This window comes from Oncorhynchus mykiss, chromosome 5, assembly GCF_057628025.1.
Source record: "Oncorhynchus mykiss isolate SJ-2025 chromosome 5, ASM5762802v1, whole genome shotgun sequence".
Classification (NCBI taxonomy): Eukaryota; Metazoa; Chordata; class Actinopteri; order Salmoniformes; family Salmonidae; genus Oncorhynchus; species Oncorhynchus mykiss.
In genome coordinates this window covers 38645934-38718022 of record NC_143026.1, presented here as the reverse complement: position 1 = coordinate 38718022, position 72089 = coordinate 38645934, and the positions used below count along the sequence as shown (strand labels likewise).

At 43.9% G+C, this 72089-nt stretch overlaps 2 protein-coding genes across 10 annotated transcripts in view; both read right to left on the bottom strand.

Moving 5' to 3' along the window:
• Nucleotides 1-7903, bottom strand: part of pdlim5b (PDZ and LIM domain 5b) — a 72372-nt gene extending 64469 nt beyond the window's left edge. For 7 of the 9 annotated variants that reach the window (XM_036977448.2, XM_090234776.1, XM_021602766.3 and 4 more), the window contains exon 1: nt 7545-7721. The gene's annotated coding sequence lies outside the window, so the exon portion shown is untranslated. Of the gene's footprint in view, nt 1-7544 lie in introns of all 9 variants that reach the window. The other 2 variants (XM_036977447.2, XM_021602764.3) reach the window with 2 other exon arrangements.
• Nucleotides 7904-26090: 18187 nt separating this feature from the next.
• opn4xa (opsin 4xa) lies at nt 26091-71706 on the bottom strand. The gene is made up of 10 exons (XM_090236672.1): nt 71561-71706; nt 48280-48413; nt 47860-48063; nt 47486-47657; nt 45946-46107; nt 43433-43540; nt 41471-41645; nt 38837-38841; nt 28434-28716; nt 26091-26587 (listed from the first exon to the last, which is right to left on the bottom strand). The coding sequence occupies exons 1-10, from the start codon at nt 71704-71706 to the stop codon at nt 26201-26203; spliced, it is 1776 nt and encodes a 591-aa protein (XP_090092798.1). The 3' UTR covers nt 26091-26200.
• Nucleotides 71707-72089: the final 383 nt, after the last annotated feature.

Genomic DNA, 72089 nt, shown 5'->3' with positions numbered 1-72089 from the left:
TCTCTGCAGCACCCCACCAATCAGGCTTTTATAGTAGGCTGGCCAGACAGAAGCCACTCCTCAGTAAAAAGCACGACAGCCTACTTGAAGTTTGCCAAAAGGCACCTAAAGGACTCTGACCATGAAAAACAAGATTCTCTGGTCTGATGAAACCTACATTGAACTATTTGGCCTGAATGCCAAGCGTCATGTCTGTAGGAAACCTGGCACCATCCCTACAGTGAAGCATGGTGGTGGCAGCATCATGCTGTGGGGATGTTTTTCAGCGGCATAGACAGGGAGACTAGTCAGGATCGAGGCAAAGACAAACAGAGCAAAGTATAGAGAAATCCTTGATGAAAACCTGCTCCAGAGAGCTGAGGACCTCAGATTGGGGTGAAGGTTCACCTTCCAACAAGACAACAACCCTAAGCACACAGCCAAGACAACACAGGAGTGGCTTCGGGGCAATTCTCTGAATGTCCTTGAGTGGCCCAGCCAGTGCCCGGACTTGAACCCGATCAAACATCTCTGGAGAGACTTGAAAATAGATGTGCAGCAACGCTCCCCATCCACCTGACAGAGCTTGAGAGGATCTGCAGAGAAGAAAGGGAGAAACTCGCCAAATACAGGTGTGCCAAGCATATAGCATCATACCCAAAAAGACTTGATGCTGTAATCGCTACCAAAAAGGTGCTTCAGCAAAGAACTGAGTAAAGGGTCTGAATACTTACATAAATGTGATATTGTTTTTTTTATTTTTAACAAATGTGAAACCATTTCTAAAAACCTGTTTTTGCTTTATCATTATAGGGTATTGATGAGGAAAAAAGAAAAAGTTCTGAACCTATGTACATTTTAGAGACAGTATATTTTACATGAGTTGTTGTTATTAGTCCCTCCCTTCAACCCCTCCCATCTCTCTTAACACCATCCATATTAGGTTTCTACTTGCCATACATTTGTGCTGTTTCACAAGTTCTGAACCTCTCTATTCTCATAGTTCCTACAGATTCTAAATTAAAAGAAACCTTTTTGCTAAAAGTATTATTAAATCGATTGACTGTGACTTTAAGTGTCTTTCTAACTCTTTTGCCATCTATATGGAGAAAGGAGGATACCTAGTCAGTTGTAGAACTGAATGCATTCAACTGAAAAGTGTCTTCCGCATTTAACCCAACCCCTCTGAATCAGAGATGTCGATTAAGGCAGCCCTCCGCACATCCAAGTCTTTGGCGCCCAGGGAACAGTGGGTTAACTGCCTTGTTCAGGGGCAGGACGACAGATTTGTACCTTGTCAGCCCGGGGATTCCATCTTGCAATCTTTCGGTTACTGGCCCAACACTCCTACCCGCCAGGCTACCTGCCGCCCCATATGGCATTTGGGACGGCAGGTAGCCTAGTGGTTAGAGCGTTGGACTAGTAACCGAAAGGTTGCAAGATGGAATCCCCGGGCTGACAAGGTACAAATCTGTCGTCCTGCCCCTGAACAAGGCAGTTTACCCACTGTTCCTAGGCCATCAATGAAAATAAGAATTTGTTCTGAACTGACTTACCTAGTTAAATAAAAAAGGTTAAAAAACACAGCTGTACATTTTTTGGTGCTTAAATTAAACTGGTACACTTTATTTTTCAAAATGTTCTTCCCCCTTCCACTTTTGTGGTAATGCTGCAATTATTAGGTTGAAATTTTGGGTACAGCAGACATTTCTATATATTTTAACTGCATGTGTGACAACTCCATTAGTTATACCTTTTTTATTTTATTGAAAAATGTGTATATTTTTTATCAATTAGTATATTTGAGTTTAAAAACAATATTTGTTCTATTATTTGTTCTGTATTTTTCTGGTGGATTTAACAGAAATTGCAACCAACTTCCTATGGCTTGTTTTAGATTATTGATTTTAGGTCACTAGGTGTAGGCAAGACCATAAGCAAATAGGTAGACTGATATGACTAAAGAGTTAATCAGGGCGATTTTTCCACAAATAGACAGGTAGTCTTTTCCATGGTAGCAAGATCTTATCTATTTTTGCTAACTTTTTCTTCAAATTTATTGGAGTGAGATCATTGATTTCTTTTGGAATATGTATACCAAGTATGTCCACATCACCGTCAGACCATTTTATTGGTAAACTACACAGTAATGTAATTGGATTTGAGTAATCTTGAAGTATATTCAGTTCATCTCCAGAACAAACAAAAAAAGATCTCTGTTGCCAGAGAATTGAATGTTCATTTCTCTACCATAAGCTGCCTCCAACGTCGCTTTAGAGAATGTATCAGTACATCCAACCAGACTCACAATCGAAGACAACGTGTAACCACGGCAGCCCAGGACTTCCACATTCTTCACTGCGTGGATGTCACCCGGACAACTGATGAAAATGAGGAGTATTTCTGCCTGTAATAAATCCTTTGTGGGGAACAACTCATTCTGATTGGCTGGACCTGGCTCCCAAGTGGGTGGGCCTATGCCCTCCCATGGCTGTGCCCTGACCCAGTCATGTGAAATCCATAGATTAGGCCTACATGAACTAACTCGCATGTTGCATTTATATTTTTGTTCAGTATAAGAACAAAACAGACCCAGAAAAAAAAAACCTTACGTGTCAACATAACCTTCAAAGCAACAATAAATTAAATGAGAGCCGATTTGTTTTATTTCACAAAAGTGTCTTCCCTACTGAGGTCACAAAGAACAAATCAATCCACAACTTAAATATCATTAGCGGGTGAAAACTGACCGTCCCACAACAGTGCTGTGCCTATTTCAGCTTTGTGTGTGTGTGCCACCGTGTACATCAGCTTACACGGAGTGTAGTGTGCAGTCAAGTATTTAAAGAGTGGGAGTTGAGTTGGGAAGGCTACTGCTGATAAGTGGAGTGCTTTGTAGATCCAGCATAACCCAAACAAACATTCCTCCTCAACAATAGATTACAGACTAGCAGTTTACTGAGGAACCCCAAAACTAGCCACTATCAATTCTAGCTTATATCGAATGAATTTCCACTGTTTGTCATTCTACAAATGTCATCTCAAAACCTGGCTAGATAGATGGCTAAATAACTCTAACCTCTCTCTCTTGTAGAGCCCAAACGAAATATCAGTTTGCCGATATTATCCTTTTAACAACTGCTCTTTTGGATGGCAATTTACGAGAATTCAGTGTGGGAAAATGACACTTTGTAACTTACCCACTGTAAAACAGTACATCGGCAGGTATAAATCAGTATCGGTAGGTTTTGCTTACCCCCCCCAAAAAAACAAATCTGAATCAGACCCAAGAAAACATCTTGGTAGGCTCTACCCTCTTGTATTCCATCGATTGTTAGTGTGGAACAGGCCCAGGTGGACTAGATTATAGCACAGCACTCAATGTTCCAGACAGTAGAACTGAGCTAATTATTACTTCTTGATCCAGCTCTCTACAGGAGCAGGCCACTGGCAGGAGAGGAGAGGTACATAGGTCACGAGACCAGCGAGGACTGTGAGGTAGGCCAAAAATCTATACCCACGTAAAAGCAAAAGAGAGAGGATCCAGCTGTGTTTGTAGTGAACGGAAACAACACTTTGAACTGAGAAAGTCTCCCTTCACTGAACACACTACTGAGTTGTTAACACTGTCCTACTTTAACATGGTCCAGGGCAGGGGGTGGAGGGGAAGACTATTGGCTCCTGATAAGATATCATCTAAAACTTTCCCCACTATGTTAAGGCCCAATCTTCTTTTTTTTTTTTTTTTAATCCTTCTTATCATCTTTCCGCACAATAATAATGACTTTTACGTCACATCTCAGATTTCTGTGGCAAATCTTACCATATCCTGTATCAAAACTGTCCTTTGTGAAAGTGATCAGGACAAAGATATGGAGTCATGCCAGCAGCATCACACCTCACTGACACAACAGGCTACGACACACCCAGGAAGTTACATATTTCTGTAAAAAGCGTTATTTTACCAGGTAAATTGACCGAGAACACGTTCTCATTTACAGCAACGACCTGGGGAATAGTTACAGGAGAGAGGAGGGGGCAGAATGAGGTAATTGTAAGCTGGGACGAGAGGGCCAGACACAGATGGTGAGGACAGACCACCCGTAAACATACAAACTCAGTAAGAGATATGAAAGAAAAAGAGAAACAATCTAGAGGAAGATATTGTTTAATTCATGCCCTTCGTTATAAAAATCGACAGCGCCAGGTCTCTAACATGTTTCAACTGATAGGCCAATTAGGTGTTCTTAAAAAAATATATATCTTTTTTTCTATTAAGTGTTTCATACACTCTTAGGAAAAAAAGAGTTCCAAAACAGTTCTTCCCCTTTTTGGTTCCATGTAGAACCCTTTCCACAGAGGGTTCTACCTGGAACCAAAAATGGTTCTTCAAAGGGTTATCTTATTTTGACAGCCAAAGAAACCTTTTAGGTTCTAGAAAGCACCTTTCTACCCACTAGCTCATCTCTGAATTTGAAGCTAAACTGAGGTGATTAAGGTATTGTACTGTGATTACCAGCGATATCCATCAACTAGTGAATCCCCAGTGTAAAACCGTGTAAATGCTGTCAGATCTTCAGACTGATCTCTCTATAGGGCTTAGTACTGTAGGCTGGTGCTTGGGCTGGTGCCACTGCCTGTTGCGGAGAGAGCAGCAGTAACAGACAGAGCCAGAGACACACCCTGGAAGGCCAGGGACACGTTGGAACTCAATCCAACACCACTACCCAGTGACTGAGCCTTTCACTGGAGCCCCGAGGGCTTGACTGATTGGTGCTGCCACATTTGTCAACCACCTGGCAAGAATGTACTATACTGTAGGACTTTGAGGGTGGGGAGGGGGGGGGTACAAGACAGGACTAACAGTGTGTCCTACTGACTCAGACTCACCCCCATGTTGCTTTACCTGAACGGACAATACCAATCGTCAGACACACATTATGGCATGTATGGTGCAGTTGAGCCTTTCATGCGCTGTTGAATTTCATTGGTTTTGACACTGCCTATTTTTACATTCCCTTTCCATTGAAAATAAGCAGAAGTATAATTATTGAACAACTAAATCATTGTGAGTTGAGACGTGACACAGGAGTGAGTGAGCTAGCAGAAGTCCAGACTCAGAGTTTTCATGTCCAGGAAGGAATAAGAGGTTCTGAAGGAGATCGCCAAAACTCTGACTGGTGAAGAGAGAACTCAGGCATCTCTCTACCACACACACACACACACCTCTGTGAAGGAAAAAGTGCTGTCAAATGGTTGGACTAAGGGCTTTGTGAGTACGGGTCCACACATGCCCATGTGTACATCTAGTGCACTTTAAACCATGTTGCAGGTTAATGTGTACACATGACCTCTGCCCATCACACAAGTTACACATTGACACAAAAACAAAATGAGACTGAGTGTATAGACCATAACACTGTTGCAAGAGCAGTTAGTCAATTAGCCCCATTATGCAGGTGAGATTACCCACTATTGTAGATAAAGTCAGTGTGAGGTCGGTTTGGTTCTGCTTCCAGACTAAGTATTGTCACCCATGGTTCCTTATGGAACGTGCACAGATGTTAGCTTTTTTAGCACCGTTTCCTGGGACATCAGTAAACACCATAGAAGATAACAGGTTGAGCATGATGTGAACCACAATGATTCACCACAGCTTCTAAAACAGACATTGCCAATAAATTGTATCCGTATCCAACAGGGACACTCATTTCAGTTGAAAAGGGAGATAACAAATGTTCTGCTGGGGAGGAGTTCATGAGTAATACTGCCTTGTCATCCAAAACATGATGTTTCAGTACTGTAAGTCATGCCGTCAGTCATACCTACACACTGTGGCCTGGGGAGTAAATGGTGAACCCCTGAGGGTCAGAGCACCACCTGCTCCGGCATGTCACCTGACCTCTACCGTACACCCCTCCCCTCTCCTACCTCAGTCAGACTTCTTGCCCACTGTTTATGTGGCTGACTGATCACACCTGGAGCAGGTGTGGCAGACTAACACAGGTAGTGGTGAATCACTGGCAGCCAGGAGGGGAGAGCAGTGGGACAGAAGGAGATGAGGGAGAAGGAGGGGGAGATGAGGGAGAAGGAGGGGGAGATGAGGGAGAAGGAGGGGGAGATGAGGGAGAAGGAGGGGGAGGGAGAAGGAGGGGGAGGGGAGGGAGGTCACACACCTGGAGAACAACAGGACACACGCCCCTCCAGCCTCAGACACACGCATACTGATGTAATAATTATAGGCACCCTTCTCCAAAGTGACCCAGGGCTCAGGGGAAATTACAAGCCCAACAGCACCAACCTAGAGTTCACCAAGAGGACAATCTGGCACTAACCATGTTTTCAGAGTACAACAAATTGGGTGGCTACTAATTTTATGACACTTTACTAAGGAAGCAAAACAACAGAAACAATGGGGAGTGACCTTTAACTCAGACTTCCTTCCTAACCTCTCCAAATGTGCAAATCAATAGTGGGTATAGGTCAAGGTCTGCAGTTCAGTTTGCACAGTTGATGCATGGATTATTTTCTAAGTACGCCACACTAAACTATCATCATAACTTCAGAAGTTCCTGTGATAATTTCTGCAGTTTCAGGACATGAGGTTTTCCTCGGGTGATGAAAAACAAGCCACTATCCACTCAGAAATGCCGGTCGGCACTTAGCAAACAGAAGTAGATTATTTAGTTTGTCCAAAACAAACGTTAGCCGTACAAGACACAGACTCCCTCTAAACTAACTCCACAGCAGCTTAACCTCTGTCCAGCATAAGGCTGTTTAGAAATGCTCATGACAAAAACACATACCTGTCGATTGTTACAAATGTGTCTACTCTGTACACCTGTCACCTGATGTAAAAAATAATTTAAAAAACTGCTTCAAAAGTTCTGACCTTCACTGATTAGACATTTAAAAATAGCTCCTGTAATTATAGTTCATGTCAACAGAGCAGTCATGCAAACTGGACTAGAGACACATGACAACGTTTTTTATTTTTTTTAACTGAGCCTTGGTAGTACCCAAAGCACAGTGTAATATTGAACAAAGTTAACTTCATGTCAATGCATGCCTGTCTTACACACCCTACACCCTATTCTGGTACAATGCAAAGGAAATAAATACCTTTCACAATTTTTCACACAGATCTCAACATGTTCCCTTTCCTTGCCAAGTATTAGGCTACATTGCTGTACTTGGCTACATAATAGTACACCGAGTATTAGGCTACAGTAAATTCACATTCAAATCTCTTGCTCTCTTTGTAGGACAGTGAGTGTATTTGTGCCACCAGTGTCTCAATAACTATAACATGTTATATCAACCTTTAAAATTGTCTATAAAACGAAACATTACTTCAAACAAACCTTTTTATGAATATATAATAAAAACTTGGCTACAGTATTCTCCACCACTAATGTTTTGTGGGTGGGTGTGACTACGCACACTAGCTCGTATCTCCTTTAAACAAAAAATAAAAGTAGCCTAACAATTTCCTATCCATCTATTTCGAATAGTTTTCCCATTCAATGTATGTGTCTGTCCCCCTCTGTATGTTTTGTGCTCACCTTTTCGTGGATGAGGCAAAGCCGGTTTGGTCGAGGTGTTGAGGTGTGAAAGCGTGTGACCGTTCTGCCGCTACCACGAGTTTCAGACTGAACTGAAGTGAACGGAACTATGACTTCCGCATCGCCCTATCTCATCTGACTGGCCCATACCACGGTAGGCGGGCAATCCCGGTTACTTCAGTAAGCGCGACAATGTTCCAGAGTGTTAAAATCAAATTGGTACATTTTACTTGCAAGAGGGTTACATTTGTACCCACTTGCTAAGAATATCTGTACAATTGTAAAGGAAGAAAAACGTATAGACAATTAAATGACTGCCTGCCTATGCCTAGCCTATAGATAGATATGTTTCACAAATCATCTATAGGCCTACTAGCAATCATACTACATAAAGGGTAATGTAAAATGTCAATGATCAAAAAGGTCATCGACCAAAGGTCCTTGGTCAAAGGTCATTGGATCAGAATATCATACCGAATTTAATAATAAAGTGTATTGTTATTGACTAAACATAAACTATCCAGTTGTATTCATTTCAATGTGGTTTCATTTGAATTATGTCTGGATGTGTCTTGATGAACAGAATGAATAGGCTTTTCCTCGGGTGGACGAGAGTCAAAGAGAAAGGGAGTGTTTATGTTTGTTAAATAAATCAAATAAGGGAAGATAGGAAAAGAAAGGGAACGGAAAGGAAGTGAAAGGATCGGGGAAGAGGGGTTCAAGACACAATGAGGGTTGGCTACAAATAGAGAGAAGGGCAATAATTGATTGAATTGCAAACTACAATGTCCCCTGTCAGTGACGGCTTAATCTAATAAAGGTGGTTATTTGGGTGGTCTGGACAGAAGGGAAGTTGGTGGTCAAGTTGACTGCTGGTGTATTGTGACGGTACTATCATTATTCAAAATACATTTGACTCAACTGAGCATCTGTCAACTTGACCAATTATCCAAGAGTTGTCCTGATCTTTTTTTTATGTAACTTTCACATTACTTTTGATTGTTAATTGGTACTCATTAGTTTGAGTGGTCATAATGATGATACTGTGGTGAAGCTGTGAGACAGCTTGTAAGGGAGGACGTCACTAAATCATGAACTAATTGCTCGCACCTGTGCCTGCTTCTGCCCGGGAATGAGCAACTGATATAAAGCAGAGCTGAGAGCGCAGGGGAGCTGTACCTTGACGGTCGACGTTGGTCTTGTAGTTTGCATTCCCTTTATGCCGCGATTACACCGACAGTGTCCTTGCGCAAAAATGGTGCAGCGCATCATCTGGATATGTGTGCAACAAAAGTTCAACTTTCACCTTCTGCTACCGTTTCTGTCAAGCCGTCAAAGGACGTACAGTTTGATGCGAACATTCGATGAATCCAATTTATGCCCCGATCACACCTACAGTGTTTTGCATTTTGGTACACCAGATGTACATTCATTGCCAATAAAATGCTGAGTTTGCCTTTTTGCAGAAGCAGTTGCAGTGTGTTCTGTGTGGTGCATACATTGGATTTATCAAACATGCGCGTCAAACTGTATGAGTCGAGGCTTGACAGAAATGGTAGCAGAGGGAGAATATTGAACTGTTGTTGCACACATATCCAGATGATGCTACGTCCTATTTTGCGCAGAGCACTATCGGTGTGATCAAGGCGTTATCCACCACACAGAACGCAATGCAACTGCCTCTGCAACACAATACTGCAAGGCCAACGCAGCGTTCCATTGGAAATGAATGTACTTCTGGTGAAACAAAATGCAATGAACAATGGGTGTGATCTGGCAGCCAGCGAAAGACAGGTAGTGAGGGGGAATTTGGGGAACCAGAGTAGATAGTGGGGTTGCTAGGAGTGCAAGCCATCTCCCCAGTTTTTAGGAACAGAGCAGTTGCATGTTGTATTGTGTTCTTGGACATGCGAATTAAGAACCTGGTCTCAGAGCATTTCGTATTATTCTGTATGTAAATCTAAGACACTCCATTTAGTATAATGAGGTTACGTTTCATTTGGTATTAATTTGTGGATGTCCATCACCCATTTCGATGATATGTTACGAATTCCAAAACGTATAATATGTTAAGAATTCCAGCTAGGTTGCTAACGTTAGCTAGGCTAGGGGTTAGGGTTATGTTTAGGAGTTAGGTTAAGGGAAGGGTTAGGGTTGACTAAAAGGGTTACTTTAGGCGAATGGTTAGCTAAAATTGTCTGTGATGAGATTCGAGTACACAACCTTTGGGTTGATAGACGTTCAAGTTATACATCTACCCCAACCAACCACCCTACTTTCATTTAGCCTTAATTAACCATCTGTCTTATTTAGCCGTACCAAACATAACATATCATACTAAATGGGACTCCCAATCACGGCCGTATGTGATACAGCCTGGATTTGAACCAGGGACTGTAGTGATGCTTCTTGCACTGAAAAGCAGTGCCTTAGACCACTGCGCCACTCGGGAGCCAAACTGATACAGTTGTCTCACCCCGCAGTGAAGTCATTATCCCAGGCGTGGGTCTTCCCAACAAGTATACCAAAGGTATGCTGGAACCCTCTTCCTATCTGCCCAACCATTGCGATGTCCTGGTGGCTCTCCTCATGAGTACAGATGATCAGGGGTTTATGCCAATGCATGTAATTAATGTGACTGATGAAGACCAAAATCTAAAATGGGGCATGAACATTGGTACTCTGTTCAATCAGGTGGAGGTAGACAGTGAAGTGGTAGACTACGAAAAGCAGAGTGAAGAGAGTGCCCTGGTCTGTAAATACCCTTGTGGCGTAATTGGGTTTGGAAGAGAGAGTTTTTTGAGTGTATTTTACCCCCTTTTTCTCCCCAATTTCAATCTTGTTTCATCGCTGCAACTCCCCAACGGTCGAGTCATGCGTCCTCCGAAACATGACCCTGCAAACCACGCTTCTTAACACCCGCCTGCTTAACCCAGAACCCAGCCACACCAATGTGTCGGAGGAAACACTGTTCACCAGACAACCGAGGTCACCCTGCAGGGGCTCATCCCGCCACAAGGAGTCGCTAGAGCACGAAGAGCCCCCGGCCAAACCCTCCCTATTCTGGACGACTCTGGGCCAATTGTGCGCCGCCCTATGGGACTCCCAATCACGGCCGGTTGTAATACAGCCCGGGATCGAACCCGAGTCTATAGGGACGCCTCTAGCACTGTGATGCAGTGCCTTAGACCGCTGCACCACTCGGGAGGCCCAAAGAAGAGAGAGGTTTTGAACCCACCGAGCTTCATTCCATTCGTGAACTGCTCCATTGGCACACTTCTGTTTTTAGTGCAGGAGATACGGATATAGGGCGAACGCGCCCTCAGACAGATAAAGGTAACGCAAAACTCATTCAAATGGCCGGCGCAGGATCCCCCTCCAACTGCAGCAGGAAGCCGCAGACTACATTGACCTAAATCTATATCATGGCATCATCCGCCCCTCAGGTAGCTCTTGGGCAGCCCCTGTCGTTCTGGTTAAAAAAAGCGATGGAACTTGACGCCTCTGTGCTGATTACCAGAGACTCAATGATGTCACTGAGAAAGATGCTTACCCACTCCTAAGAATTGACAATGCTCTTGACAGTTTGAACAAGGCTTGCTGGTTCTCCACCCTCAACCTAACCACTGGCTACTGGCAGTGTTGTACCAGACAGGACCTGTTTGAATTCAACGTCCTAGCAGATTCACAGTGGACCACCTGTTTAGTTGATTTGGATGATATTATTGTGTTCTGTCATACCTACAAGAACATCTCTGTCTGGATGCAGTTCTTTCCAAGCTGCTCCAGGCCAATCTCAAGGTCAAACCCTCCAAGTGCAATCTCTTTTCCTCTCAAGTACAGTATCTGGGCCACATGACCTCAGCTGAAGGCGGGATGGCAGATCATGCCAAGGTAGAAGCTGTAAGGGGGTGGCCCGTTCCTAAGAACTTTACATATGTATGGAGTTTTGTGGGGCCTCTTAGCATTAGCGGGTTGGCTGAAATATCTGGCCCACTGCACTAGCTTACTGAGAAAGGATGACTGTTTCAATGGGGGAAAACTGCCAGTGGGCATTCACTCAGTTGAAAGTTAGTCTACCTACTCCACCAGTCTTGTCCTACCCAGATCCTCACAAGACAGTGATCAGAGTTACTGATGCTAGCAATGAAGGAATAGGAGCTGTACTATCCCAAGAAGAGGGAGGATTGGAGCATGTAGAAGCATATGCTAGTCGAGCTCTGACAAAGCAAGAAGTCAATTATGCTACAACCAAAAATAAGTTACTTTCACAAAATACTTGAAAAATTACCTCTTAGGCAAAGAGTTAATTTTGCGTACCAACCACAACTCCCTACGATGGTTGCACTACTTTCAAGATTTAGAAGTACAGCTAGCTCGGTGGGTGAGACAGTTGGCAAATTTTCAGTATAAGATTGTGCACCACCTCAGAAAGCAGCATGTGAATGCAGACGCCTGTATTCTCTGCCATGTTGCATCAAGCCCCCACTCTGATCAGTGCCCTGTGATTCATGCATTGAGACATGTCAACCAGCTGGCAGGCCTAGAACAGGAAGCAGGGCTGGGGGTGACTTGGTACAGGCCCAACAAGAAGATGCGGAAATAAGTACATCATAGTAGTCAGAGACTATTTCTCAAAATGGACACAGGCATTTCCTCTTCCCAACCATTAAGCCTACTCCATCACCAAGGTTTTGGCAGAGGAGTGGATTTCACTCAGATCAGGGAAGCAATTGTGAATCCAATCTTTTCAAAGACATTTGCAGGGTCGAACCTCTGTGTATCATCCCCAGTCAGATGGGTTGGTCAAGCTCTTTAATGGCAACTTTTGTCTATGCTGTCCCTTTTTGTAGATGAAAATCAGTTGAACTTGGACTTTCTTCTACCATATGTCACGATGGTCTATCGCAGTAGTGTTCTTGCAAGGACCGGGTTTTCCCTATACAAATTGCTGTTTGGTCAGGAAATTGTGACCTGTTTCACGAAACCAGGCGTGTGTCGCAAGTTACGACTTCACAGGGAGCCATTTTAACGTTTTTAAATGATCTTTTATCAAAATGCGTTTTTTTGGCAGAAATGCCTTCTGGAACATGTCAACTTTCATGTGCCTTAATAACAAACTTGTATGCCATCTGTATATATACGAATACAATTGTTAAATTACGAGCCGTGTTGGTTAAGCCACAGAAAAAGCCTGCAACCTTCCCACTAGCCATGATTGGCTGAGATAATGAGTGGGCTGGACATGAAGAGAGAGGAGTTTGGATTGGTCTGCCATATAGGGGCTTCTGTCTATTTGAGTTGGTCAGTCTGTGTTGGTAATCATGTCGATCGCTGCTTTTGTTATGTATTGTGTAGTGGAGCTGCATAAGTTTTGCTCTCCACTTTCTGGAGGATTGACTTTTAAGATCAGTGGAATTAGAGTATCATAGCTAAAGAGATGGAGAAAAGGAGATAAAAGAGATAAAGAGATGGAGAGATTTAGCAACTCCTGCCCAACCACCCCAGGCCTTCCTGCCATCCGGAATTCCTTCCAAACCACTCATTCTTGAATTTTCCAATTCCAACTTGTTGTGCAATGTTTATGTTCAATGACCGATATCTATAATTTCTCTTCATTTGACAAGGATTAAAAAGGATTTGCCAATAGATTGTCAACTTGATTCATGAGGATGACTGCTAGCTAAGATTTTGAAGGTATGATGTTGACATGATCAGTCCAATCAAAGCTACTATAGATATGTAATTTGACGTAATTTCATCTGTGGGCAATGACCTTGAGCCTTCTTGGATGGGCACTTCTAATGTAACTATATGGCAGCACCCAAGGGGTTAGAATTTTAAAGCTCTACCATTAGACTTGGCGGTGACGTAGTGTCCCCAGGTGTGACAGAACACTGAACCAATCACGGTGCAACGTTCCGTATTTTTTTCTGCTGGCTTGCCCCACCACCACCACAGAAAGCACTGAGCTAGGCTGAAACACCTGTATTTTGGAGCTGCCTTACTCAAGAAAACAAAAAAGAGACAATGTTTATATGCAGTTTACAAACTGATATGTGACACATATTAATGCATTGTCCCTTTTTGGCGCGTTATCACATTTAATAGCCTGTGTGCCTTACACCTTCTTTGGGTAATTTTAACAACTCCTGATTGGGCTACAGACTAAAGGAATTTATCAGGTTGCCTAGCATTTCATGCACGCTGTCTTATGAAATCATGTATTTAATAAAGATCATTGTGTTGAGTTTTTGTGTGTCCTATCCTTTGATGCTGGACCCTACCGGTCAAATAAAGATGGTGGCAGCATCAGGCCACTCAATTCAGTACTTTTCCCACATCTCGGGAGATCTAAAGAGCTTCATTACAATACATATTGAATTTTGAAGTCTCCAGTTGAGTGTCCACAAAGCCACTGTATGTTATGAGGTTATACAGAAACAAAACACAGCATGAGTGAGAGTGTGATTCACCAAATGAAATATTCCCACTGATTTTATCAAAGAAGTATGCGGTGGGCGTTTCTGTGATGTCAGTCGGTGACAGTGTATCAAATTGTTGAGTTGCATCAGTGGGTGCTGATGTCATTCTTTCCATTGCATGCCTGCAGGGGAGTGAGAGGCTCATGCCAGCAGATGGCTAGGGGTTTATTTGAACCACAATGGAAATGGTAACATCTGAGAATGTCCTGTCTGACTGAGTAAAAATAGACCAGGAATGATGTTTAAAGCAGGACTAATGCATGTTTTGCATGTGAGTTACCCGTGCTTTGTTCAGTGCAGTGTTGCATGACTGGATGGCGTTACTGTTGCCAATTGGACTCAGAGTCAGGCTAGAAAGGTGTTGTGAGATGCTGAAAATAGGATCAGTCTCTTGTCATTAGGACTATTCTTTTTAATAATTTCAATAATTTCAATAATAATAAAATAATTTCAAGCTGGCAAAGGTTTTCAAGTAACTAAGATTTTGTATTTTCTCATTTCCAGTCAAAAACTGACACAGTTACCAACCACAGATGAAGGAAGACCTGTTACACACGTTTCCTCTTGCCGTTAGTTGAGCTCTTGGTTGAGGGACCTGTGTAAATGTGCAGTTTGTGCTCTCTGGTGGTCAAATAGAAAACATACACATTTGTATTTCTTCTTCAAGGCACTGATTGTAGGCCAGGCTCGAAATTAACCCCACCAAACGAACAAACAAGGATCGAAGGCAGTAGTTTTAAAGTCAGAGAAGCCCTTGTGATCTTAGTTCAGGGGTTCCCAAAAATGTTTGGCCCACTCCCCCATTTTGATATCTGAAAAGTTTTCTCGACCCCAACCATTTTTTTTTTTATAGCTATGGCAGTCAATTGAAACACATTGTAACAGTATTTCTGATTCTCTCCTCAACTCACCATCACACACTTTTATGTGGGCCTATGACAGCCAATTGTGAATTAGTCTGACATAATGTCTCTTATCTCACCACCACTGATGAGATAAGTGTGCTTGATGCATGTGTGCTTGATGCATGTGTGCTTGATGCATGTGTGCTTGATGCATGTGTGCTTGATGCATGTGTGCTTGATGCATGCCCCGTCGGATATTCTGAAAGTCAGGTGGCGCGGTCGACAGTGGGCACCTCATCTCTGCTGTCATATACAACCTGGATCGATATTTGGTTTTAATGCAAACTAGAGCAATTTATCCAGCTTCACACCGATCGTTCGTTTTATGATGCTTTCAAGACAAATAAGACGTCGGAAAAATACGAAGTCAAGTCGAAAAGTGGGGGCTCTAGAAAGAGGCCTCAGTTCCCAAATTGGAATTCTGAGATGGATTTTTCCCAGTCTGAGTTATTTTTTATCCGATTTCTCAGTTATTGAATGCACTGAAGTCTGAGATTTCTGAGTTCCCAGTTATTTTGAACAAGGTATTAATGCTCAGAGGGAGACGGCAGGGTATTCCTTTTGAGTAAGGAACTCAAATTAAATCAGTAGTGACCCGTGAACCCTTGTTTGCAGCCTTCGATTTCACTTACCGACATGTCAACTGAGCCATGATCACAGTCAAACGGATTGAGAAGTAGGTTCCAATGTGCTCTCCCAAGCGTTGGAGGTGAGCAGTCGGCACTTACAGATGCTGTTGTCTGTTAGAAACATGCACAGCCGAGGGAAGGGGGCATGGTTCTATTTTGAAGACCCTGTCTCCAATAATAATTATTTCCTCTGAATCCACTGATTCGGTCACTAATCTGTAGAATAATTTTTTATTTGGTCTGCATGCTTGCGTTCAGTTTATCAAATATATCTGTTACATAGGCAAGGAGACACATATTTTCATTACAGAGTCAACACTCCATTGTGAATGACAGCGGTTTTTCTCTCAATGCGAAAAATCTTTCCAACTTTCCCCCTCGACAACCACCAAGCCTCTGCGTGAAATATACTGAACAAAAATATAAACGAAACATGTAAAGTATTGGTCCCATGTTCCATATGCTGAAATAAAGGATCCCAGAAATGTACCATATGCACAAAGTTTATTTCTCCAAAATGTGTTTACATCGCTGTTAGTGAGCATTTCTCCTTTGCCAAGATAATCCATCCACCTGACAGGTGTGAATAGCATCCCCTGAAATGTATAGCGAACAAAAGTCAATGCATGAGAATCACGGCCCACAGCGCTAACGTCCATTTGGAGAGCATGCGCTGGGGAGTTTGAGTCGTTCAGTCAGTGTCCTCTTGACTGCTAGCAATATCATCAATTCTTAGTTTAACAGTGTTATCTGACAAAAGTATTTATGTGAGTTTCTGTGCCTCTGCCTCCCCACACATTGATTTCACCATATCAATTGCTCCTGGTAATATCAAAGTCTCCGCAATAGTGTGTGGTTTCATAGCGTAGAGGGCCAAGCCATTCACCGTGGGAATGAATGATTCGAGGGCGGCCTTTTCCCATGATCTAAGGGCGATCTCTGTTAGAATTGTATCTTTTAGATTTGAATCATTTAAAAAAAAATGTTAACCACATTACAATGATTTTGAGATACTCTGAGGAGTTATGCAGCAATGTCAACGGCCTATATATTTTCTTCCCACACAGCAATGCCAACAATGCCCTGAACTGTATAAACTGAAAGGAGGGAGAAGCACACCCTGACACCGCTGACCCACTACTTTACATAACCTCTTGATAAAGGCCAGAGCCATATAACCTCTGTATGCCCCACAGATTCATGATTAGGGCACATAAAGAAGTGCCTGGTGAGGCTCAATAGAGCTGAACTTGTTGTTTTCATCCTATTTTACCTTCAATGCAGATGTGCCTTCTTTCTCTGCTTCTTTGCTCTAAATAGTACATTTTGTACATTTTTTCTGCACCTGTGAAGGGATTTATACACATTGTTTACAGTGAAGACCACAACCCTCAGAGTACACCCTTGGAGATAGTCAACGACAGTGCTTAAACTAGTAAAATAATCCAGGTATAATAGTTTTGTCTTAAAATGTAATTCAGCAGGTTCTAGGCGTTTAAAATGCTTGCCATCAAGTCGAACTACTAGGCACACCCTCAAAGGAAATTGAGAACCAAACATGGAGATGGACCTAATTTATTGGAAGAGCTCAAGGAGGATCTTCAAAGAGGCTAATGGAGTGGAGCTGGGGGTAACCTGGGGCTAGGAAGAGAGTAACAGGGGAAGTGTTTAGAGGTGATGTGCTCTGAAATAGAGGATCTGCTCAGAAGTTTGAGGAAGTATCCAGGGGATCATGTACTGTTATGAGTTGAGATTCAGGTCATCAGCTGATAAAGTCATGCTTTAACCGCAGGGGTGCAAAGGGCAGCATTTTTGTATTTTTTCAGCTGATTGCTCCTACAGCATAACTGATCAATGACACCCAGTGGAGAGAAAGAGAGAGAGTTCACTCACCTGGTCCTGGTCCAAAATATCAGCAGACTACTGTAAATGTTAAGAGAAAAGTCACTACCCAAAAACCTCTGCTCTAAAGGAATGGATTTATAGTTCAACCTTATTGCTGGAAAAGAGAGTCGTACCCTCATCGCTGTCGTACTGTACCCTCATTAAAGATCTAGACAGAGATTAGCAACAAGCACACTTACTGTACAGTATAGATGCCATAGCTCAGTAATATCTGGAAATAAAAGCACTGTATGATCGGTGTTACATCATTTCTATGGTAGAGCTGCATTAGCATCAGCAATCGTTCCAAGTAGTTTTACCTAGATAAATGTGCTTAATCCCGAAGAAGATCAATGATTAATGTGCACACAGCTCAACATTTATTCAGTATCACTCAGCAGTGATTCACCTTTACCGAACATGATTCAGGAACAGGTGTCTATGCCGCTGAATGTATACTATTAGGGGACTGAACTAAGGATAACGGAAAGCACTGGTGTCTTTTAACCCAGTCAATGGACAGTTTCTACCACGGCAGACACTAATACATCTCCAAGATCAGTGAACCTAATACTCAAACCGAAGTGGTAATTGAAAATGATTGTGAGCATCACAACATATCCACACTGTACATATAGACAGGCACACACACACTCACTCACACACTTTACCTTTTGAGTAATGCATGTTGTATGGCGTGCCTCCCTTAAGCTCTTTGAGTCCACCGAGGACATCTTGCATTCTGCTGTATGACAAGGTAGAGCTTCTCATTCAGCTGCCTCTGTGTCTAAGTTGGAACCATCGATCTGCACAAGTCCACTGTGATGGGACGCTCTCATATAATGTATGGTGTAATTACATAACTGTATACGCTGTAAAGTACTCAGGAAATTCTGGAGCAAGAAGTTCAAAGAAGTTCAGAGAATTTAGATGAGAAGGTGCCTTGCTGTGTCATGCCTCAAATCGGTTAGTCTTGTGTACCATGTACTTGAAAGAATTTCAAGGAAGTAGACATGGGTGCAATTTGAGTTTATGCAGTAAAAGTATTGCCTCATCTAAAATTGCACATATCCTATAGGTAAAGATACCCAAACAAATATCCCTAGAGTTCCCTTCCAAAATGTTAATTTAAGGTTCGATCAGGGTTATTCCGGGTTTGGTATAGAAACCCCCACCCCTCTTCTCAAAGCCCATATTCAGTAGCAGAAGCACCATGCCAATTTGGGGGCACAGGGGCATGTACCACCTCAGATTTGTCCTGTTTTATAAGAAATGCATTAATTGTTGTTGTTTCTCTGTAGTACCATTAACCACTGAGCAGTTTTATGAAGTTGGCTTTAGCCCAGATACACTACAGGACCAAAAGTCATGACCGAACATCTCGTTCCAAAATCATGGGCATTAATATGGAGTTGGTCCCCCCTTTGCTGCTATAGTAGCCTCTCTTCTTGGAAAGCTTTGCACTCGATTTTGGAACATTGCTGAGGGGACTTGCTTCCATTCAGCCACAAGAGCATTAATGAGGTCGGGCACTGATGTTGGGCGATTAGGCCTGGCTCACAGTCGGCATTCCAATTCATCACAAAGGTGTTTGAATGGGGTTTAGGTCAGAACTGACTTGTTGGAAAGGTGACATCCTATAACGGTGTAAGGCCATTCAACTACCAATATGTGTCTATGGAGATTGCATGGCTGTGTGCTCAATGTTATACACCTGTTAGCAATGGGTGTGGCTGAAATATCAAAACCCACTCATTTGAAGGGGTGTCCAAGTTCCCAATCTCTCAACTTCATAACTAGCTACCAAGAAGCCATTTCAGGCTATCAATCAAGTTAGAGTAGCTAGCTTGTCTATATTAGCTGGCATGCCTGCTGGCAAGGTTGGTATACTTTAGAAAAGCACTGAACTGAATAAGACTCACATTTCTTTCAATCTTGTACCCAGATTTTAGCAGAGAAGCATATTTAGTTTCTTTAATAAAAAAATAAACACCAGTCAGGAGGATGCAGACAGCTCAAGAGGTACGCTTAGATAAAAAATAAACATATATATATTTTTTTTACATTGAATTAAGCATAGTGATTATGGCTCTAGATTGCAAAATTCTCCAATTTGGGACCCACCCCCCAGCCATCATGTCATTTGCTCCCCTTCAGATTATGGGGGTTTATGACACCCCTAACATGTAGTAAACTCAGCAAAAAAAGAAATGTCCCTTTTTCAGGACCCTGTCTTTCAAAGATAATTCATAAAAATCAAAATAAATTCACAGAGCTTAATTGTAAAGGGTTTAAACACTGTTTCCCCATGCTTGTTCAATGAACCATAACAATTAATGAACATGTGGAACGCTCGTTAAGACATTAACAGCTTACAGACGGTAGGCAATTAAGGTCACAGTTATGAAAACTTAGGACACTAAAGCGTCCTTTCTACTGACTGAAAAACAGCAAAAGAAAGATGCCCAGGGTCCCTGCTCATCTGCGTTAACGTGCTTTAGGCATGCTGCAAGGAGGCATGAGGACTGCAGATGTGGCCAGGGAAATACATTGCAATGTTCGTACTGTGAGACGCCTAAGACAGCGCTACAGGGAGACAGGACGGACCGGTGATCGTCCTCGCAGTGGCAGACCACGTGTAACAACTCCTGCACAGGATCGATACATCCGAACTTCACACCTGCGGGACAGGTACAGGATGGCAACAACAACTGCACGAGTTACACCAGGAACACACATTCCCTCCGTCAGTGCTCAGACTGTCTGCAATAGGCTGAGAGAGGCTGGACTGAGGGCTTGTAGGCCTGTTGTAAGGCACCTGCAACAACGTTGCCTATGGGCACAAACTCACCGTCACTGGACCAGCCAGGACTCCCAGGACTGGCAAAGAGTGCTCTTCACTGATGAGTCGCAGTTTTGTCTCACCTGGGGTAATGGTCGCGTTTATCGTCGAAGGAATGAGCGTTACACCGAGGCCCGTACTCTGGAGCGGGATCAATTTGGAGGTGGAGGGTCCGTCATGGTCTGGGGCGGTGTGTCACAGCATCATCGGACTGAGCTTGTTGTCATTGCAGGCAATCTCAACGCTGTGCGTTACAGGGAAGGCATCCTTCTCACTCATGTGGTACCCTTCCTGCAGGCTCATCCTGACATGACCCTTCAGCATGACAATGCCACCAGCCATACTGCTCGTTCTGTGCATGATTTCCTGCAAGACAGGAATGTCAGTGTTTTGCCATGGCCAACGAAGAGCCCGGATCTCAATCCCATTGATCACGTCTGGGACCTGTTGGATCGGAGGGTGAGGGCTAGGGCCATTCCCCTCAGAAATGTCTGGGAACTTGCAGGTGCCTTGGTGGAAGAGTGGGGTAACATCTCACAGCAAGAACTGGCAAATCTGGTGCAGTTCATGAGGAGGAGATGCACTGCAGTACTTAATGCAGCTGGTGGCCACACCAGATACCGACTGTTACTTTTGATTTTGACCCCCCCTTTGTTCAGGGACACATTATTCAATTTCTATTAGTCACATGTCTGTGGAACTTGTTCAGTTTATGTCTCAGTTGTTGAATCTTGTTATGTTCATACAAATATTTACACATGTGAAGTTTGCTGAAAATAAACACAGTTGACAGTGAGAGGATGTTTCTTTTTTTGCTGAGTTTATAAACCCGTCATGTAATAGGACTCTCGTACCTACAGGAAATACAAGATTATGTGCACATACAACACAACATACAGTACTTGTGACAGATGACAAAGACATTCTCTACAGTCCACGGGGGCTTACAAACCCAGTTGTAGACTGTTGGGGGAAAAAGGAAGTGTCCATTAAAAATAGTCTAATCACACACAAATACAACCGAAACTTTTCAATAATGATTGTTTTTTTTCCCAAAGGTTAAATCACAGGAAATTACTAAATGTTATACACCCTAAGTAAAGTGTAGCATTTGTAAAGTAACAGTGCTTGAGTCTAGATTATTTGGATTGGGCAGCATTATTTGGTTTGAATCAAGTTTGTCTTTTGGCTTGTTGATTTCTGGTGAATCAGTTGGTCCTCTACCGATGTGCTGGTTGGTTTTAGAACGTTCACATTCAGAACGAACCTTTGGGTTGGGCACCAAAAAGCAAGTCCATCCCAGTCTTTACAGTGTCTGTCTGTGTGTCCTGGTGTGGTGATGGTAGCTACTACGTAGGCTATAGCAGGTAAAGCACAACCTACTCTGTGGCCTGCTGTAGGAGACACAATTATTTCTTTGTCATAAGACATAAGATCATACATAAGACAAACACATGTGCTTGGATAGAAGTGTGTCAAGATCATACAGTAAATCGCACATCCTCTGAAAGTTGTGAAAAAGTTAGTAGCTGATTGGCTACACACAAAGACCAGATGATTGGCTAGCTACCAGTGGTGTAAAGTACATAAGTAAAAATAATTTAAAGTACTACTTAAGTCGTTTTCTGTGGTATCTGGACTTTAATTTACTATTCATATTTTTAACAACTTCTACTTCTATTTCACTACATTCCTAAAGAAAGTCATGTACTTTCTACTCCATACATTTTCCCTGACTTGAATGCTTAAAATGGTGCAATTCACACACTTATCAAAATAACATCCTTGGTCATCTCTACTGCCTCTGATCTGCTTCCTTTATACAGTGCCTTGCGAAACTATTCGGCCCCCTTGAACTTTGCGACCTTTTGCCACATTTCAGGCTTCAAACATAAAGATATAAAACTGTATTTTTTTGTGAAGAATCAACAACAAGTGGGACACAATCATGAAGTGGAACGACATTTATTGGATATTTCAAACTGTTTTAACAAATCAAAAACTGAAAAATTGGGCGTGCAAAATTATTCAGCCCCTTTACTTTCAGTGCAGCAAACTCTCTCCAGAAGTTCAGTGAGGATCTCTGAATGATCCAATGTTGACCTAAATGACTAATGATGATAAATACAATCCACCTGTGTGTAATCACGTCTCCGTATACATGCACCTGCACTGTGATAGTCTCAGAGGTCCGTTAAAAGCGCAGAGAGCATCATGAAAAACAAGGAACACACCAGGCAGGTCCGAGATACTGTTGTGAAGAAGTTTAAAGCCGGATTTGGATACAAAAAGATTTCCCAAGCTTTAAACATCCCAAGGAGCACTGTGCAAGCGATAATATTGAAATGGAAGGAGTATCAGACCACTGCAAATCTACCAAGACCTGGCCGTCCCTCTAAACTTTCAGCTCATACAAGGAGAAGACTGATCAGAGATGCAGCAAAGAGGCCCATGATCACTCTGGATGAACTGCAGAGATCTACAGCTGAGGTGGGAGACTCTGTCCATAGGACAACAATCAGTCGTATATTGCACAAATCTGGCCTTTATGGAAGAGTGGCAAGAAGAAAGCCATTTCTTAAAGATATCCATAAAAAGTGTTGTTTAAAGTTTGCCACAAGCCACCTGGGAGACACACCAAACATGTGGAAGAAGGTGCTCTGGTCAGATGAAACCAAAGTTGAACTTTTTGGCAACAATGCCAAACGTTATGTTTGGCGTAAAAGCAACACAGCTGAACACACCATCCCCACTGTCAAACATGGTGGTGGCAGCATCATGGTTTGGGCCTGCTTTTCTTCAGCAGGGACAGGGAAGATGGTTAAAATTGATGGGAAGATGGATGGAGCCAAATACAGGACCATTCTGGAAGAAAACCTGATGGAGTCTGCAAAAGACCTGAGACTGGGACGGAGATTTGTCTTCCAACAAGACAATAATCCAAAACATAAAGCAAAATCTACAATGGAATGGTTCAAAAATAAACATATCCAGGTGTTAGAATGGCCAAGTCAAAGTCCAGACCTGAATCCAATCGAGAATCTGTGGAAAGAACTGAAAACTGCTGTTCACAAATGCTCTCCATCCAACCTCACTGAGCTCGGGCTGTTTTGCAAGGAGGAATGGGAAAAAATGTCAGTCTCTCGATGTGCAAAACTGATAGACATACCCCAAGCGACTTACAGCTGTAATCGCAGCAAAAGCTGGCGCTACAAAGTATTAACTTAAGGGGGCTGAATAATTTTGCACGCCCAATTTTTCAGTTTTTGATTTGTTAAAAAAGTTTGAAATATCCAATAAATGTCGTTCCACTTCATGATTGTGTCCCACTTGTTGTTGATTCTTCACAAAAAAATACAGTTTTATATCTTTATGTTTGAAGCCTGAAATGTGTCAAAAGGTCGCAAAGTTCAAGGGGGCCGAATACTTTCGCAAGGCGCTGTAAATGATGTCAGAGTGTTTGACTGTGCCCCTGGCTATACATACATTTAACAAGAAAATGGTGCTGTCTGGTTTGCTTTATATAAGGAATTTGAAATGATCTATACTTGTACTTTTGATAGTTAAGTATATTTTAGCAATTACATTTACTTTTGATACTTAAGTATATTTAAAACCAAATACTTTTACTTTTACTCAAGTAGTATTTTACTGGGTCACTTTAACTTGAGTCATTTTCTATTAAAGTGTCTTTACTTTTACTCAAGTATAACAATTGTGTACTTTTCCCACCACTGCTGGCTACACACAGTTGTGACTGCGAGAACAGTAGTGATTACAGCTTATTGTATTTAACAGACGTCGGAAAGGTGTTCCTATAAATTGGACAGTAGCTTACAGACAGTATAATTCTGTATTTCATTTTACAGTACACTACTTGAATATAAATATGGTATCAAAGCAAGTACTGCTCAATGACACACAGTACAATACTGTAAATTGTATTATACTGTTTAAAAAGCATTTGCTACCGTAATCGAAACAAATTAATGAATGGATGAATGAAATTCATCGAGGGGAGGGGTTTGTATTTCACAGTGTTTTACTGTAAATACAAGGGATTGGTGCAAGCAGGTTGGTTGCTAGGTAAAGTGTTTACACATTACGGTATATTTAAGCAATAAGAGGAAGAAGAGGTGTGGTATAATGCCAATATACCTCGGCTAAGGCAAAGGATTGTGGACTACAGGAAAAGGCGGGCCAAACAGGCCCCCATTAACATCAACGGGGCTGTAGTGGAGATTCAAGTTCCTTGGTGTCCACATCACCAACAAACTATCATTGTCCAAACACACCAAGACAGTCATGAAGAGGGCACAACAAAACCTTTTCCCCCTCAGGACACTGAAAAGATTTGTCATGGGTCCCCAGATCCTCAAAAAGTTATACAGCTGCACCATTGAGAGCATCCTGACCGGTTGCAACACCACCTGGTATGGCAACGGCTCGGCATCTGACCGTAAGTCGCTACAGAGGGTAGTGCGAATGACCCAGTACATCACTAGGGCCAAGCTTCCTGCCATCCAGGACCTATATAATAGGCGGTGTCAGAGGAAAGCCCATAAAATTGTCAGAGACTTCAGTCACCCAAGTCAAAGACCGTTTTCTCTGCCACCGCACGGCAAGCGGTACAGGAGCTCCAAGTCTAGGACCAAAAGGCTCCTTAACAGCTTCAACCCCCAAGCCATAAGACTGCTGAACAAATAATAAAATGACCACCAAACTATTTACATTGACCCCCCACCCTCCATTTGTTTTGTACACTGCTGCTACTCGCTGTTTATTATCTATGCATAGTCACTTCACCCCCTTATTGCTATTATAAACTGGTTACCAATGTAATTAGAGCAGTAAAAATAAATGTTTTGTCATAACCGTGGTATATGGTCTGATATACCATGGCTGTCAGCCAATCAGCATTCAGGGATCGAACCACCCAGTTTATAATGATAAATATTTGGTGTTTTACATTACTTGCACTTCTTCCAAACTGGCAGCGACTACAGGGCAAGACAGACCAAAAGGACATGGCAAAATGCTCAACCATTTAAGGTTTAAAGACGCACTATGCAGAAATCGCACCACCATTTCCTGGTTGCAAAAATTCGAATAGTTTGTTTTGTCATATAAACTGAAATTAGGCAAACAGGTATAGTGTATATAGAATCATTGTACCATCTAAACTGCTGTGAAATACATTTTCCATAACCAAAACTATTGTATTTTCAGCTGTTTGAAGCTGGTATACAAAACCGAAAGTAAAAGATTCAAAAACACAACTTATGAACAGGAAGCATAGAAATAACACACATATAACAGATCTACCACTTCTTAGACATGCTTTCAATGAGAATGACAAATCTATAAATTACATTTCTCTGTGAATTTGGTCAGATTGCCCAAAAAGTTACAAATTGCAGCTATAATCTGGCCCCTGTACAAGTTGTAGGGACACTATAACCACATATGAGTTAAATTGGTGCAGCATTCTCACTCACGGGTGCAACAAAAATATATTTTTACAAGGCACACCTCAAAATATGTTAATGAGACAGAAACAGCAGTGCTGTGCACCCACTAGTGGTCAAAAGGTTTTTTGTACAGATGGAACGCTCCAAAGATACTGTACTGTACTGTATTCTGTGGGGTGGAATTACAGTACCATTCGAAATACAGCAACTCTTTCCCTGCCCACAACATTTTCCCACAATGCACCACAATTTACAGTATGCTGCAGAAAAATGTTTCAGATTATTTTACTGTTGATAATACCCTAAATGTGCATATAATTTACAGTTTTCAGTTACAGTTGTGTAACCTCCTTGGACCATAACAATCCTCACTTGCTCTCCTCACTTGCTTGTCTGTATTGTACACCACAAAACCTTCAGACAGACTCAACAGGGGTGTTTCAGGAGAGAAATTTCTCTACCGACTCCAGCAGTTCAGTGGAGCAGTTTAAACTCTGCAGGCCCAGTAGCAAGTTCTTCTCACGGGTCTGTGCTCCATGCTCCTCCCCCTTATAGTCCCCCGTCGTCTCTGACGAGGGGATGATGATGATCTGGGAAACATTAGAGTGTCTGTGTTTGTTGTGGATCAGGGTCCTGGGGATCCTAGGGGGTGAGGCTGGCTCCACCTCAAGGGCTGACTGGGGGACTCTGTCCTGGGTCTTCTCCTTGTCCTGCTCCTGCCACCCCTCTCTAGCCTCCTCTCTGGTCATAAGGAGGGGCACGGTGGCCATGTTGACAGATTCAGACACCAGGTCGTGGTCACAGCTGCTCAGTGAGCCCCTATCACACTATGAGAGCACCAAAATAAATGGGTCGTGAATTACATTTTTACCATCCTCATAAGTTTCAAGTGGTGACTTCTCAACTATATAACATTTAGAAAAACTCCTGTCTATGCCTCTGTTCCATTGCAAATTGCGTAAATAATGTATAAATAAATAAATACATAATGTTAAAGCACCTGTGAACCTGAGTATACCAGGTACCAGCTGTTATTTACAGTGCCTTGCGAAAGTATTCGGCCCCCTTGAACTTTGCGACCTTTTGCCACATTTCAGGCTTCAAACATAAAGATATAAAACTGTTTTTTTTGTGAATAATCAACAACAAGTGGGACACAATCATGAAGTGGAAAGACATTTATTGGATATTTCAAACTTTTTTAACAAATCAAAAACTGAAAAATTGGGCGTGCAAAATTATTCAGCCCCCTTAAGTTAATACTTTGTAGCGCCACCTTTTGCTGCAATTACAGCTGTAAGTCGCTTGGGGTATGTCTCTATCAGTTTTGCACATCGAGAGACTGAAACATTTTCCCATTCCTCCTTGCAAAACAGCTCGAGCTCAGTGAGGTTGGATGGAGAGCATTTGTGAACAGCAGTTTTCAGTTCTTTCCACAGATTCTCGATTGGATTCAGGTCTGGACTTTGAATTGGCCATTCTAACACCTGGATATGTTTATTTTTAAACCATTCCATTGTAGATTTTGCTTTATGTTTTGGATCATTGTCTTGTTGGAAGACAAATCTCCGTCCCAGTCTCAGGTCTTTTGCAGACTCCATCAGGTTTTCTTCCAGAATGGTCCTGTATTTGGCTCCATCCATCTTCCCATCAATTTTAACCATCTTCCCTGTCCCTGCTGAAGACAAGCAGGCCCAAACCATGATGCTGTCACCACCATGTTTGACAGTGGGGATGGTGTGTTCAGCTGTGTTGCTTTTACGCCAAACATAACGTTTTGCATTGTTGCCAAAAAGTTCAATTTTGGTTTCATCTGACCAGAGCACCTTCTTCCACATGTTTGGCGTGTCTCCCAGGTGGCTTGTGGCAAACTTTAAACAACACTTTTTATGGATATCTTTAAGAAATGGCTTTCTTCTTGCCACTCTTCCATAAAGGCCAGATTTGTGCAATATACGACTGATTGTTGTCCTATGGACAGAGTCTCCCACCTCAGCTGTAGATCTCTGCAGTTCATCCAGAGTGATCATGGGCCTCTTGGCTGCATCTCTGATCAGTCTTGTCCTTGTATGAGCTGAAAGTTTAGAGGGACGGCCAGGTCTTGGTAGATTTGCAGTGGTCTGATACTCCTTCCATTTCAATATTATCGCTTGCACAGTGCTCCTTGGGATGTTTAAAGCTTGGGAAATCTTTTTGTATCCAAATCCGCCTTTAAACTTCTTCACAACAGTATCTCGGACCTGCCTGGTGTGTTCCTTGTTCTTCATGATGCTCTCTGCGCTTTTAACGGACCTCTGAGACTATCACAGTGCAGGTGCATTTATACGGAGACTTGATTACACACAGGTGGATTGCATTTATCATCATTAGTCATTTAGGTCAACATTGGATCATTCAGAGATCCTCACTGAACTTCTGGAGAGAGTTTGCTGCACTGAAAGTAAAGGGGCTGAATAATTTTGCACGCCCAATTTTTCAGTTTTTGATTTGTTAAAACAGTTTGAAATATCCAATAAATGTCGTTCCACTTCATGATTGTGTCCCACTTGTTGTTGATTCTTCACAAAAAAATACAGTTTTATATCTTTATGTTTGAAGCCTGAAATGTGGCAAAAGGTCGCAAAGTTCAAGGGGGCCGAATACTTTCGCAAGGCACTGTAAATGTTGTATTACACTGTCAGCCTGACAGATTCGTTTCATGTTCAGAAAAAGCATTACAGCGCCCCCCAAACGTGTGTTTGAGTGACAGTTCGCCACAGAAACCGTGCAAAGTTCTACCCAGCCACCAACTCCTAGCTGGAACTCCAACCTTACCTTTTCCTGACTGTTGCTGTTCCTTATCTTGGCCCGCTGCTGGGATGACTGTCTGCACTCCTTCACCCTCAGAGCTCCAGAGGAGTGGCTGATTCTCAGAGACTGGCCCTGCTGGTCCATGGGGTCCAGCTCGACATCACTCCTCATCTGCTGTGGAGTTTACACACAATACGGGTTCAAGTCAGCCAGGTCCAAGTCAGCCAGGTTCAAGTCAGCCAGGTCCAAGTCAGCCAGGTCCAAGTCAGCCAGGTCCAAGTCATCCAGGTCCAATTCAGCCAGGTCCAAGTCATCCAAATCCAAGTCATCCAGGTCCAAGTCAGCCAGGTTCAAGTCATCCAGGTCCAAGTCAGCCAGGTCCAAGTCAGCCAAGTCCAAGTCATCCAAGTCCAAGTCATCCAGGTCCAAGTCAGCCAGGTCCAAGTCATCCAGGTACAAGTCAGCCAGGTCCAAGTCATCCAGGCCATCCAGGTCCAAGTCAACCAAGTCATCCAGGTCCAAATCATCCAGGTCCAAGTCATCCAGGTCCAAGTCAGCCAGGTCCAAGTCATCCAGGTCCAGGTCATCCAAGTCATCCAGGTCCAAGTCATCCAGGTCATCCAGGTCCAAGTCATTCAGGTCCAAGTCAGCCAGGTCCAAGTCATCCAGGTCCAAGTCAGCCAGGTCCAAGTCATCCAGCTCCAAGTCATCCAGGTCCAAGTCAGCCAGGTCCAATTCAGACAAGTCCAAGTCATCCAAGTCCAAGTCATCCAGGTCCAAATCATCCAGGTCCAAGTCAGCCAGGTACAAGTCATCCAGGCCATCCAGGTCCAAGTCAACCAAGTCATCCAGGTCCAAATCATCCAGGTTCAAGTAATCCAGGTCCAAGTCAGCCAGGTCCAAGTCATCCAGGTCCAGGTCATCCAGGTCCAAGTCATCCAGGTCCAAGTCATCCAGGTCATCCAGGTCCAAGTCATCCAGGTCCAAGTCATCCAGGTCCAAGTCATCCAGGTCCAAGTCATCCAGGTCATCCAGGTCCAAGTCATCCAGGTCCAAGTCATCCAGGTCCAAGTCATCCAGGTTCAAGTCATTCAGGTCCAAGTCATCCAGGTCCAAGTCATCCAGGTCCAAGTCATCCAGGTCCAAGTCAACCAAGTCATCCAGGTCCAGTTCTGCCAGGTCCAAGTCAGCCAGGTCCAAATCATCCAGGTCCAAGTCAACCAAGTCATCCAGGTTCAAGTCATCCAGGTCCAAGTCATCCAGGTCCAAGTCATCCAGGTCCAAGTCAGCCATGTCCAAGTCAGCCAGGTCCAAGTCAGCCAGGTCCAAGTCAGCCAGGTCCAAGTCATCCAGGTCCAAGTCAACCAAGTCATCCAGGTTCAAGTCATCCAGGTCCACATCATCCAGGTCCAAGTCATCCAGGTCCAAGTCAGCCAGGTCCAAGTCAGCCAGGTCCAAGTCAGCCAGGTCCAAGTCAGCCAGGTACAAGTCAGCCAGGTCCAAGTCAGCCAGGTACAAGTCAGCCAGGTACAAGTCATCCAGGTCCAAGTCAACCAGGTTTTTTTGTGGGGTCCTTTGGGTTTGGACAGAACTGTAGGAGGTCCAGTAGGTCCATATGTAGGAGGTCCAGGATATAGACCTCCTGCTGTTCAGCTGTGATTGTGCAGACTTAGCACTTCCAGACGGTGTAAAGTGGAACCGGCAGGTACAGTAGTGCTGAATCTGCCCAAGGCACCCTCCCGAGACTAGTGGACCACTGGACACACAGCTCTGAAGGGGCTCAGAAGGACACCCATTTCCCCTACAGACCTCTCCCGATGGGTCCACAACATCAAACACACACCGCATCAGAGCATCATACCCAGAGCTCCTGGTGTGCTGCTGGATGCATGTGTGTGTTAGCCAGTTAGTCAAGAGCCCTGGGGTGTGTCAGGGAGTTGTCTTGGCACCTAGAAGGCTTTTTGGTCTTTGTCCTCACTCAGCAGCTGAGCTCTAATTCAGCATGTAAACACAAAGTAAAGTTATTGTGTGTTACGCCAATGACGCATAAGACACGTCATAATGCTGGAATCCATAGCGGTGAAACTGCCACGTCTGTTTGCTATATTACAACAACAAAGACGTTACTTCAAACTAAAGCACTGTTTTTCTCCTCAGACATCATTACACGCGAGATAGAACACCAGACTATACAACCTTTTTTTACCATGAAGCTGGATGTTCATCTCAAAACAAAAACAGTAACAAATGTGCTTGGGGCAGCCAATGGTGCTATTTCACCTTTCGCAGCTTTAATCCATTTAGGAGAATACATCTTAATACTGCTCCATTATATGGTATTTGTCTTGTGATATTGTTTACATAGTAACGTGGTGAAAAGATCTCACACGTGATGGTTTAGGCCAGTTCTCTCTAGAGCAGGTATTCCCAAACTGGGGTATGTGTACCCCCAGGGGTACGCGCAATGCTGCCGGGGGTAGGCCAAATCAAAATGTGAAAGATTTTTTTCATTTTCTTCCTTCACATTTTCAAACAGTACATTTATATTTTCCAACGGGGCTATACATTTGGGTGAGTTTTTTTTATCGCCTGAGTAGCCTCGTTTCACTGCCAAAAATAAAATTAAACCATCTAGTGTTCAGCGAAATAACAACACAATGTAAAATACAGGTAGCCTTGTCAAATAATTAACATCCAATCACATTAACCGTTACTTTCTCGCGGGAAACCTTCACTCTTGTACAGACATTTAGAGACGAAACATGACAATTTGAAAAATAAGCAACATTAGTTTTTTGAGCGAGAAAAAATAGGACTTTTGAGTAGTAAGACATGAATAAAAGCAACAGATACCATTAATAAGATTGGCTAGAAGCATCTTATATGGTGAGCTACCGAGTGGCTGGGACAGGCAAGCACCATACTATTGTGGAGTACTTCATTCTTCCTGCTGCCGTGGATATGGCTGGGCCAATGCTGGGGGAAAAGGCCCAAAAAAACTATACAGACAATGTCATCATCAAACAACACTGTTTCACGACGCATCAGTGACATGATGTTTTGAAACAACTACTGCTTCGCATACAAGCCAGTGAATTCTATGCGCTACAGGATGAGTCAACAGACGTGGCGGGCCTGTCACAGCTCCTGGTGTATGTCCCTTTACGTTTATGGGGGGTCAATTATGGAAGACATCCTCTTCTGCAAACCACTGGAAATATATAAGTATTGGACAGCTTTGTGACATCAAATGGACTTTGGTGGTCAAGATGTGTTGGTATCTGTACTGATGGAGCAAAAGCCATGACAGGGAGACATAGTGGAGTGGTAACGCACATGCAAGCAGTTGCTCCCGACGCCACTTGGGTACACTGCAGCATCCACCGAGAGGCTCTTGCTGCCAAGGGAATTCCTGACAGCTTGAAAGACGTTTCGGACACTACAGTGAAAATGGTTAACTTTATTAAAGCAAGGCCCCTGAACTCTTGTGTATTTTCTGCATTATGCAATGATATGGGCAGCGACCATGTAACGCTTTTACAAGAAGTCTGTTGGTTATCGAGGGGCAAAGTATTGACACATTTTTTTGAATTGAGAGACGAGCATAAAGTTTTCTTTAATGACCATCATTTTCACTTGTCTGACCGCTTGCATGATGACGAGTTTCTCACACGACTGGCCTATCTGGGTGATGTTTTTTCTCACCTGAATGATCTGAATCTAGGATTACAGGGACTCTCCGCAACTATATTCAACGTGAGGGACAAAATTGAGGGTATGATTAAGAAGTTGGAGCTCTTTTCTGTCTGCATTAACAAGGACAACACACAGGTCTTTCCATCATTGTATGACTTTTTGTGTGCAAATGAACTCAAGCTTACGGACAATGTCAAATGTGATATACACTGCAGTGAAGCACCCGAGTGAGCTGGGTGTGCAATTACGCAGGTAATTTCCCGAAACAGACGACACAAACAACTAGATTCGTTATCGGTTTCATGCCCCGCCACCAGTCCACTTACCGATATCTGAACAAGAGAGCCTCATCGAAATTGCAACAAGCGGTTCTGTGAAAATGTAATTTAATTAGAAGCCACTGCCAGATTTCTGGATTGGGCTGCAATCAGAGTTTCTTGCCTTGGAAAATCACGCTGTTAAGACACTGATGCCCTTTGCAGCCACATACCTATGTGAGAGTGGATTCTCGACCCTCACTAGCATGAAAACTAAATACAGGCACAGACTGTGTGTGGAAAATGATTTAAGACTGAGACTCTCTCCAAAACAACCCAACATTGCAGAGTAATGTGTGTACTTTCAAGCACACCCTTCTCATTAACCTGTGGTGAGTTATTCACAATTTTCGATGAACAAATAAAGTTTTATATGTAAGATGGCTAAATAAAGAGCTAAATTATTGATTATTATTTGTGCCCTGGTCCTATAAGAGCTCTTTGTCACTTCCCATGAGCCGGGTTGTGACAAAAACTCACACTCGTTCTTATGTTTAATAATGTATCGTATAGTGTGTTTGTGGCTGGCTTACAATGATGGCAAAAAACAACATTTGAGAATGCGCTGACCCTGTTGCTAGAGGGGGTACGCAGCTGGAGGTTGAATGTTTGAAGGGGTACAGGACTATAAAACGTTTGGGAACCACTGCTCTAGAGCACTGTGCTTTACAAAGTTTTTGTTTTTTGTGATCAACATTTGAATACATTTTCTCAGAAACATACTTACAACATAACAGATTGTAGTACAGAAAGCAGTACATTGTTGCATTTGAATGTTTCTGTTTTTGTAGACTTGACTCCAGCCTTTGTGTATGCCTGGCAACATGAGACATCTATTCTTGTGCAGCATCTATCCACCCCTCTACCCCTACTCTCCAAACCCTCCACCTCTACACTCCACCCCTCTACCACTACCTCTACCCTACACTCCTCTAACTCTACCCTAAACCACTCTACCTCTACCCTCAACCCCTCCACTCCTACCACCCACTCCTCGACCTCTACCCTCAACCCCTCCACTCCTACCACTCACTCCTCTACCTCTACCCTCAACCCCTCCACTCCTACCACCCACTCCTCTACCTCTAAACTCAATCCCTCCACTCCTACCACCCACTCCTCTACCTCTACCCTCAACCCCTCCACTCCTACCACCCACTCCTCTACCTCTACCCTCAACCCCTCTACTCCTACCACCCACTCCTCTACCCTAAACTCCTCCACTCCTACCACCCACTCCTCTACCTCTACCCTCAACCCCTCCACTCCTACCACCCACTCCTCTACCTCTACCCTCAACCCCTCCACTCCTACCACCCACTCCTCTACCTCTACCCTCAACCCCTCCACTCCTACCACCCACTCCTCTACCCCTACCCTCAACCCCTCCACTCCTACCACCCACTCCTCTACCTCTACCCTCAACCCCTCCACTCCTACCACCCACTCCTCGACCTCTACCCTCAACCCCTCCACTCCTACCACTCACTCCTCTACCTCTACCCTCAACCCCTCCACTCCTACCACCCACTCCTCTACCTCTAAACTCAATCCCTCCACTCCTACCACCCACTCCTCTACCTCTACCCTCAACCCCTCCACTCCTAACACCCACTCCTCTACCTCTACCCTCAACCCCTCTACTCCTACCACCCACTCCTCTACCCTCAACCCCTCCACTCCTACCACCCATTCCTCTACCTCTACCCTCAACCCCTCCACTCCTACCACCCACTCCTCTACCTCTACCCTCAACCCCTCCACTCCTACCACCCACTCCTCTACCTCTACCCTCCATTCCTCTAAACTAAACCACTCTACCTCTACCCCCCACCCCTCTACCTCTACCCTCAACCCCTCTACCCCTACCACCCACTCCTCTACCTCTACCCTCAACCCCTCCACTCCTACCACCCACTCCTCTACACTAAACCACTCTACCTCTACCCCTCCACTCCTACCACCCACTCCTCTACCTCTACCCTCAACCCCTCCACTCCTACCACCCACTCCTCTACCTCTACCCTCAATCCCTCCACTCCTACCACCCACTCCTCTACCTCTACCCTCAACCCCTTCACTCCTACCACCCACTCCTCTACCTCTAAACTCAATCCCTCCACTCCTACCACCCACTCCTCTACCTCTACCCTCAACCCCTCCACTCCTACCACCCACTCCTCAACCTCTACCCTCAATCCCTCCACTCCTACCACCCACCCCTCTACCTCTACCCTCAACCCCTCCACTCCTACCACCCACTCCTCTACCTCTACCCTCAACCCCTCTACTCCTACCACCCACTCCTCTACCCTCAACTGCTCCACTCCTACCACCCACTCCTCTACCTCTACCCTCAACCCCTCCACTCCTACCACCCACTCCTCTACCTCTACCCTCAACCCCTCCACTCCTACCACCCACTCCTCTACCTCTACCCTCAACCCCTCCACTCCTACCACCCACTCCTCTACCTCTACCCTCAACCCCTCCACTCCTACCACGCACTCCTCTACCTCTACCCTCAACCCCTCCACTCCTACCACCCACTCCTCGACCTCTACCCTCAACCCCTCCGCTCCTACCACTCACTCCTCTACCTCTACCCTCAACCCCTCCACTCCTACCACCCACTCCTCTACCTCTAAACTCAATCCCTCCACTCCTACCACCCACTCCTCTACCTCTACCCTCAACCCCTCCACTCCTAACACCCACTCCTCTACCTCTACCCTCAACCCCTCTACTCCTACCACCCACTCCTCTACCCTCAACCCCTCCACTCCTACCACCCATTCCTCTACCTCTACCCTCAACCCCTCCACTCCTACCACCCACTCCTCTACCTCTACCCTCAACCCCTCCACTCCTACCACCCACTCCTCTACCTCTACCCTCAACCCCTCCACTCCTACCACCCACTCCTCTACCTCTACCCTCCATTCCTCTAAACTAAACCACTCTACCTCTACCCCCCACCCCTCTACCTCTACCCTCAACCCCTCTACCCCTACCACCCACTCCTCTACCTCTACCCTCAACCCCTCCACTCCTACCAGCCACTCCTCTACACTAAACCAGTCTACCTCTACCCTCAACCCCTCCACTCCTACCACCCACTCCTCTACCTCTACCCTCAACCCCTCCACTCCTACCACCCACTCCTCTACCTCTACCCTCAATCCCTCGATCCAAGATCGCATAGCAGTTCAGACGTCTTTTGTCCTCGTCTTGTCGTGTCCTGTATATATATATATTTACAACTTTTTTCACATACATTTTATTTTTATTTTCCATCAACTCAATCTTCTAAACACTCTCCTGCAACCAGCCTCACCAATTTATATTTATAAAAAAGTATTATTTACCTCAGATCTGCAATCCTTCAGGAAGCTAGCCAGAAACTCCAGGAGGCTGGCCAGAAACTAGCCAGAAGCTAGCCAGGAGCTAGCCCAGAAGCTAATCAGAAGCTAACCACGGTTTGTGGTCATCGGCTGTCCTTTAGCTCGAAAATCTATCGAAAATCTATCGCCAGTTTTGTACGGCGCAGCGCGGCTCGGAACGGAACATACCGGACCAATTTTTCTCTCCATGTCCCTGGATTTCAACTGCTCTCTGGACATTCATACCCGGATCTCACAGCTAGCTAGCTGCTATCCGTGTGACAGTCGGCTTTCGTCGATTCCGGAGCAAACATCGATTGTTCCGGTGCTAGCCAGCTCCGTCAATCACGCCTGAGTTCCATCATTCACTCCTGGGCTGCAGTCACCTATCCGGACCCGTTTCACTGCCTACGCGGAGCCCCACCGGGCCTTCACAACCGGACTGCCGACGTTATCTACCTGAAGGAGATCCGGCTGGCTCCTCTGTCGCGACGTTACCGGAACGCCCATCTGCGGCCCGCTAACCGTTAGCTGTCTTTCCGGCTGCTATCTGAATAGACAATCGGACAATTTATTTATTTGAATTATTATGTTTTCTTCTCGGGCCTCTATAACTATATCTATTGTTCTTATTTTTGTTGTTGTGTGATTTGGATTAATCCCCTCTACCACACGGAACCCCACTAATCTACTGACCGAACGCAAGAGGTGGCTAACAACAGACTCCATCCTATGCTAGCTTGCTACCGGTTGGCTTGGCTAGCTGTCTAAATCGCCGTGACCCTAAACCAACCTCTCCACTCACTGGACCCTTTTGATCACTCGACTAAGCATGCCTCTCCTTAATGTCAATATGTCTTGTCCATTGCTGTTCTGGTTAGTGTTTATTGGCTTATTTCACTGTAGAGCCTCTAGTCCTGCTCACTATACCTTATCCAACCTATTAGTTCCACCACCCACACATGCAATGACATCTCCTGGTTTCAATGATGTTTCTAGAGACAATATCTCTCTCTTCATCACTCAATACCTAGGTTTACCTCCACTGTATTCACATCCTACCTTACCTTTGTCTGTACATTATACCTTGATGCTATTTTATCGCCCCCAGAAACCTCCTTTTACTCTCTGTTCCAGACGTTCTAGACGACCAATTCTTATTGCTTTTAGTCGCACCCTTATTCTACTCCTCCTATGTTCCTCTGGCGATGTAGAGGTGAATCCAGGCCCTGCAGTGCCTAGCTCCACTCCTATTCCCCAGGCGCTCTCTTTTGACGACTTCTGTAACCGTAATAGCCTTAGTTTCATGCATGTTAACATTAGAAGCCTCCTCCCTAAGTTTGTTCTATTCACTGCTTTAGCACACTCTGCCAACCCGGATGTTCTAGCTGTGTCTGAATCCTGGCTTAGGAAGACCACCAAAAATTCAGACATTTTAATTCCAAACTACAACATTTTCAGACAAGATAGAACTGCCAAAGGGGGCGGTGTTGCAATCTACTGCAAAGATAGCCTGCAGAGTTCTGTCCTACTATCCAGGTCTGTACCCAAACAATTTGAACTTCTACTTTTAAAAATCCACCTTTCTAAAAACAAGTCTCTCACCGTTGCCGCCTGCTATAGACCACCCTCTGCCCCCAGCTGTGCTCTGGACACCATATGTGAACTGATTGCCCCCCATCTATCTTCAGAGCTCGTGCTGCTAGGCGACCTAAACTGGAACATGCTTAACACCCCAGCCATCCTACAATCTAAACTTGATGCCCTCAATCTCACACAAATTATCAATGAACCTACCAGGTACCTCCCCAAAGCCTTAAACACGGGCACCCTCATAGATATCATCCTAACCAACTTCCCCTCTAAATACACCTCTGCTGTCTTCAACCAAGATCTCAGCGATCACTGCCTCATTGCCTGCATCCGTAATGGGTCAGCGGTCAAACGACCTCCTCTCATCACTGTAAAACGCTCCCTGAAACACTTCAGCGAGCAGGCCTTTCTAATCGACCTGGCCGGGGTATCCTGGAAGGATATTGACCTCATCCCGTCAGTAGAGGATGCCTGGATATTTTTTAAAAATGCCTTCCTAACCATCTTAAATAAACATGCCCCATTCAAGAAATTTAGAACCAGGAACAGATATAGCCCTTGGTTCTCCCCAGACCTGACTGCCCTTAATCAACACAAAAACGTCCTATGGCGTTCTGCATTAGCATCGAACAGCCCCCGTGATATGCAGCTGTTCAGGGAAGCTAGAAACCATTATACACAGGCAGTTAGAAAAGCCAAGGCTAGCTTTTTCAAGCAGAAATTTGCTTCTTGCAACACTAACTCAAAAAAGTTCTGGGACACTGTAAAGTCCATGGAGAATAAGAACACCTCCTCCCAGCTGCCCACTGCACTGAAGATAGGAAACACTGTCACCACTGATAAATCCACCATAATTGAAAATTTCAATAAGCATTTTTCTACTGCTGGCCATGCTTTCCACCTGGCTACTCCTACCCCTGTCAACAGCACTGCACCCCCAACAGCAACTCGCCCAAGCCTTCCCCATTTCTCCTTCTCCCAAATCCATTCAGCTGATGTTCTGAAAGAGCTGCAAAATCTGGACCCCTACAAATCAGCCGGGCTAGACAATCTGGACCCTTTCTTTCTAAAATTATCTGCCGAAATTGTTGCCACCCCTATTACTAGCCTGTTCAACCTCTCTTTCGTGTCGTCTGAGATTCCCAAAGATTGGAAAGCAGCTGCGGTCATCCCCCTCTTCAAAGGGGGGGACACTCTTGACCCAAACTGCTACAGACCTATATCTATCCTACCATGCCTTTCTAAGGTCTTCGAAAGCCAAGTCAACAAACAGATTACCGACCATTTTGAATCTCACCATACCTTCTCTGCTATGCAATCTGGTTTCAGAGCTGGTCATGGGTGCACCTCAGCCACGCTCAAGGTCCTAAACGATATCTTAACCGCCATCGATAAGAAACATTACTGTGCAGCCGTATTCATTGATCTGGCCAAGGCTTTCGACTCTGTCAATCACCACATCCTCATCGGCAGACTCAACAGCCTTGGTTTCTCAAATGATTGCCTCGCCTGGTTCACCAACTACTTCTCTGATAGAGTTCAGTGTGTCAAATCTGAGGGTCTGTTGTCCGGACCTCTGGCAGTCTCTATGGGGGTGCCACAGGGTTCAATTCTTGGACCGACTCTCTTCTCTGTATACATCAATGAGGTCGCTCTTGCTGCTGGTGAGTCTCTGATCCACCTCTACGCAGACGACACCATTCTGTATACTTCCGGCCCTTCTTTGGACACTGTGTTAACAACCCTCCAGGCAAGCTTCAATGCCATACAACTCTCCTTCCGTGGCCTCCAACTGATCTTAAATACAAGTAAAACTAAATGCATGCTCTTCAACCGATCACTACCTGCACCTACCCGCCTGTCCAACATCACTACTCTGGACGGCTCTGACTTAGAATACGTGGACAACTACAAATACTTAGGTGTCTGGTTAGACTGTAAACTCTCCTTCCAGACCCATATCAAACATCTCCAATCCAAAGTTAAATCTAGAATTGGCTTCCTATTTCGCAACAAAGCATCCTTCACTCATGCTGCCAAACATACCCTTGTAAAACTGACCATCCTACCAATCCTCGACTTTGGCGATGTAATTTACAAAATAGCCTCCAATACCCTACTCAACAAACTGGATGCAGTCTATCACAGTGCAATCCGTTTTGTCACCAAAGCCCCATATACTACCCACCATTGCGACCTGTACGCTCTCGTTGGCTGGCCCTCGCTTCATACTCGTCGCCAAACCCACTGGCTCCATGTCATCTACAAGACCCTGCTAGGTAAAGTCCCCCCTTATCTCAGCTCGCTGGTCACCATAGCATCTCCCACCTGTAGCACACGCTCCAGCAGGTATATCTCTCTAGTCACCCCCAAAACCAATTCTTTCTTTGGCCGTCTCTCTTTCCAGTTCTCTGCTGCCAATGACTGGAACGAACTACAAAAATCTCTGAAACTGGAAACACTTATCTCCCTCACTAGCTTTAAGCACCAACTGTCAGAGCAGCTCACAGATTACTGCACCTGTACATAGCCCACATATAATTTAGCCCTATCAACTACCTCTTTCCCAACTGTATTTTATTTATTTATTTATTTTGCTCCTTTGCACCCCATTATTTTTATTTCTACTTTGCACATTCTTCCATTGCAAAACTACCATTCCAGTGTTTTACTTGCTATATTGTATTTACCTTGCCACCAAGGCCTTTTTTTTGCCTTTACCTCCCTTCTCACCTCATTTGCTCACATTGTATATAGACTTGTTTATACTTTATTATTGACTGTATGTTTGTTTTACTCCATGTGTAACTCTGTGTTGTTGTATCTGTCGAACTGCTTTGCTTTATCTTGGCCAGGTCGCAATTGTAAATGAGAACTTGTTCTCAACTTGCCTACCTGGTTAAATAAAGGTAAAATAAATAAATAAATAAAATCCCTCCACTCCTACCACCCACTCCTCTACCTCTAAACTCAATCCCTCCACTCCTACCACCCACTCCTCTACCTCTACCCTCAACCCCTCCACTCCTACCACCCACTCCTCAACCTCTACCCTCAATCCCTCCACTCCTACCACCCACCCCTCTACCTCTACCCTCAACCCCTTCACTCCTACCACCCACTCCTCTACCTCTACCCTCCACCCCTCTACCTCTACCCTCCACCCCTCTACCTCTACCCTCCACCCCTCTACCCCTACCCACCATCCCTCTACCCCTACCCTCCACCCCTCTCCTCCACCCCTACCCTCCACCCCTCTCCTCCACCCTCTCCTCCACCCCCCTACCCCTACCCTCCACCCCTCTCCTACACCCCTCTACCCCTACCCCCCACCCCTCTCCTACACTCCTCTACCCCTACCCTCCACCCCTCTCCTACACCCCTCAACCCCTACCCTCCACCCCTCTCCTACACTCCTCTACCCCTACCCCCCACCCCTCTCCTACACTCCTCTACTCCTACCCTCCACCCCTCTCCTACACCCCTCGACCCCTACCCTCCACCCCTCTCCTACACCCCTCTACCCCCACCCTCCACCCCTCTCCTACACTCCTCTACCCCTACCCTCTACCCCTACCCTCCACCCCTCTCCTACACTATACCCTACCCTCTACCCCTACCCTCCACCCCTCTCCTACACTCTACCCTACCCTCCACCCCTCTCCTACACTCCTCCACTCCTCCACTCCACCCCTCTCCTACACTCCTCTACCCCTACCCTCTACCCCTACCCTCCACCCCTCTCCTACACTCCTCTACCCCTACCCTCCACCCCTCTCCTACACTCCTCTACCCCTACCCTCTACCCCTCTACCCCTACCCTCCACCCCTCTACCCTCCACCCCTCTACCTTACACCACTCTACCCTCTACCCCTACCACCCCTCTACCCCAACCCTACCCTCCAACCCCACAGAAGCACACTAACTCACTGTGTCTCCGGTGGACATAGAGGACACTCTATGGAACTTTGTCCTGGAGGTGGAGGACTGTCTGCTGAGCATGGAGTCCCTGAAGGAGGACTCACTGTTGGACACAGAGATAAAGTCCTTCCTAGGGGTCTGGGCCAGGCAGTGCAGACAGGGAACCTTCTCTGCCAGAGTGTCTCTGTATGTGAGAGTCAACAAAAAAAGAAAGGGAAGGAGAGGATAAAAGGAGGAGAGAGGCAAGAGGAAGGAGGGATACAACATCAAGCATATAGTACACCAAATCTCCCTATTGTCATCACCAAAGTCAGATGAAACAAGTCAGTTGTTATACAGTGCATTCGGAAAGTATTCAGACCCCTTGACTTTTCCCACATTTTGTTACATCACAGCCTTATTCCAAAATGGATTACATAAATGTTTTTCCTCATTAATCTACATACAATACCACATAATGACAAAGCGACAACAGGTTTTTAGAAATTGTTGCAAATGAAAAACAAAACAAAAAACAGAAATACCTTATTTTTGTAAGTATTCAGACCCTTTGCTAGAAGACTCGAAATTGAGCTCAGGTGCATCCTGTTTCAATTGATCATCTTTGTGATGTCTCTAAGACTTGATTGGAGTCCACCTGTGGTAAATTCAATTGATTGGACATGATTTGGAAAGACACACACCTGTCTATATAAGGTCCCACAGTTGACAGTGCATGTCAGAGCAAAAACCAAGCCACAAGGTCGAAGGAGTTGTCCTTAGAGCTCTGAGACAGGATTATGTCGAGGCACAGATCTGGGGAAGGGTACCAAAACATTTCTGCAGTATTGAAGGTCCCAAAGAACCCAGTGGCCTCCATCATTCTTAAATGGAAGAAGTTTGGAACCACAAAGACTCTTCCTAGAGCTGGCCGCCTGGCCAAACTGAGCAATCAGGGGAGAAGGGCTTTGGTCAGGGACGTGACCAAGAACCCGATGGTCACTCTAACAGAGCTACTCTGTGGAGATGAGAGAACCTTCCAAAAGTACAACCATCTCTGCAGCACTCCACCAATCAGGTTTTTATGGTAGAGTGGCCAGATGGAAGCCACTCCTCCGTAGACAGCCTGCTTGAAGTTTGCCAAAGGGCACCTAAAGGACTCTCAGACCATGAGAAACAAGATTCTCTGGTCTGATGAAACCAAAATTGAGCCATCCCTTCGGTGAAGCATGCTGGAGGCAGCATCATGCTGTGGGGGTGTTTTTCAGTGGCAGGGACTGGGAGACTAGTCAGGATAGAGGGAAACATGAACAGAGCAAAGTACAGAGATTCTTGATGAAAACCTGCTCCAGAGCGGTCAAGACCTCAGAATGGGGTGAAGGTTCACCTTACAGCAGAACAATGCACGAGTAGCTTCGGGACAAGTCTCTGAATGTCCTCTGAGTGGCCCATTCAGAGCCCAGACTTGAACACGTTCGAACATCTCTGGAGAGACCTGAAAATAGCTTGTGAGGATCTGCAGAGAAGAATGGGAGAACCTCCCCAAATACAGGTGTGCCGAGCTTGTAGCATCATAGCCAAGAAGAATCGAGGCTGTAACCGTTGCCAAAAGTGCTTCAACAAAGTACTGAGTAAAGGGGCTGAATACTTATGTAAATGTGATGTTTCTGTTTATTTGTAAACCTTTTTTTACCGGTTTTTGCTTTGTCATTATGGGGTATTGTGTGTAGGTTAATGAGGGGGGGGGGGACTATTTAATACATTTTAGAGTAAGGCAGTAACGTAAAAAATTGTGGAAAAAGTCGTAGGGGTCTGAGTACTTTCATAATGCCCTGTAGGAGCCCAATCTGGACGGCCAAGCACAATCACACCAAAGGATCCCTAGGGCAACTTGCCAAAACAACCGTAGGTTATGAAAGGTTAGGAAAGTACATAAAATGCTGTTTTGAGTTCTAACCTAGGGGAGGGACACATTAAGACGACTATACTCACCGGTATTTGGAGTGGATGATGGCATAGATGAAGGGGTTATAGATGGCTGAGGCTTTGGCTATGACAGCAGGGACGGCCTTGGAGTAGGGACTGAGGGCACTTCCATAGCTGAAAGGAGAGGTAACATTTATAGGACACTACAAGCCTCACAGATAAAGTAATCGAACCTCCTCAGGTCTTACGGACATTTGGCAGTAACTTGTTCTGCTCTGCTTCCACCCTCTGAATAGAAGACTGGAGTCTGAACTCTGTGTTTGTTCAGTATGTCAGCGGATGGTCAGTCATGCGTCAGTCCACGCCTGTCTGTGCCTTGGTCAGTCAGTGGGTGTCTGTTTGCACTGCCTGCCTAGTTGGCTCCTGTGCAGCCTATTCGTATGGCTCGGCAGTGACCCAAAGGTGTTGTGGAGTGAGCAGGAGGAATCATATGCTTGATTATCCCTCCTCTCCGACAGACTGCACTCCATCACTTCACATCCACTCTCTTCACCTCTACTCTCGCTGCAGTACGTACAGTACGTTCCCCACACAAAACTCAAAAAAACATCTATTTAAACTGTCTCTGACCCTGACAGCGTTTAAAAACTCTCAAAACAGACTCTCACCTCGTCAACCCATAGGTGCCTGCCATTCCGAACCAATCCAAGCCTCACTTTAAAATAATTTGTGGGATTCGGAATGTATATATCCCATATTTTTCTGCATTAACCAAAGATCTGCAGTAACTACAGTCCAATCCTCAACTTCATATCTGAATCAACAGTCAGAAAAACATTTTCAAGACCCCTGATCCTTCATAATATCCAGATCACATGCCCTTTAACTATTGCTCAAGCATCTCCACAACTAGATCTGGGCTTCATAAAGCATCTCAGAGGAGAAGTGCTGATGTAGGATTAAGTTTCAAGTTTTAATTTACACATTCATTAGCTATTTAGCAGTCTTATCGCATGAGGACAGAAGATGTTCAGAAGCCTGTTGGTGTCAGACTTGATGCACCGGTACTGCTTGCCATGAGGAAGCAGAGCGAACAGTCTATGGCTTGGTTGGTTGGAGTCTAACGATTTTTGGCTGTCCGCACCACTCTCTGTAGGGTCATGCGATCGAGAGCGGTGCTTTTGCCATACCAAGCAGTGATGCAGCCAGTCAAGATTACCTCAATGGAACAGCTGTATAACTTTTTGAGTATTTGAGGGCCCATGCCAAACCTTATCAACCTCCTGAGGGGGAAGAGGCACTGTCACACCTTTTTCACAACTGTGAGCGGGTGTGTGGACCATTTTAAGTTCTTAGTGATTTGAACACCCAGGAACTTGAAGCTCTCGACCCGCTCCACTGCAGCCCCATCGATGTGGATGGGGGCTTGCTCGTCCCCTCGTTTCTTGTAGTCCACGATCAGCTCCTTGGTCTTACTGACGTTGAGGAAGAGGTTGTGGTTCCCGGGCCCACACTTCCAGGTCAGCGACGTCCCTTTAGGCTGTCTCATCGTCGCTGATGATCAGGCCTGCCACAGTTGTGTTGCCAGCAAACTTGATGATGGTATAACTGGAGTCGTGCATCGCTACGCAGTCGTGGGTAAGCACACACCCCTGTGGGCCCCCCATGTTGAGGGTTAGCCTGGCGGAGGTGATTTTGCCTACCCTCACCACCTTCCTCCAGAAAGTCCAGGATCCAGTTGCAAAGGGAGAACTTTCAGTCCCAGGGACCTAAACTTGGTGACGAGCTTGGAGAGGACAATGGTGTTGAACGCTGAGCTGGAGTCAATGGATAGCATTCCCACATATATACGTATTCCTCTTATCTAGGTGGGTGAGGGTAGTGTGGAGTGCAATTGAGATTGTGTCGTCTATGGATCTTTTGGGGCGATATACAAATTAAGTGGGTCTAGGGTGTCTTGGATGAGGGAGTTGATGTGTGCATAACCAGCCTCTCAAAGTACTTCATGATTACAAATGGGAGTGCTACAGGGCGGTAGTCATTGTGTCCGAGAGCCATGTTTCAGAAAAGCAGTCCCCTTGGTAGCAAGTCCGCGATTGGAGGTTATCCATCTTATTATCAAGTGACTGTACATTGGCTAGTAGAATGGGCAGAGGAGGTGGCCAGTTCACCCTTCACCTTAATCTCTCCAGGATCCCCCCTCTTGCCTCTGTAACGTCTGCATTTCCTCTTGGCCCGTAAAGTGGGTCGGAATTAGAGAAAGAGCCCAGTTGAAGCCGGAATTGAGGTAAATAACTGCAGATCTGATGTTCAAAAGTTATTGTCGGGTGGTAAGAAAGGAAAAAATGAAGTAGAAATTAACAACAAAAGAATCACAAAATAGCAAAGTTGGATTGGCGCTTGCAAAACGGCCGCCATCCAGGACAGCGCCATCTTTCATCAGATACCCCCGTCCATGTAATTGTAGTCATAATTATCGAAAAACAGGCAAAACTGATCCTAGATCAGCCCTCCTACTGAGACACTTTGTGATATGGGAACTGAACCCCATTCAAATTCATATGTAACACCATAGTTACCCAGCCCAGGCGATGAGGGTGACGCAGGCGTAGGGAGACCAGGACATCACATACACGATGATGACTACAAAGGCAATCTTGGCCAGCTTCCACTCAGTCTTGATGGACTGCTGCTGGATCAGGGTGGACTTCCTTACCTGACTGCCCAGCTTCTCCATGTCTCTGTGGGTATCGGAGAGGGGATGTTCAGGGTGTCAGAGGAAGATAGACAACCAGAGGGCCCCATCACCTGGATCTGTGTTTTGATGGTGTGTGTGAGTGCATATGAGTGTGTGTATGCGTGCTTGTGTCCGTGCGTGTGTGTGTGTGTGTATATAAGTACAGTATACAGTTGAAGTCAGAAGTTTACATACACCTTAGTCAAATACATTTAAACTCAGTTTCTCACAATTCCTGACATTTAATCCGAGTAAAGATTCCCGGTCTTTAACTTCCTGACTGATGTCTTGAGATGTTACTTCAATATATCCACATAGGTTTTCCTCCTCATGATGCCATCTATTTTGTGAAGTGCACCATTCCCTCCTGCATTAAAGCACCCCCACAACATGATGCTGCCACACCTGTGCTTCACACTCGGGATGGTGTTCTTCGGCTTACAAGCCTCCCCCTTTTTCCTCCAAACATGACGATGGTCATTATGGCCGAACAGTTCTATTTTTGTTTCATCAGACCAGAGGACATTTCTCCAAAAAGTGCGATATTTGTTCCCATGTGCAGTTGCAAACCAGTCTGGCTTTTTTTTATGGCGGTTTTGGAGCAGTGGCTTCTTCCTTGCTAAGCGGCCTTTCAGGTTATGTCAACATAGGACTCGTTTTACTGTGGATATAGATACTTTTGTACTTGTTTCCTCAAGCATCTTCAGAAGATCCTTTTCTGTCGGTCTGGGATTGATTTGCACTTTTCGCACCAAAGTATGCTCATCTCTAGTAGACAGAACGCGTCTCCTTTCTGAGCGGTATGACGGCTGCGTGGTCCCATGGTGTTTATACTTGCGTACTATTGTTTATACAGATGAACGTGGTACCTTCAGGCATTTGGAAATTGCTCCCAAGGATGAACCAGACTTGTGGAGGTCTAAAAATTTTTTTCTGAGGTCTTAGCTGATTTCTTTTGGTTTTCCCATGATGTCAAGCAACGAGGCACTGAGTTTGAAGGTAGGCCTTGAAATACATCCACAGGTACACATCCAATTGACTCAAGTGATGTCAATTAGCCCATGAGAAACTTCTAAAGCCATGACATAATTTTCTCGAATTTTCCAAGCTGTTTAAAGGCACAGTCAACTTAGTGTATGTAATCTTCTGACCCACTGGAATTGTGATACAGTGAATTATAAGTAATCTGTCTGTAAACAATTGTTGGAAAAATTACTTGAGCCATGCACAAATTAGATGTCCTAACCGACTTGCCAAAACTATAGTTTGTTAACAAGAAATTTGTGGAGTGGTTGAAAAACAAGTTTAATTGACTCCAACCTAAGTGTATGTAAACTTCCGACTTCAACTGTATGTCTATGTGTGTGAATGTACCAACTCACCTACTACCGGTGCGTATGGCCAGGAACATGCAGAGGTAGCAGTAAGAGATGATACCCAGAGGGATGAAGAACACAAAGACGCATAGCATTAGAGTGTAGCTCCTATTGGCTGGTGTGGAGGTCACATAATCCCACGTACAGGATGTCATCAGGCCCTCCGGGATATAGGAACCTGGATAGGAACAATGGTTTAGTTTAAAAGATCACATAAACGGTTGCTAGCCTGGTCCCAGATCTGTTTGGGCTCTTGCCAACTCCACTGGTGTCATTGTCTAGCAAAACATGGTATGACAATTCCACAAGGAGTTGGCAAGAGATTAGAAACAGTCAGAAAACTGGCACCCAAAAGGACGGTGTTAGTGGAGGGAACTCACTCCACCCCAGGAGAGGCGCCAGGCTCCAGGCCAACGAGTAGAGCCAGACTATGACGATGACGACGGAGGTGCGGCGTTTAGAGGTCCAGTGGAGGGCCTGCAGGGGCTTGGTGATGACGATGTAGCGGTCAATGGAGATAGCCAGCAGGTTGATCATGGAGGTGATCCCAAATAAGGCCCCACAGAAGGCGTACATCTTACAGCCTGAGCATAAATCATTTCACAGAGACAGATAACAGAAATTGTACAATCTGAGTAATCTCAGAGATGGAATTTCCACAGAATTACTTTGGTGAGTGTTTTTGTTCGGTGTGTACAGCATAATTCATCTCAACATACCAAACTAGCTGAAGCCTTCAATTATGACAATTGATCTGATGCGGTTATTTTACCAAATTTATGGAATGAAGGTAAAAGTACCTGTTTCTCCAAACACCCACTCCTTGTAGAGACAGTTGACAAAGAAAATGGGGGACTGTGTGACGGCCATGAGGAAGTCACTCACTGCCAGGTTCATGATGAAATAGTTGGGAGGCGTCCGAAGCTTCTTGTTACTGAAATATAGAACAAATAAACATATGCAGTGTTTGTTTAAAAAATGTTTCATTCATTGTTATTAGCTTACCGCTCATTTAAGCTTTTACCTTTCACTTTATCACTAAAGCTTAATCATTATCAAAGAATAGTTTCTATCCAGATAATGAAATAAAGATCAGGTCAGAAGGGAACGATGCGATGCTGTACTTTCACGTTAGTTAAAAGTGAAACCACTGATTTAAGGAGAATTTCCCCTCTCTGATGCAAAAACTCAAGGCAAACATACAATTTTGGAGAACTCTCCCAATTTCTCTGCTCAGGAAGAATTAATGCCATTAAAATGGACTTCCTCCCACAACTGCTCTACCTATAACAGAACATCCCAGTATTCATACCGAAATCCTTTCATAAACAACTGGACTCAATTATCAATCCTTTCATCTGGGATTATAAAACACACAGGATAGGTAAAAAACACCTCTGTAAATCCAAGATGAAAGGAGGATTGTCTCTCCCAAATCTTATATTTTATTACTGGGCCGCTAAACTCCGCGCTGCTACGTTTCTGCTGGATGACACACTTCTGTCATCCAGCTGGCTTAGTATGGAGCGTGAGGAGTGTCACCCCTTCTCTATTGGTGCTGTGATTCTGTCTCCTGTCAATCTGGAGATGTCACTTTATCGTAACAATCCTATTATACATAGCACAGTCCGAATCTGGAAGCAAATTTAAGTCCACTTTGAGCTTAGACCAATGTCATTCATGCTCCCTGTCGCCAGGAATCCCTCCTTTGCCCCCTCTAACCTTGATAACACCTTTGAGCGTTGGGGAGAGTTGGGGATGAGGACCATAGGGGATTTATACATAGAAGGGACCTTTGCTTCTTTTGAGTTGCTGAGGGAAACTTATAATCTTCCCAGAAGTAACTTTTTCCAGATACCTACAAATTAGAGACTACATTAGAAAACACCTCCCAACATTTGGGAATGCTAAATCTTCCATGTTTGACGGATACATAAAAATATGCCCCACCTCAGACAAACTGATATCGCGTCTATATGATGCTTTTCAATCTGTTAGCACACCTTCTACAGATGCCATTAAGGCAAAATGGGAGGAAGAAGTAGGGACTGACATCTCGGTGGCAGACTGGGAAGAGAGCTTGGAGTATATCCACACACCTGCTCCATTAACTCCAGACATCGTCTCATACAATTCAAGGTATTACACAGATGACACTATTCCAAAACTAAACTGCATAGGATATTTCCTGATACATCCCCTGTGTGATAAATGTCAGGCTGCGCAGGGTACACTACTCCACTGCTTTGCCCTATGCTCTAGCTTGTATGGTTATTGGTGTGGAATTTTTAGGATCCTCTCTGAAGTTCTGGAGACTTCAATAGACCAAGACCCACCTCTGATAATCCTGATTCCCTAAACGGATTAACCAACCCCCAAAAACAACTAATCTCTTACGGTCTCATTTCGGCAAAAAAACTACTCTTGTTGTTTTGGAAAAGGAGGGAAGCGCCCTCTACCAAATTATGGCAAACACTGTACACTTAGAAAGAATTAGATATATTCTGAACAATAAATTATCAACATTTGATCAAATCTGGCAGCCTTTCCTCTCCTACTTGGACCAGTCGACGCTGTGAATTTGTACTTATTAACGCACTATCAATTGCAATATTTTAATCTACCTTTCGGCAGCAAGTGCTGGCCTCGCCACCCGAGCAGTCGGGAGGGGAATAGGGGGGAGGGGGGGGGGGGTGACACCTGCCCTCTTTCTTTCTACCTGTCCTTGTTCTGTATGTCGTGTTTTGTATTATCTGTTTTGTACCCAGAACTCTGGGTCTTGTTGTTCCTGTCTGCTCTTTTATGTTTAGATATGAATGGTATACCTGTCTTTTATACCTATACACCATTCTTGTGTGTGTTCAATAAAAATATTTGAAACCCTGTCTCAGGATAGGTGGTTGAAGATATCCCTCTTGTGGTGTGGGGTCTCCAGTATTTATGCTATAATTTATGTCTCGGGGGGCTCTGGTCAGTCTGTTATAGCTGGAACATTTCTCCTGTCTTATCCGGTGTCCTATGTGAATAAAATCTCTCTCACACACAGCCCTAGGACCATGCCTCATGACTACCTGGCTTGACGACTCCTTGCTGTCCGGCCATGGCAACCCACATTGTCCACCTGGTCGTGCTGCTGCTCCAGTTTTAACTGTTCTGCCTGTGGCTATGGAACCCTGACCTGTTCACCGGACGTTCTACCTGTCCCAGACCTGCTGTTTTCAACTCTCTAGAGACAGCAGAAGCGGTAGAGATACTCTGAATGATCGGCTATGAAAAGCCAACTGACATTTACTCCTGAGGTGCTGACCTGTTGCACCCTCTACAACCACTGTGATTATTATTATTTGGCCCTGCTGGTCATCTATGAACATTTGAACATCTTGGCCATGTTCTGTTATAATCTCCACCCGGCACAGCCAGAAGAGGACTGGCCACCCCTCATAGCCTTGTTCCTCTCTAGGTTTCCTTCTCGGTTCCGGCCTTTCTAGGGAGTTTTTCCACTTGCACTTGCTGTTTGGGGTTTTAGGCTGGGTTTCTGTACAGCACTTTGTGTCATCAGCTGATGTAAGAAGGGCTTTATAAATTCATTTGATTGAGACTCTCACTTTACCTCTCCGAAACCAACATTTCCCACTTTCTGCCAACCATTGTAATTCAGAATGTAGAGTCTGAGTGGGTGAATGATCATTACATGCATGCATAACTGTTATTTTGATTACAGTTTCCCATTAATCCCACCACAAACACAATTCGGCATAAGTGATGTTCAGCGATCAGCCATCACCTGCTGACAGCCAGCCCCCTCCTCCTCCCTACCAGACCAATCCCTCGCGCTCTCGCCTTGCCTCGCTCAGAGTCCATGCATTCACTATTATCCCGTCCTAGCAGCATGGGTCATCCCCTACCTAGAAATACCTCCCATTTTCCAAGAAACTAGACAGGCTCACAGCATGAGGGGAAATCAGACCGGTCAGCCCAATACAAATACAGAGGGTCGAAGAGAGTATTTCAAGAAATGTCCCATGGCATGAAAACATTCCCTGAATTGGCTTGAGAATGTTTGAATGGGTGAGTGAGTGCCCTCTGCCCTCCCCACTGTGAACATGGCCTTATTTTGTACAAATCAAAGAGGAGATGTGATCCAATCACCTCAATGGTCTCCACAGCCATCTTTCTCACAAAGGAACCCACGGCCTGTCGGTCACTCACACATTACTAACAGAGAGGACTTTGGTGTTTTGTGTTTAGAAAAGTAATAATTCTGTCAAGCCTACTCCTGCTCCCTCCCTCTGGCGCTCGACGTCGCCAGTCTTCTAACCACCGGCCATGGCAACCCACATTGCTTACACCTGGCAACCCACATTTGTAACGCGTCGGTTTTGTTATTAAACTCACCAGCTGCTTCTTGACTCCTTGCGTCTTCGTTACATAATACTGCCTCAGAAATGATGGAAGCAGCAGATAATTACACCATCTTCCAGACGGTCGAGGAACAGGGTCATCTAGTGCACAACCACCTTGACTACAGTGCTCTCTATTTTTTCCTATAAGACGGGAGCCCCCACTACCTAGAGGTCCAAGGTTGTCCCAATCATTTCCCTGCTGTGGAGTGGGCTACGGCCACCTGGGAGAGAGGAGGAGCTGGGTTCCTATGAGATGTTCTGTTCAGTGCGGTCTTCAACCATCCTCCAGAGGGCAGAGAGGGAGGTGAGCGACTTTTCCAACTCCGGCAGGGTGCCCAGACTGCTGCAGTGTATGCCATCACCTTTCGGACTGTGGCAGCCTTCGGGTGATGGAATGAGCCGGATCTCCAAACTCTATCCCTCAGTTGACTGCGCAAAGAGGTCCAGACGGAGTTGGGATGACCACATATCCTTTGATGCTCTCATAGCGATGGCCATCAGTCTGGATAACCTTCTTCTGGAGCGTCGGTATCCCCCTCACCACTCACCTCCCTCCTTTGGTTGTCCTGAGGCAGAGCCTGAACCCATGGAGGTTGGGGCCACACCTCTACGTGGTAGAGGGTAACACCACGATCCTGGTTGTTGTGGATCGGTTTTCTAAGTCCTGTCGTCTCCTCCCTTTGCCCGGTCTCCCTACGGCCCTACAGACTGCTGAGGCCCTGTTTACTCACGTCTTCCGGCACTACGGGGTGCCTTGTGGATTGGGAGGGGTACGGTCCAGAGAAGAGATGCTGGGTGCCGGTGGAGGGCGTCTTGGACCCATCTCTGCTGATTGAGGTTCACCGCCTCCATCCGGATCACCCTGCACCTCATCCTCCGGGTCGTCCTCGAGGCCGGCGTCGTAGCGCTGCAGGAGCCGCGCGTCGGGGGGGGGGGGGTACTGTCACGACTTCCACTCCTCTCCCTGTTCGGGCGGTGCTTGGCGGTCGTCGTTGCCGGCCTACTTGCTGCAACCAATCCATTTTTCCTTTGTGTCTGTCTCTATTGTTTAAACCTGTGTCCTATTAGTTGATTTCGGTGGGTTTATTTACCTCCGCTGCCTGTTAGTCTTTGTGCGAGATTGTTTGCTGTGGTTACTGTGTTGTTGTTTTTTTTCTTTCACACGACAGTTGTACCGGTTTGGTATGTGTGTAGGAGTAGGGGTTTCTCCCCCCTGTGTATCGTTTATTTTCCCTGTGTGTGGCGACCTTGTTTGGGCATATTCCCCCCCATGTTGTTGTTGAGTTGGGACTTTCGGAATAAACTATACTAGGATTTCCTTGCTCTCCTGCTCCTGATTCCTGCACCTCCCTCCTTCAAGGAGGCACTTAACAGATGTCAAGGTTTTAGAAGCTTCTGATAGGCTAATTGACATCACTTGAGTCAATTGGAGGTGTACCTTTGGGTGTATTTCAAGGCCTACCTTCAAACGCAGTGCCTCGTTGCTTGATATCATGTGAAAATCAAAAGAAATCAGCCAAGATCTCAGAAAAAGAATTGTAGACCTCGACAAGTCTGGTTCATCCTTGGGAGCAATTTCCAAACGCCTGAAGGTATCATGTTCATCTGTACAAACAAAAGTATGCAAGTATAAACACCATGGGACCACGCAGCCATCAGACCGTTTACGAAGGAGATACGTTCTGTCTCCTAGAGATGAACGTACTTTGGTGCAAAAAGTGCAAAACAATCACAGAACAACAGCAATGAACCTTGTGAAGATGCTGGAGGAAACAGGTACAAAAGTATCTACAGTATATCCACAGTAAATCAAGTCCTATATCGACATTACCTGAAAGACCGCTCAGCAAGGAAGAAGCCACTGCCTCATAACCACCATAAAAAAAGCCTGACTATGGTTTGCAACTGCACATGGGGACATATCATACTTTTTGGAGAAATGTCCTCTGGTCTGATGAAACAAAAATAGAATTGTTTGTCCATAATGATCATCCTTTTGTTTGGAGGAAAAATGGGGAGGCTTGCTAGCTGAAGAATACCATCCCAACCATACAGCATCATGTTGTGGGGGTGCTTTGCTGCAGGAGGGACTGGTGCACTTCACAAAATAGATGGCATTGTGAGGATGCAAAATTATGTGGATATATTGAAGCAACATCTCAAGGCATCAGTCAGGAAGTTAAAGCTTGGTCGCAAATGGGTCTTCCAAATGGACAATGACTCCAGGCATACTTCCAAAGTTGTGGCAAAATGGCTTAAGGACAACAAAGTCAAGGTATTGTAGTGGCCATCACAAAGCCCTGACCTCAATTCTATAGAAAATTTGTGGGCAGAACTGAAAAAGTGTGTGCGAGCAAGGAGGCCTGCAAACCTGACTCAGTTACACAAGCTCTGTCAGGAGGAATGGGCCAAAATTCCCCCAACTTATTGTGGGAAGCTTGTGGAAGGCTACCCGTAACGTTTGATCCAAGTTAAATAGGCAATGTTACCAAATACTAATTGAGTGTATGTAAACTTCTGACCCACTGGGAATGTGATGAAAGAAATAAAAGCTCAAATAAATCATTCTCTCTACTATTATTCTGACATTTAACATTCTCCAAATAAAGTGGTGATCCTAACTGACCTAACTTCAACTGTATGTGAGAATGCTATTCATTGACTACAGCTCAGCGTTCAACAACATACTCCACTCAAAGCTCATCAATAAACTAAGGACCCTGCGACTAAACACCTCCCTCTGCAACTGGGTCCTGGACTTACTGATGGGTCAGCCCCCAGGTGGTAAGGGTAGGTAACAACACATCCGCCACATTGATCCTCAACACAGGGGCCCCTCGGGTGTGTTCTCAGTGCCCTCCTGTTCTTCCAGTTCCCTCATGACTGCACAACTTCAACACCATCATTAAGTTTGCCGATGACACAGCAGTGGTAGGCCTGATCACCGACAACGACGAGTCAGCCTATAGGGAGGTCAGAGACCTGGCCGTGTGGGACCAGGACAACATCCTCTCTCTCAACGTGATCAGGACAAAAGAGATGATTGTGGATTACAGGAAAAGGAGGACTGAGCACACCCCCATTCTCAATGACAGAGCTGTAGTGGACTAGGTTGAGAGCTTCAGGTTCTTGGTGTCCACATCACCAACAAACTAACATGGACCAAACACACCAAGACAGTCGTGAAAAGGGCACAACAAAACCTTTTCCCCCTCAGGAGACTGAAAAGATTTGGCATGGGTCCTCAGATCCTCAAAAGGTTCTTCTACAGCTGCACCATCGAGAGCGGTTGCATCACTGCCTGGTATGGCAACTGCTCGGCTTCCGACTCAAGGCACTACAGAGGGTAGTGCGAACGGCCCAGTACATCACTGGGGCCAAGCTTCCTGCCATCCAGGACCTCTATACCAGGCAGTGTCAGAGGAAGGCCCTCAAAATTGTCTAAGACTCCAGCCACCATAGTCATAGACTTCTCTCTGCTATCGCGCAGCAAGCGGTACCGAAGCGCCAAGTCTGGGTCCAAGAGGCTTCTAAACAGCTTCTACTCCCAAACCATAAGACCACTGAACACCTAATCAAATGGCTACCCAGACTATTTGCATTGCCCCCTTTTACACTGCTACTACTCTCTGTCATCATCTATGCATAGTTACTTTAATAACTATATGTACATATTACCTCAACTAGCCGGTGCCCCTGCACATTGACTCTGTACTGGTATCTCCTATATATGGTCTTTCTATTGTTATTTTACTGATGCTCCTTATTTACTTGATACTTTTATTTCTTATCCGTATTTTTTTTTAACTGCATTAATGGATAGAGGCTCGTAAGTAAGCATTTCACTGTTGTATTCGGATCATGTGACTAATACGATTTGATAAATATATTGTCCTTGTTCAGCCACAACTCTGAGAAACAGTATATTACAGTTCTTCAGGTCCCGTTGATAGGACGGGACCTGAAGTTCCAGTTTGTTCTCAAGTGAGTGTAGGTACGCCAATAAAAGGCAGGGTGGAGGTGGTTTATGTTCTTGCCATTGTCGTTTGTCAGGGTTCCAGCAAGTCGGCCTCTCTTACGCCGCCTTTTTCTTTTCCTAGTCTCTGGGATTAGGGCCTAGTCTGAGGTCAGCAGTATGTCCTGCGCCTCCGACTCGTTGTGGTAGAAATCTTCATCCACATAGATGTTAGTGGTCACTGTTCTGATGTCCAGAAGCTGTTTTCCGTCATAGGATGCGAAACATTATGTAAAAAAAAAAAAGACACAAAATAGCAGAATTGGTCAGGAGCCCGTAAAACAGCAACTATCCATTCCAGTGCCATTCTGTCTGGAAAAGGAGGAAACGATGAGGTAATTCCCCCAAGGGTCCCAGCAACAATCTTTAACAACAACCAAAGCAAAAATTTAATCAAAACATATACATCACAATCAGGACGTTGGGGCCCTTTGAAATTAAAAAAATAACACATTCTTAAACCAATTTTTATGTCCTGTCCCCAGCAAACAGGGGACATCCGGAGAACATTTCCATTAGGTCCCTTAAGGGTTTCGGCGTGATGTTGCGTGATCGTCCCAAGGGAATGTTCTCTGGGACACTTTGTTTAGTTCCCAGGACGTCATAGAGGACCATGTATGGATCTTTTTAGGATGTTAATTTTACTAATCCTTAGGACATCGCATTATGGCCCCAAGGGAATGTTCTCTGGGAGACTTTTTTCTAGTTCCTGGTTTTGGGCAAATCCAATAAAACACATGACTGAGTACCACTCTCGATATTTTCAAGTATAGTGGTGGCTGCATCATGTTATGAGTATGCTTATAATTGTTAAGCTTCTGACGAGCGCTCAGGTAGAAATAGACAACATATTAGAATGGGATATCACTGTAGAGCTATCAACCGAACAAAGTGGATCACACATTTTTTAAGCATTCAAAGAAGTAGTCTGTGCATATGACTATCATAGGTATGTCATACCTAAGTGGAAGAGAAAAGATATCTGCGCTCTTAGATTAGATGCAAATTTCTGTCATTTAATGTGCTAAGCTTTCGGTCAAAGCAGTAGTAGACCTAGCTACTACCTCAGCTCTGTCAAAGGTCTGTGATGGCAGAAAGCTTAGCACATGAAATGACTGGAATTTGCATTTGAACTAAGAGTGCTGATACTTTCTTCTTCACTGGTCTCTTCTGGAAGTCTAAACGGTATCCTGGGACGTCTCAACTCTGTCACCCCATCGAAGTTGAAATTGAAAATGGTTAAGGTAAGGGTTAAAGTATTCTGTTAACTCATACCTAAATAATGGATAAATTGGAGAGAAAAAAAACACTTAAAAAACCCCATCTCAAACAGACTTTAAAAAAGGAATTTCTATTGTCCATTAAATCTATTTTCCTACTGCATTATGTATTTTTTTTTTAAAAAGGTTAAAATATTTAAAAAGACAATCAGTGGGCTACATTAATATTTAAAATGACTAGTATACGCCCACATCATTCTGTTAGGGTACTCCCACACCATTCTGTTAGGGTACTCCCACACCATTCTGTTAGGGTACTCCCACACCATTCTGTTAGGGTACTCCCACACCATTCTGTTAGGGTACTCCCACACCATTCTGTTAGGGTACTCCCACACCATTCTGTTAGGGTACTCCCACACCATTCTATTAGGGTACTCCCACATCATTCTGTTAGGGTACTCCCACACCATTCTGTTAGGGTACTCCCACACCATTCTGTTAGGGTACTCCCACACCATTCTGTTAGGGTACTCCCACACCATTCTGTTAGGGTACTCCCACATCATTCTGTTGGGGGTACTCCCACACCATTCTGTTAGGGTACTCCCACACCATTCTGTTAGGGTACTCCCACACCATTCTATTAGTGTACTCCCACACCATTATATTAGGGTACTCCCACACCATTCTGTTGGGGTACTCCCACACCATTCTGTTAGGGTACTCCCACACCATTCTGTTAGGGTACTCCCACACCATTCTATTGGGGGTACTCCCACATCATTCTGTTGGGGGTACTCCCACACCATTCTGTTAGGGTACTCCCACACCATTCTGTTAGGGTACTCCCACATCATTCTGTTGGGGGTACTCCCACACCATTCTATTAGGGTACTCCCACACCATTCTGTTAGGGTACTCCCACACCATTCTATTAGGGTACTCCCACATCATTCTGTTGGGGGTACTCCCACACCATTCTATTAGGGTACTCCCACACCATTATGTTAGGGTACTCCCACACCATTCTATTAGGGTACTCCCACACCATTATGTTAGGGTACTCCCACACCATTCTATTAGGGTACTCCCACACCATTCTGTTAGGGTACTCCCACACCATTCTGTTAGGGTACTCCCACACCATTCTGTTAGGGTACTCCCACACCATTCTGTTAGGGTACTCCCACACCATTCTGTTAGGGTACTCCCACACCATTCTGTTAGGGTACTCCCACACCATTCTGTTAGGGTACTCCCACATCATTCTGTTGGGGGTACTCCCACACCATTCTATTAGGGTACTCCCACATCATTCTGAAAAAGAAAAGCTGCTTTTTAACATACTTAATTACCATTTTGTGGAAGGAAAACTATTTAACTCATATTGTAATTCATTATAAGTCATATTTCATAGAAAATCTGGAAACACTGGATAGTTACTTTAAGGTTAGGTAAGGGTTATGGTTAGGGTAACTGTAGGGGTTAAGGGTTAAAGTATGTACGTCCCGACTACCCTTACCGTCCTGCACCTTAGCTACTTTACCCGAGTAGTAGAATATGTACTGTAGATGTATGTCATGCCTATGAAGGGTCACAGTTCCTAGAGGAATGTATTCTCTCGTAGGTACGAGTCTTGCCTGGCTACATAAAATGTATGCACGCACAACTAAGTCGCTTTGGATAAAAGCGTCTGCTAAATGGCATATATTAAATTATTACCCAGCAAGGTTGGGGAGTAATTTACTACATGTAATCAGTTACATGTAATCGGATTACGAAAAAAGGAATTAATCAATTCCCAGAAAAATCGTTCCCAGAAAAATATTAGCCTTAGATATTTTTGAAAAACTAGATTACTTCTTGGTTTACTTTTTAAATTCAGAAAGGATGCTTGTGAAAAACATGACACAATTCTGTTTTATAAATAACCAGGTTGCCATCCAACCTTTTTATGCCAGTAAAGTTCACATGGAAACAGCTAATCAATTTGTCGGTAAACTTTCCAAATGTCTACAACTAAATATGCAAGACAAGGTGGGTTCCTTTTGTCTCGGTAAAATTAATTATACGAGAAATGGCGGCGGAAACGCCTTTATGCGCAAATATAGATATAATAACCTTCATATTGAAGTAAATTTGAGTCATTCTGATGATATGTTGTGTGGTCGTCCCACTACGACTCGGGAAAGCATACAGTTTATTAGGTTACAGATTAAATGCATTAGGATGAACGTCACAGGATGGTGAAAGTGCGCGGTGAAGAGCTTGATGCTCCTTTCCAATAAATATTGAGGGTCTTAATCTGGTGACATAATCATCGATGTTTGGCTGCCGTTTTAATTTGTCAATCTCTCTCTTTTGTCCATAACAATCTCATCATGTAGGCTATACCCGCACTGTATTTGCGAGCTGTTGCATAGAACGCACGTGCCGAGACCAGAGTGGCACATTCTGTATATAACGCAACCCTTTTTGTGTTTAAAACCATCAGTTGAGTTGAGAATGCAGTGGAGGACCATTTAAATTATATTTATTTTATTCGGTACATGGGAGTTTAACTGCAAAAGTACATTTTTATGCGCACTGCGCTATCACGCAGAGCTTTCTATCCAAAACAAGTGCATTTGATGGAAACACATCTCTGGTGGGAAAATGCGCATATTGTTTTTATGCACCTTTTTGAAAATGTGCACGAAAATCTGTCTGCAAATTTAATTTCAAGCTAGATATAGACATTCAAATCATCATTGAAAAAAAGTGAAAGTTTAAGTTTGTTCCACCTGAGCGAGTCTGACCAAAAGTTAGAGACCACAATGATGATAGACCAAATGCGTTTATTGGATCCTTTTTTGTCTTGTTCTGATGCCGCTTAAGGGGAAAGTAATCCGATTACTTTTGGGTAATCAAAGTTAAGTAACTGATTACAATTTCAGACAGACCGCTGTGCCAATCGGGAGTTACCTAAGGCACTGCATGTCAGTGCAAGAGGCGTCTCTACAGACCCTGATTCGATTCCAGGCTGTAATCACAACAATTTGCCCAGTGCCGTCCGGGATAGGGTTTGACTTGCCTAGTTAAATAAAGGTATAAAATAAAAATGACTATAACCAATGACATTTAGAAAGTGACCGACCCAAACCTGCTACCCAGACTCATTGCTCCGGCCAAATGCCACACCACGCCCTCAAACCTTTATTTCTTCTCCGCAATGAGTCTGGATTTTACTTCCTCCCCGATCCTTCTAGAATTAGAACACATTCGGATCGTCTGATTAGTCCCAGAACCTGATGGGTTGGGACAGAGCCAGAACACACGTGGGTAAAGCGACGTTTTGAAAATGACCGGAAATAAAGCGTGTGACGCGACTTCCAGTTTTGGACGTTAACAAGGCTGTCTGTTGAATAATGATGGAAAATTATTTGCCCTTGTATTTGCTAAGAGGTTGAAACAAGGCTTGCATCATATAATTGATTAAGAACAATCTGGTTTAATTCATGGTCGACACATTAGTAAAAACATCAGGCGGATCTTATATATGATTGACTATAATGACCTCATCCTTGATGATAGTTTTCTTATGTTTGTTGATTTTTTTATACAAAGCTTTTGACACTGTATAACATGAGTTTATCTTCAAATCTTCAAAGCAGTCCAAACTTTATATAGTGGTTGTATCTCTGTAAAATTAGATCACGGGACATCCCAAAGATTTGACATTGGGCGTGGCATTCAGCAGGGCTGCCCAATTAGTCCATTTTTATTGGTTACTCAAATTATTGCTCTTCATATCAAGAAAGGGAATTTAAGGTGTTTCAGCACTTGGCAATGAATTTAAACAATGTCAACTGGCTGATGATATCACCATATTTTTGAGAGACAGGAATGAGGTTTCTAAAGCAGGTTCCAGTATTGAAGTTTCTGTTTTGAAAAAATAAAAAAATAATCAGTCTTATTTCCACTCAAGGATTGTGTTTTACAGGAAGTATATGGTATCCCAAATAAAGATAAGGTCACTTTTCTTGGAATTGTTATATTCAAGGATGAAAAACAAAGGAGTGAATTAAACTTTATCCCCATTATTGAGAAAAATAAGAAATTGAACCTCCGGTAGATGAGATATTTCGTTATATGGTCTGGTTTTTAGTCCAAAGCTGAAGGGTTATGTCTCGTTATCACTTGAATGATCCCCTAAAATTGTAAAGGACTTAGATAAGATTCTTCATAATTTTATTTTGTCGGAACAAGCCTCACTATCTACGAAAATATATTCTCACTAATACCCAAGAACAAGGAGGTTTTAGATTGCAATACTTTAAATATTACTTTTACAATAAATTGGATTCTGGAGTATATTAAGAACCAGAACAGTATTTGGAATGTCTTCTCTAAGTATTTATTTGTTTCTGTTGGTGGTTTAGAACTTTTGCTTCGATGTAATTTTGATGTTGATAAAATCCCAGTAAAATTTGCCAAATTCCATAAGCAGGCAATTTTAGCTTGTATGTTAGCATATAAACACAATTTTCCACCTCACATATACTTTCTATGATACAGCAAAGATATACAATTTAAAAATAAGTATTTTCCATAACTGGTTTGAGAATTCAATTATTTTGGTTGGTGAGGATGGATATCTACTCTCATATGGGGAATTTCTTGATAAATAAAAAATGTCAATAACCCCAAAAGAATATGCAATTGTTTTTGATGAGATTCCAAGTGTCACGTTGTTCGTAATAATGATGGTCGGACCAAGGCGCAGCGCACTTCGAGTTCCACATGTTTTCATGAAAGTGAAACTTAAGCTAATACAAAATAAAGAATAAACGAACCGTGATGACAATGTAATGCGAACAGGCAACTAAACATAAACAATATCCCATAACCCACAGGTGGAAAAAATGCTACTTAAGTATGATCCCCAATTAGAGACAAAGATAACCAGCTGCCTCTAATTGGGAATCATACAAATCACCAACATAGAAAACCAGACCTAGAACCCCACATAGAAAATATAAACTAGAACAAAAAACCCTAGTCACGCCCTGACCTACTCTACCATAGAAAATACAGGTTTTCTATAGTCAGGACGTGACACCAAGGGAGGTTGTATCTTTTTTTAAATTCCTCTGTGGTTGATGTAAGTAACAGGTTTACATTAAAATATATTAATTGGCAATATTAACATAAAAAAATACATGTAGTAATAAATAGATTAGGAATATTGTTTGTTATACTACTATTTCCTCAGCCAGATTCTTTTGGTCAAATATCTATGGTGATATACCATAGATATTGGGGGAAAGCATGGAAAATTGCTAACAAATATTATATCAGTAACCAGGTAAAGGAATATTCATTTAAAAAGTTACATAGAATTTATCCTGTGAAACATGTTTGGAAAGATTCAAGCTGAATATTGATTATAATTGTGATTTCTGTGGAATGGAGGAGACCATTTTGCATGTGTTTTTTGCCTGTGTTTTTGGGATTGACATACAGAATTCTATTCCAAAAGAAATATGACCGGTTGTACAATTTAATGGTTTTGATATAATGATTTATTTCAGAAATTCTGACATTGATAAAGATGTATTATATTTAATTCAACTGCTAATAATATTAGGTACATTTTCATATTCATAAACTCAAATGGTCTAAATCAAAACTATACTTTCTTCACTTTATAAATTAATTTAAACAATATGGCACTACTTTAACTAAAATGAAAAACAAAGGCAATTAAAACGTGTTGTATTATTAATGAATATGATTTGTTTGTTTAGGATTCGTGGCAATGTAAATAGTTTGCATGTGACTAATCCTCTTTTGTTTTATATTTGTTAATAAAAAAATACATGTTTGGGTAAATTCCTCATTGGCTTGTTCATACTCTGATTGGTTATAGATGATCCAATCGCTGATGACTTTGTTTTGTACAATTCCTCTCATCACCACAAGTGACATTAAAAGATGGAAGATTCAGACTTGAGTGTGTAGCGATCGATAGAGCAGTGGAAGAATTCCCTGTGAGTCGTCAGGCAAGTATGTATCCACACCAATTATAAAACACTTCCTGATTTGAGTTTAGGGATAAGAACTAGCTGGACAATGCGTGCCCACTGTCTGACACCCATCATTAGCACGCTTCACTCTGTCGCTCCCAGCACCAGCGAAAATAAGTATTGGTGTCAGAGCAGTACCATGTCAAAACACGTAACACTCAAGAGCACACCACCACCACTCTTCATATTGTTCAATCAAACATGAAAAAACAACACCTGTCATCCTGCTGCAAGCGTTGAGATTCACTTTCACTCAGTTAGCCAATGATGAACCAGGTCCAGTGATTTATGAAAAGTGACTATTCTATTAGGAGGGGAATTCAGACCCATGTTACACGCGTGTAGATGGGAGTCAATTCCCTTTTTGTTGGGCTCCCGAGTGGCACAGGGGTCTGCATCTCAGTGCTAGAGGCCCATAGGGCAGCGCACAATTGGCCCAGCGTCGTCCGTGTTTGGCCAGGGTAGGCCGTCATTGTAAATAAGAATTTGTTCTTAATATTTTTTTAAAACACCCTTTTTTTCAATTTTCGCCTAAAATAACACACCCAAATCTAACTGCATGTAGCTTAGGCCCTGAAGCAAGGATATGCATATTCTTGGTACCATTTGAAAGGAAGCACTTTGAAGATTGTGGAAATGTGAATTGAATGTAGGAGAATATAACACAATAGATCTGGTAGAAGAAAATACAAAGAAAAAAACAACCAGTCTTTTTCTACCACCATCTAGCTATCACTCTGGTTGTAATTCCAATAGTGTCCACAAGATTGCGTCAGTGTATGTGCAAAGTTTCAGATGGATAACTTGAAGAATGATTGACCTACAAGACTTTTAGTGTGAAGTCCCCAGGGACATTCAGGCAAATCGTGAAGGAGACATTCGCATTCATATTGCATTTTTCTGCAAGAATATCGTCAAATCTGTATACTTGAACTTTGATTTAGCTTTCCAAGTATTAGTAGCCATATTATAAGTTCAACATTCAAAAAACAACCAGTTTTCATAACTCTGAATATCCTTGTAATTTTTGTCCAAAATGAAAAGGCATGCTTTCTTACAAGTTTAGTACCTACATTTTATGACATATATATGGTTTCCAGATACTTCCGTAAAGCCCAGCTCATTGGCTATCTAGCTAGCTTTGTTTGACCCCGATTGGTGCTTATACAAAGATACAGCCGTTCAAGTGATGGCCGCCCGCGTCATCGGCGTGCCATGAAGTCGTCACTCTCTGACCAAATATGGTGTCTTATAGGCTATACTACACCCCTAATGAAATAGTGAAGTCTTGTTACCTTCTAGGATCCATGAGGAATAGATATGAATGTGATTTGACTCGTTCAAACAACGTTTAGGGTGAGATTTTCACAGATTCCTTTCTTTGCAAATTGAATGAGTGGAAATACAAAATCGATCGTGCGTGCTATATGGACCTTTTTAGGATATGAAAAATGATTTTATCTAACAAAACGACACTTCATGCTATCTCTGGGACCCTTTGGATGATAAATCAGAGCAAGATTTCAGAATGTAAGTACACATTTATCAAACCTTTTGCATTGAAAAAAGGGCTTTGTTGTTAGGAGCTCTCCTCAAACAATAGCATGGCATTTTTTCGCAGTAATAGCTACTGTAAATTGGACAGTGCAGTTATATTAACAATAATTTAAGCTTTCAGCCGATATAAGACACTTATATGTACCGATGTGTTGTTTCTCTAAAATCTGCGATCTTGAAAATAACACACTGCATGATATACAACTGTCCCGTTGACGGAACGCCGATCCTTGACTTGCCTAGTTCATTTAAAAAAGCACCTTTCTCTCTATGCATATTCTGACCTTGAACGTAAGCATGAGGAAATGCATGTGCCAGACAGTTCTACATTTGGGGTGGAGATCCCAGAAATGTAGGTGTGGCAGAGGTGTCTACAGATACGCGTATTTTGACTTTAACTTAATTCCCTCATAATTACACCACCGTTACATGCAAGGAAAACATGAATAAGGTCGAGCAACCTATCAGTTCCAAGTGGACAAACAAACTAGATTTTTTTCTGATAAAAATAACACCAATCTCCATGCACTGTATTTTGTACATTTGTAACAGCTATTGATAAAAGCTAAGTAAATAAGTCATCTGTTTGGATAAGGGGATTGTACACTGAAGAAAAATATTAACTCAACATGCAACAATTTCAAAGATTTTACTGAGTTACTGTTCATATAAGGAAATCAGTCAATTGGAAATAAATGCATTAGACCCTAATCTATGTACTTCACATGACTGGGAATACAGATATGTATCTGTTGGTCACAGATGTCTTTAAAAGAAGTAGGGGCGTGGATCAGAAAACCAGTCCGTGTCTGGTGTGACCACCATTTGCCTTACGCAGTGCAACACATCTCCTTCGCAGAGAGTTGATCAGGCTGTTGATATTTTGCCTGTGGAATGTTGTCCCACTCCTCTTCAACGGCTGTGCAAAGTTGCTGGACATTAGCGGGAACTAGAACACACTGTCAGTCTTACATGTTGATCCAGAACATCCCAAACTTGCTCAATGGGTGAAATACAGTGCCTTGCGAAAGTATTCGGCCCCCTTGAACTTTGTGACCTTTTGCCACATTTCAGGCTTCAAACATAAAGATATAAAACTGTATTTTTTTGTGAAGAATCAACAACAAGTGGGACACAATCATGAAGTGGAACGACATTTATTGGATATTTCAAACTTTTTTAACAAATCAAAAACTGAAAAATTGGGCGTGCAAAATTATTCAGCCCCTTTACTTTCAGTGCAGCAAACTCTCTCCAGAAGTTCAGTGAGGATCTCTGAATGATCCAATGTTGACCTAAATGACTAATGATGATAAATACAATCCACCTGTGTGTAATCAAGTCTCTGTATAAATGCACCTGCACTGTGATAGTCTCAGAGGTCCGTTAAAAGCGCAGAGAGCATCATGAAGAACAAGGAACACACCAGGCAGGTCCGAGATACTGTTGTGAAGAAGTTTAAAGCCGGATTTGGATACAAAAAGATTTCCCAAGCTTTAAACATCCCAAGGAGCACTGTGCAAGCGATAATATTGAAATGGAAGGAGTATCAGACCACTGCAAATCTACCAAGACCTGGCCGTCCCTCTAAACTTTCAGCTCATACAAGGAGAAGACTGATCAGAGATGCAGCCAAGAGGCCCATGATCACTCTGGATGAACTGCAGAGATCTACAGCTGAGGTGGGAGACTCTGTCCATAGGACAACAATCAGTCGTATATTGCACAAATCTGGCCTTTATGGAAGAGTGGCAAGAAGAAAGCCATTTCTTAAAGATATCCATAAAAAGTGTCGTTTAAAGTTTGCCACAAGCCACCTGGGAGACACACCAAACATGTGGAAGAAGGTGCTCTGGTCAGATGAAACCAAAATTGAACTTTTTGGCAACAATGCAAAACGTTATGTTTGGCGTAAAAGCAACACAGCTGAACACACCATCCCCACTGTCAAACATGGTGGTGGCAGCATCATGGTTTGGGCCTGCTTTTCTTCAGCAGCGACAGGGAAGATGGTTAAAATTGATGGGAAGATGGATGGAGCCAAATACAGGACCATTCTGGAAGAAAACCTGATGGAGTCTGCAAAAGACCTGAGACTGGGACGGAGATTTGTCTTCCAACAAGACAATGATCCAAAACATAAAGCAAAATCTACAATGGAATGGTTAAAAAATAAACATATCCAGGTGAAAGAATGGCCAAGTCAAAGTCCAGACCTGAATCCAATCGAGAATCTGTGGAAAGAACTGAAAACTGCTGTTCACAAATGCTCTCCATCCAACCTCACTGAGCTCGAGCTGTTTTGCAAGGAGGAATGGGAAAACATTTCAGTCTCTCGATGTGCAAAACTGATAGAGACATACCCCAAGCGACTTACAGCTGTAATCGCAGCAAAAGGTGGCGCTACAAAGTATTAACTTAAGGGGGCTGAATAATTTTGCACGCCCAATTTTTCAGTTTTTGATTTGTTAAAAAAGTTTGAAATATCCAATAAATGTCGTTCCACTTCATGATTGTGTCCCACTTGTTGTTGATTCTTCACAAAAAAATACAGTTTTATATCTTTATGTTTGAAGCCTGAAATGTGGCAAAAGGTCGCAAAGTTCAAGGGGGCCGAATACTTTCGCAAGGCACTGTATCTTGTGAGTATTCAGGCCATGGAAGAACTGGGACATTTTCAGCTTCCAGGAATTGTGTACAGATCCTTGCGACATTGTGCATTATCCTGCTGAAACATGAGGTCAATGGCAGTGGATGAATGGCACGATCTCGTCACGGTATCTCTGTTCATTCAAATTGCCCTTGATAAAATGCAATAGTTCGTTGTCCATAGCTCATGCCTGCCCATGCCATAACCCAACCGCCACCATGGGGCACTCTGTTCACAATTCTGACATCAGCAAACCGCTTGCGCACACGACGCCATACATGCTGTCTGCAGTTGAAACCGGGATTCATCTGTGAAGAGCAAACTTCTCCAGCATGCCAGTGGCCATCGAAGGTGAGTATTTTCCCACTGAAGTCGGTTACGATGCAGAACTGCAGTCAGGTCAACACCCCGGTGAGGACGACAAGCACGCGGATGAGCTTCACTGAGATGGTTTCTGACAGTTTGTGCAGGAATTCTTCAGTTCTGCTAACCCACAGTTTCATCAGCTGTCCGGGTGGTTGGTCTCAGACGATCCTGCAGGTGAAGAAGCCGGATGGAGGTCCTGGGCTGGTGTGGTTAAACGTGGCCTGCGGTTGTGATGCCGTTGGACGCACTGCTAAATTCTCTAAAATGACATTGGAGGCAGCTTACGGTAGATAAATTAACATTTAATTATCTGGCAAGAGCTCTGGTGGACAGTCCTGCAGTCAGCAAGCAAATTGCACGCTCCCACAAAATATGTGGCATTGTGTTGTGTGACAAAACTGCACATTTTAGAGTGGTGCACCTGTGTAAGTATCATGCTGTTTAATCAGCTTCTTGATATGCTACACATGTCAGTCGGATGGATTATCTTGGCAAAGGAGAAATGCCCACTAACAGTGATTTCAACAAATTTGTGCTCGAAATTTGAGAGAAATACGCTTATTATTATTTTTTTCAACTCATGAAACATGAAACCAACACTTTATATGTTGAGCTTATATATTTGTTCAGTATAAATATACAGTACCAGTCAAAAGTTTGGACACACCTATTCATTCAAGGGTTTTTCTTTATTCTTACTATGTTCTACATTGTAGAATAATAGTGAAGACAACAAAACTATGAAATAACTAATATGGAATCATGTAGTAACCAAAAAAGTGTTGAATATATAAAAATATATTTGAGATTTGAGATTCTTCAAAGTAGCCACCCTTTACCTTGATGACAGCTTTGCACTCTTGGCATTCTCTCAACCAGCTTCATGAGGTAGTCACCTGGAATACATTTCAATTAACAAGTATGCCTTGTTAAAAGTTCATTTGTGGATTTTCTTTCCTTCTTAATGTGTTAGAGCCAATCAGTTGTGTTGTGACAAGGTAGGGGTGGTATACAGAAGATGGTATTTTACCAAAAATGGCTAAGTCCATAATGGCAAGAACAGCTAAAATAAGCAAAGAAAAGTGACAGTCCATCATTACTTTAAAACATGAAGGTCAGTCAATCCTGAAAATGTCAAGAACTTTGAAAGTTTCTTCAAGTACAGTTGCAAAACCATCAAGCGCTATGATGGAACTGTCTCTCATGAGGACTGCCACAGGAAAGGAAGACCCAAGAAGAAGAGATTTGCTTGGGCCAAGAAACACAAGCAATGGACATTAGACTAGTGGAAATCTGTCCTTTGATCTGATGAGTCCAAATTTGAGATTTTTGGTTAGAGGTAGAGTAGGTGAACGGATGATCTCCGCATGTGTGGTTCTCACCGTGAAGCCAAGAAGTAAAGTGATGGAGTGCTGCATCAGATGACCTGGCCTCCAAAATCACCCAACCTCAACCCAATTGAGATGGTTTGAGATGAGTTGGACCGCAGAGTGAAGGAAAAGCAGCCAACAAGTGCTCAGTATATTTTGGAACTCCTTCAAGACTGTTGGACAAGCATTCCTGGTGAAGCTGGTTGAGAGAATTCCAAGTGTGAAAAGTTGTCATCAAGGCAAAGGGTGGCTACTTTAAGAATGAAAACTCTAAAATATATTTAGATTTTTGATTACTACATGATTCCATGTGTGTTAATTCATAGTGTTGTTGTCTTCACTATTATTTAACAATGTAGAACATAGTAAAAATAAAGAAAAACCCATGAATGAGTAGGTGTGTCCAAACTTTTGACTTGTCATATAAATTACAATTGTTTTGGATCCATTTGACCTTATGAATGCTAGAAACAGATTTCAGCATAATGAAAAGCATGTAAGCATGACAGATATTTCAGCCTCTTTTCCACAGTGGAATATAAATAGTTTTTCATTCTAGGCCTACGGCTTCATAATTGTGGGGGGTGAAATTCAAAGACCCAAGCCAAGGCTGTATCTTATGGAAATCTGTGTGCACTGACCATAGCACGGAATCTACCGACTTGATTTATACTGTCTAGAATGTTTTAATTATATTCCCAGGCTTTTCCTTTTTCATATGAAATATCACTATTGGAAGCCACTGTCAGTAATACCCACATACATAATAGTGGTCCCTTTCGTCTTAGTGTCCTTCAATTTGTAGCCATTTTTTTTGCCTTACATCATTAGATTACTTTCTTTCTTCTGTCATGTCCCAGATAGCAATGAGGAATCAGCCCAGAAGCGGCCCTCTCCCGAAGGGTGGAATTTGTTTAATTGGCCCGGAATCAGGTGTCGGACTCGGCCCAGAATCAAAATGAATGACTGCCCAGAATCGGCCCAAGTACATCAGGCCGTTTCCATCTACCGGAATGCAGCCGACTTTGCCAGGCATCTCACCAGCATCCCCCGAGAAGCAGCCCGGTGCTAATTTAAATAAATGAATACAAAATTACAAGATTTAGTCATTTTAAATATTACTATTATACATTTTATGCATACAAATTATATCCATCCACCCCCCAAAATAATATGTCGGAGGAAACACTGTACACCTGGTGACCGTGTCAGCGTGCATGCACCTGGCCCGCCACAGGAGTCGCTACAGCACGATGGGACAAGGACATCCCGGCCGGCCAAACTCTCCCCTAACTCGGACGACGCTGGGCCAATTGTGTGTCGCCTCATGGGTTTCCTGGTCGCGGCTGGCATGAGTATCGAACTAGCATCTATAGCAACGCAGTTTACACTGCGATGCGGTATCTGAGACCGCTGGGTCACTCGGGAGGCTCCCTCCACAAAGTTTTTAATGCCTTGCACAAAGTATCAAAAGAGTCGGGCCACATGACGTCTGCCGAGTCTGACTCTCAGCCGCGTACCCCGACTCTCAGCCGCGTGCCCCGACTCTCAGCCGCGTGCCCCGACTCTCAGCCGAGTGCCCCGACTCTCAGCCGAGTGCCCCGACTCTCAGCCGAGTGCCCCGACTCTCAGCCGAGTGCCCCGACTCTCAGCTGGAATCGGCACACATCCGCTGTGCTAGCTGTGGTCCGTGTGGTTGTTCGTCAGAGTCGCCAGTAATAGTGGATAATATTAGGTGAATGTTTGAGACATGTAGTCTATTTGAGTCATTATGGAACCAAGATCACACATAGCAGTTTAATGTACTGGAGACCCTATTGAATGAAAACTCCACCAGAGGAGTTGGCCAGCAAGTGGGAGGATTTTCAGCAGTTGAATTACGTTTATTCAGTGCATGCAAGGGAGCCACACCTGCACAGCCCATAACGTACTTGTATAAGGTAAGTCTGAGTACCAACTACTGAGAAGTGCTTTAAATCAAAATGTGAAAAAAATGCATTGATTTCCTACGTCTGAATCGGGCCCTTACTGAAGAGCTGAACACAAACAGTTTTGAGGAATTTAAACGGACAGGATGGCACAAAGAACAGGCATATGAGGACAAATCGGAGAGCTAGAACCAAAGGGTGCGAAAATCTGCGATGATGCCTATTCTCATGCCTGTTCCCACAAAGATCTTCAAATGTTCAAATATCCTCTTTAAATACCTTGCATGGTCAAATCTATCCTGTAAATAAACACCTCGTTATTACTTTGGTGAATCAAATAAGAGGTTTAGAGGAGAAAAAAAGGAAACACTTCAGCCTGGGTGCCAGTCTGAAAGAGAGCAGAAACAGACTGGTACCCAGGCTAGAAACACTTGCCCTCTCCCCTCCAACAGGTGATTTTCCCTCCTTCATTCCCCTCTTCCCTCAGGTACTGTGGCCTACCTGAAGAAGGCGTACATCACCAGGGCGTTCCCACCGACCCCCACTGCTCCAATCACCACGACAAAGCAGGCCACGATGTAATGAGCGTGGTCTGGCACATCCACCTTCCGGAAGAAACCTCGGTCCATGTTGTCCATGCCTGACATGCCTGGGACAAAGAGAGAAGCAGACCTGACTCAGTCCATATGAACAACGTAATGGACAATATAACACTTTTACTAAACCACTTTCACCACAGAGCTCTCCCTCTCTTTCACAACATCTGTCTCTGTCTCTCTCTCTGTCTCTCGCTCTCTCTCTGTCTGTCTGTTTATTACATAACTGTCTTCCATGGTTTGCCTTGGCTCTATGATATCAGTAGTAAGCATTGACTGTTTTCCATCCGATAGAGGATGGAACAAGGTAGTAAGACAACAGCTCTCAGAATGAATCCAAACATCATATCTGACCTCCCATCATCCTCCAGGTGAAATGTGTCCTGTGGTTCAGATATTGATCCCTTCCAGGTAGAGCCTTGTGGCTGAGCTGC

Coding starts and splice junctions, on each gene's coding strand:
- opn4xa (XM_090236672.1), bottom strand. CDS start 71,706: ATGTCAGGCATGGACAACATGGACCGAGGTTTCTTCCGGAAGGTGGAT. Junction 46,108..47,485: donor GCCATACGCACCGGTAGTAG/GTGAGTTGGTAC, acceptor CGATACCCACAG/AGACATGGAGAAGCTGGGCA. Junction 26,588..28,433: donor GAATCTGTCAGGCTGACAGT/GTAATACAACAT, acceptor GTGCTCTCATAG/TGTGATAGGGGCTCACTGAG.